The following is a 72,089-nucleotide window of genomic DNA, read 5'->3' as shown; positions in this document are numbered from 1 at the left end:
GTTTCTTCATCTGGTTTCTGCTCGTAACATGTGATTACAAGGTGGGTTTCTTGCCTCGCTTCAATTCTTATACTAAAATAATATTTTCGCTGCAAGATGACAAGTTTCGCTCTTGAATTTTGAAGAAAACCCTAGTAGTGTTGTTGGGTCTTGTTAGCTTTGGGTATGGCTCCTTCTGTGAACGAATTATATGGGTGGGTGGCTAGTTTTTTGTGTTGTTGCGTTTCAAATGTTCAATTATTAACTTTGAGCATCTGTTGGTTGGTTTTATTGAATGGAAAACTAGGGTTTAGGAACTTTCATAATGTTGGAGGTTGTCATTTTATGTGACCAAACACTGTGTCTGAAGTTTTCATTGGTTATGATAACAATTTATCTTGGATTTTGCCCTTGCTTATCTTGTCTTCCTTTTCATTTGTTAGCAGCTTTGCATAAACCCTAATAGTTTTCTACAAAGCTTGACTAAATGTTTTCATATGTTTCTAGTGTATTATTCCTTACATGTGTGTAAATCTGTTACTATCGTTTGATTAATAATAGCTTGACTTAATTGTTAGACCCATTATTTCCTTTTCAAATTTTAATTTGTATTTAATTGGTGTGAATAGGAAACACTTTATTTGTGCTTCTACCTGTGGTTGCTTGTACTGTGCGGATGTGAATGCATAGTTGTGGAGAGTCATTTGCAAGGTGATTGTAATACTGTCACTGAGTCCATGAGATCGTATATCCAGATTGACTCAATCTCTATAGATCTTGCCGATTCTATTGGTAAGAGAGATGCGGGCAAATGTGAACATTTCTCAATACGGTAAGCCTTGATGCTACATGCTATACAATCCTACTAATTTTGTCAGGAGGGGGAGGAGGAGGGGAGCATATCGAGTTATACAGTTTATGTCTGCCTTCACATAATTTATAGTATCATGTAGCTGATGCATAAGGATGATTACATTGTTCTTATTCGATGAGATCATAATGTATTTTTTATCATTTTAGTACAATGCTGCAATGTAGTTGTTTACAATTACCAACATATGGGAGCCAATCAATTAATGCATTGCATGATGGCAATTATAAACCCCAATTAGTTTGGGATTAAGGTTTGAATAAGGACTCATAAAGAATCAAATGGTCGGTCATGCCTAAATATACGCAGTTCTGGATATTACAGAATTATGTGAAAAAATGTTCAGTTTAGTTATTAATTGGGAATATATCAAATTCTTTCTTTTAAAAAAATGTGAAGATTAGATTTTCTTATGTAGAATCAGACACTACCTTTTGGTTCCCCTTTAGAATCCTTAACACTATCTTAATTTATTGCTAGTGCAGTGGATATGTGTCTGAAATTCGCAAAAAAGACTGGAAAATTTGTTGGCCATTTCCAGTACATGAGTCTGATGAGCAACCATCACTTCCACCGTTAGATGTACCAAAATACGGATGTGGGTGTTGTCAAAACTCTCGACAAGAAATCGCTGCCAAAGACACTCATAAAGATGACCAAACAGACTTTAATTGTTGCAGTACTGGATGCAGATCTGATACCAACTGTAGTGATGCTGCTCTCAAGTCTGGTATTCAGCAAGATCCAATGTCCGATGCTCTTGAGAGAAGAGAAATTGATCTTAATAATAATCTGAGCTGTGACTATGATTGCTTACCAATTAGTATTGAGAAAGAAAATAAAGATGGAGCTTTACTCAGCCGAACAATAGGTAACTTCAATATCAGGTCTATAAGAGTATCTTATTTATTATTTTACATTATGTGGTTTGATTTTCTGTGTCTCCTCTAGACCTTGAGATCGGCTTGGAGGATAATCTCAATAATCAAATAGCTAGCGTTCCATCACCTAAAATTTATCCAGGCCTTGCACAAGAAGTGCTTACAACTAAAAGAGGTAGGTTCAACTGAATAGAACATATTTTAGTCAAGCTGCAGTACTTTTGTTCTTTTGTATTATTAAAGTGACAATTTTGTGTATATTATAGTAGTATGTTCTTGATTTCAAAGATTGCAATTCAAGATTTTTTTTTTCCGAGACAGGCAGTGAAGGTAATGCAGTTTCTTATGATGAGCTTGCTAGCAATCTCAAATGCATGGATGAGAGTTCTGCTGAGATTTGTAAAGGAGGAACACCTTTTGCAGATAACCAATGCCAGAAAGAATTAATAAGAGCTTCTACAATTTTGGGAGAAGGAACAAAAGTAATGGAGACAGACAATATATATGATCAAATAACTGGAAATCCTCCTCTTGAATCAGCTGCCTGTAATCATGCTGTGCCTGCAGGAAGTATGGACAATATGGTTGAAAATGATTTTGACGATCATCATTTAGAAAAGTCCACTGGTTTGTCTCGTAGGAGACCTCGGAAGGTGCGCTTGATGTCTGACTTATTAAGTGAAAATGGTGAATTGAAGACCGAGCAAATCACTATACCAGAATCCTCATCCCATGGTACTTCCAATGCTTCTGCAGCTTCACAGGCACATTTAATTTTCCCAGGAAAGGTGGATATTCAAGGAGATTCTACATTGACAAATGGAGGTCAGAGTAGAAAAAGGAAGTTTCTTCTGGATGAAGTAAGGAGACCTGCAAATATGCTTTTTCAGAGGGTTGAAACTGAAGTTCATGACTTGGAGGGAGATGCAAAAACAACTGATACTGTTTTTGCTACTAGATCCAATTCCAAAGATATACTAGCAGGAACAGGTTTACAAGATGTTGCAAAGGTCCACTGTAGTAAACCTGAAACTGAAACAAGCCATATCATGGGTAAGAAGAAGAACAAAAAGATTAAAGTTGTAGATAATTACTTGATTCCTGAGCCACAACAAGGACAGCAAATTGAAAACAAGGACACTATGGATACTGCAGACAAGGCATATGCATCTGAATCTCTTTCTTCTAGATTAACTCCTTCTACCTTGAAAGGGATGGATACTTTTCCTTTCCATGCCCTCAGAATAGAAAATGAGTCCAATCTGTCCAAAGAAAAGGGGAAAATGCTGCAAACCGATGGGGAGCTTGTTTCTTTATCCTGCCAGAAAAATGACAGACTTGTAGAAGACTCTTTTGCATATTCAGGGGAAAAAATCAGGTCAAGTATGCATGTAGCCGCTCCAATTCCTTCAGCCCAAGAGCTACTAAGTGAAAAAGGACCAGAAGAGGGACTGCATCTTTCTCTAAACAGTTATTTGGCAGTACATGATTACAACAAAAAATGCATCCATAAAATTGAAAATCGCCTACCTTTCTCATTTCCTTTACAGGAGGGCACTTCAAAAGTACCTCAGCTTAATAGGAGAGGCAATGAAACCAATGTTTTTCGAGGGCCAAGCATTCCGTCCAAGCACACAACAAATGCTATTTCTGGAAAAGGTGATCATTGCGAAGTAAGTAGCCACAAAAATCCCCTCAGAATGCTTTTTCTTAATTAGAAAAATATGTATAGCTCTCGGAATGAAGATGAGATTCATTGTTGTGACCAGCAAATCTTATTATGTTTTTTTCCTGCTCATTTGTGTGAGCATCAACCAGATCTTTGTATTCTAATCAATATCATACTTCTATAGACTTTCCATTGTGAACCACTTTGACCTCTTTAAACATGTTTCTGAGGAGATCATAATTTTCTTTTTGCAGGAAATTACTGGTGCAAGAGACACAGAAAAAACTGTTGAAGCTGGGGAACAACTTGGTATAATGAAAAGATACAGTGAACAAACAGCGGAGGTGTCTGAGCAGGGAACACTAGATGATATACCCATGGAAATTGTGGAACTCTTGGCAAAGAATCAGTACGAGAGGTGTCTTCCTGATGTAGAAAATAGAAGCACCATGTTGGAAAAATCCACTATAAGAAGGAAAGCACAGATGACAGCTGGCCCTACTGTATACGGAAAAGGGGATATAAGCTTGTTAAAAGAGTGCCAGAAGGTGAAACCTCAGGGAAGACATAAGAAAGATAACACAGCCACAAGAGGAGAGAATATGAAGCCTAGTAAAAGAAAGCCTGTTCATTACTTTTCTCCAAACAACTTGGGCATGAATAATCCGTGCCCACCTCAATCCCCCTTTGGTTTTGAAGTTTCCCAGTCCCAAAAGAAGCCAGCAAATGGATTCCATTTTTCACATATGGGTTCTAGCCAGCATGGTAGTGCTCGAAATTTCAAGTATAATGGGAGTCTCGAAGGTGGATCCTCTAATGCTACTTTGCAAGCCCGGGGAGGATGTAGCTTGCATAAGAATATCTTACAACAGGATGATGAAGCTTCTCGCATTTGGGCATCCTTGACTCCAAATCATGGTTCCCTAGGACTTGATTTGCCCAAGAAGGTTGTTTCTCAGGCTACTAGTAGTAACATGGACATAACTTCACTCCGATCTGGTGCACTTCATAAGCCGAACATGAAGAGGAATATTGATCTTAACTACATTAATCTGAATGCTGCTGGCCTAGAAAAGCTTAGTAGGAACACAGGTCCTGGAACCTTCAACAGGATGAATGGAGAATATTCATTTCCTTGCAAGCATAATGGGATGGAGTCTCATCAAAATTTGAGGGGATCTCTGGATTTGTACTCTAACGAGACAATACCAGCCATGCATTTACTCAGCCTTATGGATGCAGGCATGCAGTCACGTACACCATTCAATGTGGGTGTCAGTGCTCAAATGCTTAAAAGACCCTCTTATCCTGGTGATTGCAATACTAAGTTAGAGATTGGTACATCTAAGGCCCATGGTACCCAGAAAAGGCAACCATCTGATTATTACAGCAGAAGTTACTTATCAGATAAACCACATGGCTGTTTTATTGGCTCTCCAACCTTTGGTGCATCTCCATCAACCCAGCATGATAAGAAATTTGCAAGAGCTACTGGTTTCAATGGTCAAAATTCAACAAAGTCAGCAAAGAAAGAAAAGACGAAGACCTCCAACTCAGCCCTGCAGAATAGAGTTAGTACGCAGTTTAGCTGGCCTCCTCTTGAAACAGAAACGCCACTGCAACAGAAATTGGAAGTTCATGGTACTCATGAAACCTCAGTGCCGTTTAAAATCAACTCTGGAAACTCATGTGTGGTGAACAGAAATCCAGCTGATTTCATAATGCTGGGAACAGAGAATGTCTATATGATCAGAGGAGAAGATCTGAAATTTGAGAAGAGTATTCCCAAAAACAGGCCTCGCGGCCCTACTCCACATGGATACAAGCAGCAGAGGAATTTGAAGGGAACTAAAATGAAAGAACATTCAAAACATTGAAACCCTTCATTTTTCCATAATCTGGTAGCTTTTCATAATCTCCTGAATTTCATTATAAATCTATAAATTTATGCTAAAGCTTTTCTTTCATGCCACCTTATTTTCCGTCTGGCTTTCTTAAACAATTTCAGCAGGTGGAGTCTTACATGCAACCTGAGCATAGCAAATGACTTTCATCTTAAGTGTAGAAGTGCAGATCTTTGACTTGGAAACTGAAATTCATTGACTCGGGGAGGAGTTGGCCAGATGCCATGCCAGAAAGCTGAGTGATATAAGATCCGACATAGATAAAAGGCCATCATGCATCTATTTCATTTACCTGTTGTAATTAGTTTTGATGTGAACTAATAATATGTTCTTCGTCTATTATGTTGTTGTTGTAAAATTTATGGGGAAGCCCTCGCGATGGCCCCCTAGTTTTAAAGTGTCAGTTTGGTGTCATAAAGTTTACGGGGATGCCTCAAAATAGCCCCGTATAGACTTGTAAAACTCTGGTTACAATTCATACAAGTGACAAAACCAAGTTAAAGGATATAGTTTGTAGCTGAGATCGAACGTGAGTTCATTTTAGATTTTGGCTTTTTATTTTGATCCCTTCTCTCCTTTCACATCTCTTTCTATGCATATTTATAAAGCTCGTATGCTGTCTTTGTAGTAGGATGGATTTTTATTTTATTTTTTCCGCGTTATTCTAAAGCATTTATTCAGTAGTAACATGCTAAGTAATGGGAAGGGGCAGGAAATGTAGTCAATAATTTATTCTCCCTTTGCATGTCCAGTTTATAGTACTGTTGACCTTCGCTCTGCCTCTGCAAATGGGGTAGACCTTTTTGCATTTTCTAGTTTTGTAACTACGTACGATTGATGCCCCTAATTATCTAGAACAAAAGTGAAAATTCAGAGTAAATACTCTTTAGTTTCTGCATTTATTTTTTATATTATATTAAGGCAAAAGTATTTCTGCTTTTGTGGCATAAATATTTTGTCGGCCACAAACATTTTTACTAAAATCCGACATCGGATTCTGGTAAACATGTGTGAGTGACTGATAAATCTTTCTGCCACAGTTGCAAGAGTTGGAACCTTTATATTAAACTCCTCTCTATTAAGAAAAAATTTACCAGCTATGTAGTATTTATAAAAAAAGAGATGTTATATTTACTATGTTTTTTAATATCTCTTATTACTAAATCTTAATTGTTAATTTTCACCAATTTAATGGTTTTAATTTATTGGAAATTAATAATTAATTAATAAGTATGACTTAATAGATTATAACTGTTAAGTTGGCGAATATTAACTGTTAAAATTTGGTAGTAAGTATAACTTCTCATTTATAAAAATATTGAAAATTTGTTTATTTTTTTTTTGAGAATTTTCGACCGAGTTATCGATTATTCGACTGATCTAGTTGTTCAGTTGGGAGAATTACAATAACAGCTCCATTAATTTTTTAATACAACTGCTTATCCAGAATTTGAACTTGAGATCATTAGTTTAATCGGAATGCCAATTATTTAAAATGATGTCAAATATAATAAATTCTTAATTGACTCTTTAGCTTATGTCAAATATATATTGTGTAATCGAACATTGAATTAAAAGATTGTGCATAGAAATTAAAGTAAGTGTAGCAAGTGATTTTTTTTTTTTTTATTCTTAACATATGAAGTTAAGTAATGTATTTCATCACCAAACATTGAAGGTTTAACGATCAACTCTTCTTATAGGTTGATTGTGGCTTTGGCCCCTTTTTTTAAAACATAAAAGTTTTGGAAAACAAATTTCTGCTTTTGCTGCGGCAGTAAAAGTAAACATATTAATCCCAATTTTTTTCCAACACTTTTTCTTTTTTTATGTAACCCCCTCACTTATTGTATGGTAGTCTAGTTTAGCCACTCAACTTAACACCAGACCTTTTGTTGTAAATTGAAGTTTTATATGTAAGTTCTCGTAATAGAGAGAATATCTGCATGGTAATAATAAAATACAAGGATAAGAAATAATTTAATTTAAAATATATAACTTCAATTTTGTGTGTCTGTGTATATGATAATGTTATCTAAATACTATTTTGTTCATTCAAAACGTCGTATATGTAACAAATGTTGTTGGTAGTTCACTTGATAATAATGGAGTTTAAGTGGAAAGGAAATGACTTCAGTTTCTCACGTGTCATTTTTTGGGAGAAGTTTAAATATCTTCATTCCTGATTCGCATATTCTGAATTATATGCTCGGAGAGTCAACTCGACCCAAAAGATAATCAGGGTTGGGTTAATTTAAAAAAAAAAAAGTCATATATGTTTTCCTTCTTGTAAATATCTTACTGCATAACATCATAGAAGATGAGCTAAACAAAATTGCAAGACAGAAAGAAAGTAAAAAACGAGAGAAAAAGACCCTAAAAGAGACTATCAGGTTTTATAAAACAAAAATGAGACCAACAATGATTATGCGATGGAAAATATGAAATAGAGAAGATGAAAAGGAGGGACAAGATTTATACCCAAAGAACAAAGTGTGGATGAGCTTTTGCATATTTTACTTGCCCCTTTTTCCTTTTATTAGCTTTAACTTTTTGGAGGAAACTGAGTAGGTCAGAACACAGATACACCCAATTACCCAAACATCTCGAAATCGAAAACTTTTTATCTTGCGTTATATTATTTCAGCACAAAAAAGCCCCATTTATTCCGTGCATTAAATTTCTAAGCACAAAAAAAATAGTGTTAAATCACGTTGCTGACACCGTCAGTGCCTGCCTTAGACAGTTAGATATTAGCATATAATAATTCAAATTTCAGGAATATCTCAAGAAGTGCCACTGGATCATAATAATTAAGATTAGATTATGTGAATTGCAGAGATAAGGTATACCGTAAGGACCACCAGTCGCAAACATTGCGGTTATGAACCTTCTGGTATTCATGTAACAACTGCAAAGGTAGGTAGGCCCTGTTTCTTTAATCTGGGTGTTTCTTAATTCTTGTTCGTCTCTTCTTTTTCCCCTCTTTCTTCTTTTCTGATTTAACGGAGATTAGTTCATCAAACGACAGGTTTATTTTACTGTTCCCGGTAATTGTTATTTTTTCTGCAGATTACCACGTGTGTATGATATATTTTACCCTGATTATATTAGATATAGCTGTTTTTCTTAATTCTCGTTCGTCTCTTCTCCCCCCTCTTTCTTCTTCTTTGATTTTATGAAGATTAGTTCATTAAAGGACAGGTTTGTTTTACTGCTCCCGGTAATTTTTATTTTTTCTGCAGATTCCCGTAAGTTAATTAAGTATGATATATTTTACCCTAATTAGATATAGCTCATTTTATCTACTAAATATATATAGCTCATTTAAATTTTATAGGAAAGTTGTTTTAGTTGCAACTATATGTAATTTATTAGATTACATTTATTAATTAATTATTAATTCTCAATAAATTATAACTATTAAATTGACGAAAATAAACGGTTAAGATTTTATATCAAATTTTTAATTTGATACTAGTATCAAAGAATCCTATCTTTTATATATATATATATATATATATATATATATATATATATATATAACTTTTTAGTATATATGCATGGTCACTTACCATCAACACAATAGGACAGATACCCATGACATGAAGTATCACTCAAGCTTCGATAGTAGTGGTGGCAATGGATTTGTAAGCATGAAGCCAATGATTTACCTCTCCTATATATAAATAAATAGTCTAAGCCTTGGGTCTGCATCACTATTATTCACACTCTCCATTCTCGTATTAGTATTTCTTTGGCCACTAGCATAGAAAGAGAATCCACCAACTACCACCACAAACTCAAAAGTTTAAACTAGTAAAAAAAATTTGTACATAAAATTAGTTACATTTAGATCACTTACTTATAAAAAAATTATTTGAATAGCATGATAACTTACAGAAATATAAACTATTTAATGTGATCATGCTATTCAAATAATTTTTGTATAAGTAAGTGAGTGGGATAACTATTTAATGAACCGAAAATTTATCATATTGAAAAATGATGCTAGAATTTTTATAGGACAGTGTAAAATAATTACAGGCTTCAACTACAAAAAAATAAAAACTATTTATCCACCCCATATTATTCTTTACAGGCAAAATCGGAACCTAATTGTTAAAAATAGAGAGAAGCAAATAGATGCAAGTATTAAATAAAAAAAAGGACGACTACTAGCCTTTTATTATGAAAAAATAAATAGAGCAATTTATAAGAAATTTCCTTTTGTGAAATAAGAGAAATTAAAGGGTCGAGTATAACTTGTGAAACCAGTAGAAAATTTTCATTATGACGTACGAGTTTACCTATATAGTAAATTGATGCAAACCCTAAAAAAACAAACTCAGTAAGTTGGTACGTGTAATGCCGTGATGATAATAGTCTAGTTGTGTGTAAGAATTTCATGAACAAATAAGTTTTTGTTGCTTGGGTATGCAGTAAAAAAGAACCTTTATTTATTTATTTTATTTTTTATTTTTGGAAGTTAACCTTTATTTTTTTTAATGTGTAGGTAGCAGTTAATTTCTTCTTTCATCAGTAAGATGTCAACTGTTCGTTTGGTTTCTGAAACAACAAAAATTGGTGCACAGGTGTAAGCACCCATAAACCTTGACAAAACCGGTATTTCTTCTCAGGAATTGTTGGGGAAACGAGAAAGGGCAAGGAGGAAATCATTCTCTGAGAGAGAAAAAGGAAAGCTTTATTTGTACTATAAAAAGGCATAATGTTATTAAGGCTGGTAAGTACCTACAAACTCTAGCTTCGTTGTCGACAAGACCTTGGTTGCAGAAATATGTAACGTACCCCACATTTATGAGATAACATCAACGTCTGCATTCAGTGAATGTGCATAGTCCCTCTACAGCATACTCATCAACCTTTTTATTTTTTTTATTTTTTTTTGCAGACTACCGGCCAAATTCCTCAAGATAAATTCTAGTGGCTTTCATCAACCTTTTTCTGATTCCTTCTCCTAAAATATCGATCTCTTCTGAACGTTTACTAGCGAACACATTTGGAGGATCCATTAGTTGTCTGGATGCAATAACTGTATTCGAGGCTTTAGTTTAGAAACCCATCTAAGGAAAGCTATTCTTACCAAGTTTTTAACACAATTATGTAATGATTCTTCAAATTTGAGATCAATGATTAAGTTGGAATAATCTCTTATCATTTGATTCACGTACTTGATAGTCTATGTAAAAAACTAATTTAACTCAAAATTTTAAATTTTTGGGTTGAATTGATTCTTTACCGTATAAGCTACGACAATTCTTGTTGAATATAATCATAAACCTAAGGCTTGCATTTTGCCTTGATAACCCCACTATATGATAGCCAGAATGTCCAGTAGTATGCTGTATATGCATTTCCCATTCACGTTTCTTGCTTTTTCCATCAATTATTTATCTGCATTTTGACGTTTATAAAATTTATTAAACTTTTATAGGCTTCGTTATTGCATGTTCAAAGCAGAATGATTTATATGTCACGCCATATATGAAATGCACGAAATTATTTTGCCACGCTGATATTCGGTGAGTCGGTGACCAAAACAGAATTGGGTTGAAATCCTATGAATTGTCATAGACTTAATCTCACAGGAGGCTTTAATTTAAAGGAAACCCTGTAACAATCTTATACACAGCCATATGTGTCTTGATGGCTACCAATTTATTTCAGCTCAGCATGGTCTCTGTACACATCTTGAATATTAGCATCATCTGTGAAATTGTAGGTTATATGCTCCTTTCGAACATATGCTATAAAAATAACTTTACCTAAGACGTACGTTAATGTTGATGATCCAGCAAACTTATGAAAACATCATGATCATTTTGAATATGTGCTAGCCTAGTATACATGTATATGATAGTAAACAAATAGAAAGAAATAAGTGCAGGTATATATATATATATAAGGTACGTATATGAATTTGACACTTTTTATTCGATTTAGAATATCTGCATCAAAAAGAAGGGAAAAAATATTATTTTTTGGTCATAAGGGTCAATCATTTTTTATCAAATAAATCATTCATTTCATATTCATGATGGGTTTTGAAAGAATTGGTATTCAAGGCAAAAGCTACTCCTCAAATAGATGCAACAAGTGATAGTTTGGAGGGAAAATCCTTTTTGTGAGAGAGTTGAAGAGAATATTGAAAAAGGTTGGATAATCTATTTAGTTTGGCTGCTTCAAGGAAAATAACTTGTGCTTCCAAGTTCCAACCTTACAATCTTGGCGTGCCCTTCAGATTATGAATTGCAGGAACAGAATACCGTAAAGAACCTTGGGATACACCACCCAAAAACTAGCTTAAAGGATGAGAGTGTCCAAGACCTTATAAACTCTACATTAGTTGTACATACAACCAATGTGAGACTATATATCTCAACAAATACAAAGCCCTATAATTAACATGACCAAAGGCATGAACAACCTCAGTACTGCACTTTTCCCCCAACTTAATTAGGAATGGTAGGTGCGTGACTACCTTGACTTTAAGAAGGTTTATTTTGATTAGCATGGTCACAGCCAAGGGAAGCTATTTTTCCGTTGTTGGATATGTGACGTTGATCGATAGAGCATGGCAGTCATTGAGATCACCCTAGACACCATTGGAGTTGTGGAAGATTGTTGCTATACCTTCTTGTGGTTGTGGATATATGTATGGTGTCAGGTCATGAATGGTTCGAGTGTGATAGGAGTTGCGTGGTGGATATGATATAATGCTGCTAGTACCCATTTAGTTTGGTGGGGGCTTTTCTATCCATAAATAAAGGCAAAGCTTTAATTGGATAGAAGAAATTAAGAACAAAGTGAAGTATCTCGAATAGCAAAACTATTGATTAAGTTGTGCTGTTTTCTTTCTTTTTTTCTGCTCAAAAGAAAAAGTTATGCTTGTAACCCATGGGACAAATAATAATGGGTACATCAAATAATAATAATTTAATCCAATGCATTTGAAAACGTTTGCAGGCATTTTCTGCCAATTAATATTATATTAAATGGAAATAAATATAAATGTCTTGCTAATAAAAGTGGACACATCCATATCCCATAAAAAATATGGATTTAAACACTGCTGACCGATGAGAACTTTTTTTTTTTTTAAATAAAGAGGGGCTAAGCTCGATCGATGAGAACTTTGTTGGTGGATGATATGTAATCTTCTTTGTTGGTGGATGATATGTAATCTTCTTTGTTGGTGGGAGATATGTAATTTTTTCGCAAACTCTGATCGGACACCGGTGTCTACTTTTATGTAAAAAAATAAATATAAATGTCTACCTTTTTATATCTATACTATTACATTCTAATTGAATATTCTAATTGAATATCAAAGGATATACGGATTCACATATATAAAAGAATCTCTAAGAGTATAAAGTATATACTTTTTTTTTTGTAATAAAGTATATACTTTGTACATTAGGGAGAAAAAAACTCCGATATATAGTCTAATAATTGCACATAATTAAAAAGTTTTACTTCATAAATAATAACTGCAATAGTCAAATGTTTTTAACAATTTAACAATACGTGAATAAATTCTAGTTTTTTCTGACGATAGTTGTTTTTTAATGAATCCATATTTTATGACAACATTTTGTAGTATACGTTTGTTAATTGAAAACTACAAATCATAAAATTAATATCAAATAGAATTATTATTTTATCTTTCTATTTGACATAAGACATAAGTACACAATAGGCTTAGATGTCTTATGTCTTTTATAGTTTTAATATCAATAAGTACATACATAATTCTATACATAAGACATAAATTAAATTAAATTAAATTGATATTATATTTTTATTTGACATACGGTTATGTTTTTTATTGTACTACGTAGTGAATTTAATATCAATAAATTAAAATTTTATAGGAGAACATACATTTTAGTGTAAAATAGTTTTTTATTTAAAATATAATTTCAGCATAAAACTATAAGGAAGTCATATCAATTGTCAAGATTAACTGTAAATAATACACTTGGTTTTTAGTGCTTCGTATTACTCTGTATTCAAAATAATAAAAGGACATTTTATATTAACAAAACTATTAATTAAATAATTAATACACTCAGATACAAATGTTTATATATAATACACTCGTCAAAACATTGTCAACTGATCATTATCGATTGAGATGCTAAAAATGAATGAATTAGAAGCCAATGATCGTGTTTCCCATTGTTGGAAGTATAATTTGATTATTGTTGTGACCCTCCATGATAATAAGATGCACAGTACTCGCTCTTATTTCGACGTAAAACTGGTAAGGATACTTAATAGATATGACGCATTACTTAGCTAATTATTGATAAGAGTAAAGTATACTTCAAAATTGCATCAACCGAAAGAATATGAAGAGTTTTTTTAGAGTAAAAAGTGTAGGGTATTAATCATTTATAAAAAAAATTAAAGAGATAAAATTTAATAAAAACATAATTTATTAGTATGCATATAATATTAATCGTTAAATCATTTTTACCATTTTTTTTTCTCAAAAGTGACAATTCATATTAGATAAATCAAATCTGAACCTAGATATTGATTTACTTGTTACCACAAAAGTAAAAGATTCACGTAAACTTGGTCTAATTAACATAACTAGCCCCACAGGTTATATTTTCCCACAAATTATGTCACCATGTGTGAAGGGTGCAGGAAATGGAGCCATCACTCTGTTCCACTCCACCATTATTCTCTCCCAAATCTGACATATTTCCTACAGAAACAAACACGCATTTTCAGCAATTTCTGAAACTCAACCCCACTCCACGTGAACCTGACATGCTCAATTTCAGGATATAGATATAAATTAATTACATTGCATTTTTCCCTTAATTTTTTCCCGCTCCAATCTAATCTATAGAGATTCATTGCCATCTAAAAAATTGTTGCACAATGTAACACTGTAAATTTCTTTACATTGCCCTCAACCCAGATACATATTTCTTGAAATCTCTCTCGAGAACAGAGTTTGGATGCTAAAATTTGCTATTTTTAATATCCAAAGAGATAATAATTATTGTAAGAGAATCACTTGATAATTTACCAATAAGAAGCATAAATATTAACATGAACAGAAGAAGCTGGTTGCCCCTTTAGTTTTGTTCAATTACAGTTTTGGAGTTACTGAATTAGGCTTTCAGTTGAAAAGGATTGGCCTGCCTCAAAATGGAAGGCATGAACTTGGTTTGTCGCATGCACGCCACTTCTCCAGGCCACAGCCAGCTCCTTCTCCTCTCTCTCTCTCTCTCTCTCTCTCTCTCTCTCTCTCTCTCTCTTCTTCCAAAATTTAAAAGAATAATAAATATTAAGAGGCACAATTAAGTAGCAGCTCATCACTTCCAATTTGTTTAACATTGGAGAGAAAGCTAAACCATTAGGATTTATATAGGGATAAGGGATTTGGGTAGTGTGCAACTCAGTGCATTATTGTATCCAAAAAAACATTGGAGAAAGCTTTAATTTCTGTTCGGCTGTTGTTATACGCAAAAGTTCTTATTTTTCAAGCTTGAGGGGAAAAGCTTCTACCACTTAATTAAGTCTATTATTAATTAGAGTTTACTTTTCATGTAATGTCTCTATTGATTTTTTTTTACTATTATTTAATTGTGTAGTTACATCACATTTGATGATATAACAATTATATAAAACGTTAAACTCATGACATTATGAAACGATCTTAGTCTATCAAAATTAAATTTTGTTATGTCTGCATTTTTAAATCAGTTAAATGGCTAACCCCTTGATTAGTTATATGTATTCAATTGTTTTTAACACAGAGATGAGATTAAGATTTTAAATTGTACATCTTACGAACTAATTGAACTCTTTTATTTCTATAATGCCGTCAAAGAACGAATATTCAATCATGAACAACATAACTATTTCATACATGTTGATATGATAGACTTTATATCTAAACAACCAATTCTAACATAAAATTTTAAGATGTTGGGATGACAGCTGAGGTCTTTTTTAATAATTTATATTATTTTCTAACGTAAACCAAAAACGGAGATTCTCTCGGAACAATGACAAAGATAGAACAAAGGTGTTAATGACCGATAAATTATAAAGATGGAGTTGGAAAAATAGGTCCACAATCACAAACGAAAACAAGCACTAACCAGTACAACAACAACAAATCAAAATAAAAAACGGTTTATAAAAAAGAAAATAAAAAAGAGGCAAAGCCTTCAATTTGCGTCGTGTGGATGAGGTTGAGGCTCAGAAAGCTGTTGCAGTGTCTTCAACAGCTGTGCCCCCTTCCTCCTGCCCCTGGCGGAGCACTCCTCTTGCAGCGCCAGCTCCACCGCACGCGCCACCTCTTCCGGCGGAGCCGTCATATGCTCCGCCACCGGTCCGCCGTACATCACCCCCAGCACCCCGATGGCGTACTCCTTCCCACGCGCCCCCGTCTTGCCCATCATGGTCACCATCACCGGCACAGCCAGCGCGTGGGCCCTCACCTCCTCCGCCCCCTCCGCCACCGTACACATGAGCTCCAGCGCGGCAAGAGCCCTCTCCGCCGGCGGGCCATCCAGCTCCGTCGCGGACTCAACAACGGCGCCGACGGCACCGGCTTCGACGGCGACGCGGCGGTTTGCCTCCGACAAGCAAAGCGCGAAGAGTATCTTGGTCGCGGGCTTCGCTTCCCTGAGATTTCGGAGGAGCTCGCGCATTAGGTTTGGCGGGCAAGGTGGTTGCTCTTGTGGTGGGTTGGGAACGAGAGAACGTTCTAGAAGGTGGAGTGCAGCAGTGAGGTCGGTGCTGAGCTGGAGCTCCGACACGTGGAACAGTTCTTGTAGGTCGAGTGTTTGTTGAGGAGTGGAAGCGGAAGTGTTTGTTTTTGTGTCTGTGTCTGTGTTTGTGTTTGTGTTGGGGGTGGGGAGAGAGAATCTCCACTGTGTGAAGCTTTGAGAAGTGGCGGAAGAAGAGGATGAGGTGGAGGAGTCACAATCTGGTTTCAACAAGCGAGGAGGAGTGAGAGGGAGTGGTGGGGTGGCACCCGTTGGGCTCAGAACGTTTTGAGCGCAGTGGCCAAAGAACCCGCATGAGAATAGTTGGGTCTTCAGCTTTGGTTGATGGGTTTTCATTGTAGAAGAGAAGGAGAGTGGTTCTCTTCTGTTCCTGTGATCTTTGTTTGTTACCTTCCTTTGTGTTTAGGGTGCATATTTTCTTATGTTAGGATAGTAGGAGAGAAAAAAAGTAGAGATAAGTTAAATGTGGGTCCCACATTTTAAATTAAAAAAGAAAAGAAAAATTAATTGGCACGGAAAACGAATTTGTGTAGGAAAAAGTTCTTATCTCATGTGGAAGGAGATAATGATTTCCCTTGTGTTTATTGTAAGTTGGAACAATAATTCAACCAACAGCACGGAGTTATTAGTACTATTTCTGCAGTACGACGTGGTTCTTGCCTTCTGTCACCTTTGTGAAAAACAATTGAATGGGTCAATGCGACGTGGCATCCTCTTGTTGTTTTATGCATTCATAGTAATAGATACGCCTTAATTTTAATTTAAGTGGGGTTTATGATATATGGTCAGTTTGGTGAACAAAAATCTTTGGTAGTCTCGTAATATCATACATCCTTCTAAAAAGGATAAAAATTTGAAATTTAATTGAAAATAAAAATAAAGACGTTGATTTAAATAGGAATAAAAAATTTCTTTTTGAGAAAAGAGAATACCGAATTGAATTCGGTACTTCCATGGCACCAAAAAAAAAAAAACTCCAGTTTGGTTAAATTTAACAGTAAAGATACTTACACAAATTTTGTTAAAAATAGTATCTTAAGTTCTTAACCTACCATCAATTCTTGGTTAGTTAGTCATTGATGCAATACACTCAAATTATCATTTGATCATGAATAAGATTTGTAAGAGGCGTGATAAAAGTATTTTTTTACAATTTTTTATTTAAAAGTAAAATTTATTTTAGAGCAGCATCAAAACTCAACATTGAGGTAAGAAAATTCGAAGGATACTCGCTGAGTATCTTCACATGGAAGAATAATGAGATTTAGCAAACAAGCCAAGAGTCCCTGACTTTTTTGTTTTTTTACGAAGAGCCACTTTGAAGAGCGAATATTTGGTGCACATAGAGTGAAGAGAGGAGAGAGAGAAAGAAAAAGGAGAGAGGAAGGGACCATACAATTAATTTTCCATTTTGAATGGTTTTTTTACTCTCTAAAAGTTTTTTTTAAAAAAAAAAAAAATCTTTTTTACTACCGATTAATGTTTGGATATATACTTAAAAAAAAAAAAAAAACTCACTAAAAAAAGTTAAAAATCTAATTTATTTATTTTTTAACTAAAAATTTTAATGTTTAAAAAAAGTAAAAGTTAAAAGTTAAATTTTTTTTTTATATCCAAACATTTTTTTCAAAATCTAAATAGTGTCAGCTTTCGTAAAAAACACTTAGCGGGTGTTTAATAGAAAAGAAATTTTTTTTTATCAGAAAATCACAATTACTGAGAATATGATGGGAAAGTGAGTTTTATGAAAAAGTTAAAAAAAAGATTATTTGGTAGATCAAAATATTACGGAAAAAATTGGTTTAAGTTTCCTGAATCTATATTTGAGGAATATTTTTGCACCCAAATTTTTAGTTTGCCGGCAAAATCAGAATGCCACCTTCTGGGTGGAATTCTACCTTCAATTTTACACACAAATTACATTCTCATACAAATAAATTTTCTAGGCAAATTTTTTCCAAACCTCTACCAAATATAGTTTCCTTTGAATCCTTTCCCTACTTTTCCTAGGCAACAAAATAAAATCCCCATACAAAACACTCCCTATAAAAATTCCTTTTTCCAATAGCTCACTTTTTTACTTGAGGATTAAATGTTATTCAAACAATGAGATATGCTTTACCCTGTTAAATATTTTTTTTTTTTGGAGATTCTATTAAATATGTTAAATAATAATTTTAGTATGACCATTTAAATTTTTTGTCCTATTTCTTTCTTTCACTTTTCTCATTTTTATCTGTGGCTTATTCTAATTGTTTGAATAAAAAAAGCTTCAAATACTAATGATAAAAATATTAACGTAGAAATTTTTCGTTGGAACTTTAAAATATCAAAGCAATTAAAAAAAGGACATGACTAAAATTAAGAACTGTATCCGTAATTAATCAGAAAAGGAAAATGATTGGAAAAGTGGTCTACAATACTTTTCTCAAACCCAGTTGTAGTTGCGAATGAGGCACCTAGAATATGGAGCAAAATATTTCATCAACAGTCTATGATTCTCTTTTGTACTCCTCAATTTACAAAATCATTAAAATTAAAATCCCCCATTCACCCTCTAACAATGGAAGGTAATGGAATTTTACATTACTTTTGCAATTCAAGCTACTAGATTTCATCGAACCTCCGAACTTAACTGATAACTAACAAAGAAAACTGAGAGATAAACCTACAAATTTCAAAATTAAAGAAATTGTAGGGCAAAAACGGATGACAGATCATCTCCATTTCTCTTGTAGATCTTTCCTCTCGGATAATACCCAAGTAACAAATATTGCTGCTACAAGTGCAACAATTGTTAGAAGAAGTAGAGCATAGCTGAAATCTTCAGTTAGCGAATCGTATGTCCTAGAAGGAGCAATCTGGGTAAAGAATAGATCTACCCCATAGGCAAAGACGAGGGATGTAGACTCCAGCTTGGCAGGCACTGTCACTATACCTCGGAGACCTTCCACTTTAAGGGAATGTGTAATATAGGACTGCAGAGATTCAAGCAGGATGAGTAGAATTTCATGATAACAAGTACGTTAGCTCAAAGAGAAGCATGAGTTTGAAGATAAATGCAAAGTCATTTTTACTAGAACTAGTTATTATAGTTGTGATTCATTACTAATCCTATGGCTCCTCCCACCTTGTACACAATCTAAGATCCTCAACAAACGAACTTGTGTACTGCAAATATGCTTTGTTTGCTGAGAGAAACGGAGAGAAGAAGGTGAGGAGGAGGAAACATTCAGGCTTTGATATATATGCCACCTTTCCAGGAGACCACGGCCCTTCACCAGTTCACCATTTTTTGTCATATAAGTTCCCCAACTCCTCCCCTCTTCTCAATGTACTCTATCTCCCTTGACCAGAAGCAATTTAAGATTTACCATGAAAAAGGAAGAAAACTGTAAACTGTAAAATGTAAAACTGTAAATTTCAATTTTGAAGAAAAGGAACAAGGATTTTTTATTTTTTGGCCGGTATTAAACAAAGATAAAATTTCAGAGACAAAATGTACCTGAGAAATGATTGGCAATGAATCAGTAAGAGGAATAATTCCCTCTTCTTTCTCAGCTTGTGAGGGATTTAGTGTGCGCCGAGGATCCAAAAAACGTTTATCAAGTGCCAAAACCTGCAAAAAAATCCCAGTTGACATACAAATTTGTAAGAATATCGATTAGATTTCATTGAAGAATAAAATTAAACAAGAGAAAGAGCAGATTGTTTCTTTTGATATCGAGTTCTAATAATAACAGACAAAAAAACTCAGTAGACGAAATAATTCCAACCTGATCACCAATTGTTCCAATAAGAAGCTGCTTAGAGGTTATACCCTTGGCGGTTGAAGTCACTTGTATTGCTTTCACAGAATGGGTAAAGAAGTATGATTGTGATTTTGTAATGATTTCAGGTCGATAATAAGAAGAAATGGGTGATGAAAGATTATGCTTGCCGAGAACAAACTTCCAAACATCTTTGTTATCCTGTGAATTATATCCAAGTACCCAAAAAAAATAAAAAATGGAATTAACATAGATCACAACAAAAAAGAGAGAGAAGGTTCATTAAATGAAGATACAAGAGTTGACTAACATACCGCCCGAGACTGATCATAGACCTCGACAACTGACATCTCATATCTGTGTGCTCTGAGATTAAAATAGTGGTAGACAACCCAGTTTTCACTAAATACCTATATAGAAGTAACATTCGTGTAAGAGAAAGTCAGATTCATGTTTTACACCTTTTGAATGAGAATATAGTACAAAAACTTACAGCATGAACAGGACCCTGGCAACCATGATGAGTCATGCGATGCAATATGCGACCAGCTACAGTATCAATGATATAGATGACCAACCATGCCTCCTCTGGGGTCGCTGTTCCGATTTCACCTCTAGCTTTTGGTGCTGCATTTGCGACAAAAAGTACATTCTTTGATGCATACTTGTACATGACATCGTGGTCAGTCATAACTTTTGCTTGAGTATGAACAACCTAGATGAAACAAGAGAGAGTTGAAAATTTAGGAAGTAAAGAAGCAAAGCAATAACTACGAATCAATGCAAGGAAAAGGTCCTTATAAAGTATGAACAGATGAGAAAACCCTTAATTTTCATATTATTTGTACATACTCAAATGTTCGTATAGATATAACTTATATGACTTCAGAATAACTTAAGGCATACGATTTGAGAGCATTATCACATTTGGATATTAAGATAGGCAAACATTACATGATTATTGGTAGATAAAAAGTTCATTTGTAAAATCCCTCAAAATTTAAACCCATTCGTTAATGTTATTGATTTATAACAAAACCCACCGTAAGAAAAAGGCAACCTTCCAAGTTAAGCAAACATTCATGAGAAGAAATCAGGATTTTAACTAATGCAAGTTTTTATACCTAAAATAGAAAGAGGGTGAGCTCGCAGTGGTGGTAAAAGTTGCTCAGTTTGACTAAAAAGTTACAGGTTCAAATTCAAGAAACAACTTCTTTGCAAAAATATAAGGGTAAGGGTAAGACTACATACAGGTGGTGTTTGGTTGGGGGTTTTGTTGAAGAAACCCAAGCAACTTTCATGTGGATTTCCACTTGACCATGTTTGGTTCAACAGGTTTTGACCAAAACTCATCTATGTGAAATGCCTGGTTTTTTGAGAAAGATAGTAATTTGCACTGTTTAGAAACCCGATTTGAGGGTGGTTTTTTGAGAAAACCCGGGTAAAGCACTGTTGACACACTTTTTGTCATATATTTCCCTGGTAAAATTTTGTCAAACTAAACTACTTTTTTTTAACTTCCCCATCTATTCAACTTTCCCTATGGATACCTAGTAATTACATTTCTCTAGTATTCTTAAAATTTATCTTCAACCAAACGCCCCCATAAGGTTTTCTTTCACCCCTACTCTCACAAATCAGGGTTCATTGGCAGTGGTTTTTTTCTTTTTTGTACTTAAGATAGGAGATTTATATTTTAAAAACATAAGATAGTAAAGGTAATAAGTAATAACAGATAAAGGAGAATATAACATTCTCATATATATAAAAAATAATAAAAATGCAAAGAAAGCAGTGCGAGAAGCTAGAGGCAAGGTTTTCGACGAGTTGTATAAAAATCTTGGGAGCAAGGATGGTGAAAGAGGTATTTATAAACTTGCAAAGATAAGGGATAAGAAAAGTAAAGATATCACCCAAGTTAGATGCATCAAGGATGAAAATCAAAAACTTCTGGTGAGAGATGAAGATGTAAATGAAAGATGGTTGAAATACTTCAACAAGCTGTATAATGGGGATGGAGATACAAGCGAGGTGGACTTAGAGGACGCGTGTGATGATATGAATAGAAGATTTGTACGCAGAATTAATACACATGAAGTTAAGGAGGCTTTAAAGAGGATGAAGACTAATAAAGCCTTAGGGCCTGATGGTGTCCCTATTGAAGTGTGGAGAGGCCTGGGGGATGTGGCAATAAAATGGTTGACCAATCTTTTTAATAAGATTCTCCAGATGAATAAGATGCCTGATGTATGGAGGAAAAGTATGATTGTGCCTATCTACAAAAACAAGGGAGATATACAGAATTGTTCAAACTATAGAGGCATTAAGCTAATGAGCCATACTATGAAGTTGTGGGAGAAGGTTATTGAACATCGCTTGAGGAGAGATACCAAGGTTCCTGTAAATCAATTTGGATTTATGCCAGGAAGATGTACCATGGAAGCAATTTTCTTGATGCGACAACTAATGGAAAGATACCGAGAAAAGAAAAAGGACTTGCATATGGTGTTCATAGACCTTGAGAAAGCATACGATAGGGTTCCAAGGAAAGTTTTATGGTGGGTCCTGGAGAAGAAAAAGGTTCCATTAAAGTATGTAAAGGCAATCAAGGATATGTATGATGGGGCTACTACATGTGTAAAAGCTTGTAACGGATCATCAAGTTATTTTCCTATCACGGTAGGTGTACACCAAGGGTCGGCTCTAAGTCCTTACCTCTTTGCCTTAGTTATGGATGAACTAACAAAAGATATTCAAGAGGAAGTGCCATGGTGTATGCTTTTTGCAGACGATATTGTGCTTATTGATGAGAGCAAGGAGGGTGTTAATAGAAAACTTGAATTGTGGATAAGCACATTGGAATCCAGAGGATTCACATTAAGTCGAAGCAAGACTGAGTATCTGAAGTGTGAGTTTTCTCTGGTACGAGATGAGGACCAAGAACCTGTGCATCTAAATGGTCAAGAGGTACCCAAAAAAGATGCTTTTAAATACTTGGGCTCCATTTTACAAAACGGTGGAGAGATTGATGAGGATGTAAATCACAGAATCAGAGCAGGGTGGATGAAATGGCGCAGTGCATCTGCATTTTTGTGTGACCGCAAAATCCCCCTGAAGTTAAAAGGAAGATTCTATAAAACGGCATTAAGACCGGCAATGCTATATGGAGCAGAATGTTGGCCAGCACATAGGCAACATGAGCATAAGATGGGAGTAGCAGAGATGAGGATGTTAAGGTGGATGTGTGGTTACACAAGGATGGATAAGATAAGAAATGAAGATATTCGACGAAAGGTCGAAGTAGTACCGGTAGCCGAGAAGATGAGAGAACATAGATTGAGGTGGTTTGGGCACGTGATGAGAAGACCCATGGATGCTCCTGTAAGAACAGAAGTTTGTTACCAAGAGCTCAACACAAAAAGAGGCAGAGGTAGGCCGAAGCTTACTTGGGGGAAAGTAGTAAAACAAGATTTAATGGAGTGAGATATAGATTGGCGGACAGTATGTCTTAGAACGGAATGGAGAAAAGCTATAAGTATGGTGGAGGGTTAGACCCGCTGTTATTCCTATGTTCCAGATGGTCCCTTTTTAGTCCTTTTCCCCTTCATTTCCCCCACTTCTTCTTGTCCCTTTCTTTTTTACTTTTATTTATTTATATATACATATATTGTTATTTTATTTTATCTTATTTTATATTTTTATTTTATTTGTTTATTTTTATTTATTTATTTTTGGCTTTTTTACTTTTTTATTTTTATTTTTTATTTTTTTTATTTTTTTTTTAACTTTTTTTCAACCGTTTTGTATCTTTCATGTGGGTTCATCTACCACCGACCCCAATTAATTTGGGATAAAGGTGTTGTTGATGTTGATGTTGATATATATAAAAAATAATAATTGTGCTTTAATTTAAAAAACTCAATGCCAAAGGCACCATACCTCATTTGATTTTCTTGTCGCCGTTGCAATTATCTTTTCTGATTCAGATGGGAATACAATCGACCATATGTCCCTGAATTCAAAGCAGTATTCATCCACTACTTTGTGAATGCAATTGCTCTTCAAGGCATGACCTCTAATAACACCATTATCAGCCTCAACTGAGTACCAGTACACATTTGAAGACTCGCGTTGCAGAATGTTAATAGCTTCAGCAGTTCTTGGGTATAAATATGCATGTCGGTTAACATCTATAATTAGATGCAGACGTTGTTCAGTTGAATCAGTATAAGGAAGTGGAATAACTTGAGCAACAGTATGAGCAAGCCTTAAAGAATTAAGTTCCTTCCCTGTGTATGCATCAATGAAAGAAAGAACAGCTGTTGCAGCCAAACTTGGTCCACATCGCCCGGCTACAAGGACAGATGGATTCTCATCCAAAGCATGATGATGTGGAACCTGCCACTGATAAATCTTAAGCCCAACTGGATGTTCGCATACTTCTGATTTCCGCAGAGTATGAAGTAGAATAGACCACACTACCCGTCCATCTCCAGTGTGCAGAGCAAAAACCTTTCCTGCCCTTGTAAGTATTATAAGCAACTTACGAAAACCATTATGATCACGAGTCATTTTACTTTTCTCAGAACTCCTCAACCTCAGCGCTTGAATAGCTGCTACATCCTCAGCGCTTGCAATCATTAAAGTTCCTTTAAGCTTCAACACATGTCCCTTTCAATAATAAATCATCACATAAACAATCCACTATTAGAGAAGTAGTTAATGATATCCACATAAAAATCCTATTCCCTAATCATAAAAAAATAAATAACAGACTGGAATATATATACATATCTAAGAGATGCTAATGATTACATGTTTATATGTAAAACTACACAGGGTGACGTCCTAATTAAACATATCAAGGGCATACCTTAAGCCATTCAAAGAGGTTCTGTTCCACTTTTGCCACAGATACACCTTCCTTTTCCACAGGTAGTTCTGATGTTGTTACATCTACAACTGATGCAAGACCATCCTCTCTACTCCAGACAATTTCTCCTTGTTGTACTAATAAGAGTGAATGATCCTCCATTACCATCAATGCTCTAAACCCATGAGATTTATCTGTCCTCACATAATTGTTTATAAAAATCTTATCTATATTCCCTCTTTGCTGGTCTATTACTATGCTTTCCTTAAGCAAATCACCATTCCAATCATTAACATCCTTTACAGAAAGGTGGATTTTATTGTCTCCATGTTGAACAAATGCAAAAGCATGTTGTCCCTCTGAAATCAACAAAGCATCACTAACAGCTGCTGCACTATCAATTTTGTCCACCACCACCAACTCACCTTCATTTTTCAATGTGATTAAAAGAACATTAGAATTGATATTTAATGCAAACATTCCGGGAAGCCTTGATGGTAAAATTACTGCCTGTCCAGATGAATACTTTGTGAGGTCTGAAATATGCTTCTGGTTATAGCTAATCTCTCCATTCGTGATTTTTATTGTTACAATCTTTGACCTCATATCATCCAAAACCACAAAATTATCATCTGAGGCTGATACTAATTCCCCAAAAGTACCACTGGGAAGTGCTGCATGATTATTCTTCAACAACTGTCCGTTCTTAGCATTCAATCCATACACATAAAACTTCGAAGAACCAACAAAACCAGCAAGATAGATCACATCAGGAGACTGAATAATCTGGCTAACCTCAATGCTGCAAACATGAAGAAGATAACTACATTAATGGCACTGTCATGCTTCAAAAATAACATTTGGCTCATCAAACTCCAAATCTGTCATACCTTTCATCCGCAAAATCTTTCTTCCAGAGAACTTCACCATCTATGCTTGAAACAGCATGAAGACACCCTTTACCAAAAACAAGGATCAAATCATCCTTGTCAGCTTTCAAATTTTTCTGCAAAAGTAAGAATAGTAATTGACTGCATGTGTATGGAAAATACTCATGCACTAATAAACCAAGGCAAAGGGCAGTTTCATGACAACGAGCAAAAAATAAAAAACTGAAGGATGAGAATTTGGTCCATGAGGAAACTTCACTGGATATGGGGAATGGTATCAAATAATTTTGTCGGCCAAATTCTTTAACGACCATTTGCTGAATGAAAGTAACTTAGTAACACTGGTTGCTTAGGTTTATGAATAGAAGATACAGTAAAAGTCAACATCATAAGGATTTCTAACATACTCTATTTTAAGAATATAATATTAGATAACTAATAGATGAATAAAAACTTGATAAATTTTACCTAACTGTTCAGAAAAAGAATAAATTCCACACAAATCTCTCCATTTCAGTTTTCATTCGGAGGGTTATATAGCTCTAGAAATCTTAATGAAAGAAATACTAAATTTTGTTTGGACCCATCATATCCTAATTCCAGACTTTGGTCCTTAGAATCCCTTTTTCCTTTTGAATTATTCTTTAAATGCCTTATTCATTTTCAAGCCACTGTTTGGCTTTTCATTGTAAATTTCATGGTCAAGGCTTTTTATTGGTCTATGACACAATGATGCCAATGCCAATGATGCCATGCAAGTGAGAAAGGATAAACAAATATACCATCAAGTATTTGTGCATGCAGTTTGCTATAATGGAAACCGACAATCATGTAATCTTTAAAATGCTTAGTGGCATGGTATGTGACTATGTGTGGAATAGACTGTTTGCATTCTGCAGGATATGTAGTTTCCCGTTTTAAACATCAGGTGATTTTTATTAGTTTTGGGGGCTTCAAATGTGCAACATCAACAAAAGTCTTTTCCTGCTAGGTGGGATCAGCTACAGAGAATCATGGATTAAACGATACCATTATGTTCTGTCAAAAACCAAGTCTTCATATGTGCAAAGGAAGGAAAAACACTGCAAGGATGTGTTTGCATTAGCACGGAGCATTTAGCTAGAAAGGGGAGCTTCAATCTTGAAACACCAATGCTTTGACATTCAGCTCAATGTATTTTAAGGAGGGTTTCTCTAATTATGTTGAAGGGAATTAGGAGGCTTTATTGTGGTAATTACATTTCAATCTACGTATGAGTCCTTTAACCGCTCCAGGGTATTTTTACATTTTACCAAATACTGTGTTCTTCACCTTTCTTAACTTTCTTACTTTATTCCATAAAAAGCCACATCTCATCTTCATATATATCATGTAACAAGAAAACAATGGTATTTGAAAAAACAAAAAAACTATTCACTCACTGGAATGTTTAATATTGACTTTGATGCCTTTGAGCCCTGAAGGGAAGACTCCCAAACCATCTGTCCATCAGGAAGGTTCCATGCTCTCAATATACTTCCATCCGAGGAAAGAGTAATGACATCTGAAACATTTAAATGAACACTAATGAATTTGATCGCCAAAATAAGCTAAACATTTAATCAAATCTGAATGCAGAAAATAAACCACGCTAACAAAGTAACAACAAGCAGAGAAGTAAAGAGTAATTAATGAAACTCCGAGCTAAGAAATAACTGTAAGTTTGTGATAATGGTAAATGTAACCATGCTGACATCCTTTAATTGTTTGTATAACATTATTCAAAACAATAGGACTACAAACAGAAAAATTATTGCCTTCCAAGGTGCATATAACCAAAGGAGAGATTTGCCTGATTTGGACAATAGACACTTGAAATGGGAGACGAAGTAGAACTAATTTGAGGCTAACTTTTCTCTTTCATGAGAAAGCAGTTTACACTTTGATATCTTCCCACAATTAGAGTCAAGCAAGCATACGATTGATGTGCCTACTGCCTAGGAACTAGATCTACAATTCCAAGATCACGTGCTACCTCAGTTGAGAATCACAAAAGAGAATTCAACGATAGGACTGCATATGACTATGCGTGTATTGAGGAAAAATATGACATTTTTATAATATTCGGGTGAAGAACTTGTTATTGTTCACATATGTTAGCAGAGGAAATCGGCATCCACTTCATATCCAAACATCGATATATTTTCAAAAAAAATACAAGTTTTCGATTACAGAAATGAGTACAAAAAGGAATAGCAAAGGATCACAGTAACAAGAAAAATACAGGACATTAGTGTCACATCCTTATGATGAGATATTTTTAATGATATACTATAAACTACAGTATACCTTTTTTGCAGGATAATAAAGACTAGATAGCACGAAGTATCGTTTTAAAAGAATAAATACCAAACAATCACAGGGTAGGCATAATACATTTTCCCAGGGCAATGTCAAGTCCATCAACAACATCGTTGGTCCCAAGAATATGCCTCCAAACTGCAAGAAACAAAACATAGTTCATCATTTTCTGATTCCCAAAATAAATAAATAATAACTAAGCAAGCAATTGGTATTACTTGGGAAGGTTTGATTAACTTTTAAACTGGTTCAAGGTTATTAAGTTCAACAGTGAACATATCTTATCGTAGCTTCATACACAATATTACATTTATAACAACTAAATTACTGGAGACTGCAAGAGCAGTTAAACAAATCAGACTTACAAATCTCTCCGTGACGTAGGTCGAGTGAAGCTACAACATTCTCTTCAGTGGACACTAAAACACGCTTTCGACCAGTCTTTTGAGTGTGGAACACAGCATGCTTTACTTTCCCAATGTACTGTTGGTTCCTGCAATTAGTAACCAATCTTATTCAGCTGTCACTAATGTTTAAAACGCATAAGAGGCAAATCAAGCATTAGAACCAGAGTTTTCCACATCTAAACATAAACTCGATTCTGCGCTAAGATGTTAATTGATCAACAGATTAATTAAACTTTAGATTTTATAACAAGTTTCAAATTATAAAGGATATGAACTCGTAGGTGAAATAAGTAAGATCGAGGTTCCAGGGCGATAATTACAAATCAAGGATGAGAACAAATTAGAGTAAAATTTGAAGGAATGGAATTAAAACAAATCGAATCGTTACACCAGCTGAGGTGGCATCCAGTGATGAATAAGCGTTGACCGTATGAATAGATAAAAGTGATTGAACTCACCAATCCATGAGGCCTACTTGATCTTCATAAAGCGAAGAGATGAGATTGGTAGATAAGAGAAAGAGTAAAACGATGAGATAAACCCTAATCGCCATCGTCATGGCGATGCAGCCACACCCACGGATCTGAAGAGTAAGTAAGAGCCGAGTGAGAGAGTTGTATTGTACCCTTCGCGGTCTAACACGTTGTTTAGGGAAGATAAAAGCCGGCTTCTACTAAAACGCAGAGTTTTGATTGCATGTTAATAATTCAAAACTTCAAATTCTGAGATTATACATAGGATGAAACACATACTTCTCTATTTGTGTTATATATTTTTTTAATATTTTTGTTCATGTAGTCCGTATCATGCTATATTAATTAATTAAATAATAATGTTTTATTGCTTTTTAGCGATAAATGAGCTATAAATTATTAACGTCTTTGTTATAATATAAATTTTTTGTTTTTCTTGTATTATGTTTTTCTTAGCTAATTTGATGGTATAATTTCGATTTATGAATATTATATTATCTAGATAAAAAATATATTATAATCATCGAATTTGCTGTTAAAAAACACAAATTCATTTAAACTTATTATTTATACAAATTTGTTGTTATAAATACTCTGCTTTCTTCAACTTGAAAGCTTACGATTTGCTCACGGAGTTTTTTAATTAGTAATGTCAGCTTCGTCAATATGCAGAAAGCCAGAAACCTATTCAGAAAGTGTTGGTGCTTGCAAAAGGACAATTCATTGCGTGGAAAACAACTTTCCATAATTGATAATTTGATTTATCTTATCACATAAAATAAATTTGTTTTTTTCGGTCAATATAAATAAATTATCTATATCAAATTCAAAACAACTCGTTTTGGAACAGAAATCAAAGTATTTTTGTAATTATAATTTATTTTAAGATTATAATAGTCTTTTTATTATAATTTTTTAATCTTTAAATATAAAATGACGTCATTTTTGGAGTGAATATAAATAATTTATCCACATTTATTATATAAACATTAAATCCAAATAAAAAAACAAAAAGTTATTTCATATATTACTTATTTATTTATTTATTACTATTATTAATAATTTGACATAAAAGTGGGGAAAAGTGTTTCTCTTATAATTTTATATAAAGTTAGAGAAAATGACTTTTTATATTGCATGAGTCTCAATCATTTTTTATTTTTTATTTATTTTTTTAAGTTGGTCTCGTTATTTTCTCTTTGAGTAGAAAAGTTTTAATTTCTCATACAAAATGAGAAGTTGCAAGTCCATAAAGTTATTTCTTGATTTTTTTTATTTTTTTTTTGGAAATTATTCTTGAAATTCTAAAACGACATCTTCTGATATTTATAACTAAAAATAAAGAGTATTTTGGAAATTTTATTTTTCTGATAAATTTTATTGAAATATTAATTTTAACTTTAAACACCAAAGTTACATCATTTTAAATAATGTGACAAGAGAAACATTAATCAGAAAAATATTTCTGCAATGCAGATAATTTATCTGTATTTACTTCCAAAACGACATCAATTTAAGATTGAAATATTAAAAAATTATAATTATAAAGACTAATACCCCTGAAATATATTAAAATCACAAAAATATCATGATTTTCGTCCCAAAACGACGTCGTATTGAACTAATTGCAGATAACTTATCTGCAGTAACTGTAGAAAAAGCGAACCCAACATTAATTCCATAAAAGTATCATTGACATATGTATTAAAAAATAAACAATAAAATTATTAAACGAAAGGTATTAATATTTAGTAACAAACTCTTCTACAAAAAGTAAAGATATATTAATTACTAAATTTTAATTGGTTAACATTATGATGTATATTAAATTAAGAAAATATTATTTCTCAAATTACATGAGGCACTTTTTTATGTATTGCATTAAACAAATTTGTCTCATGTAATATCATAAACAATATTCCCTTAAATTAAATATATTTTTACCTATTAACTTTAGAGATAAAGTTACTTTTAAAAAGTTTTATCCACACATTTATCATCTAAAAAATTTTAAAAAAATTTCTACTTCAAATAATTAAGATAATTACCCGGAGAATAAATAAATAAAGTTTTAATCATTATAGTAACAATTTATGCTACCAGTAGTTTTTTTTTAATGGTTAGCATGCTACAGTATTATAATCTTGAAAAACTATATAACATACGAAGTTAGTTTTTCAAAAATTATAAATGTCAGCTTGATTTTTTTATATCTTTTTTAACCAATCTTAATTACTTATTTAAGGTGAGTAGACTATCACATATATCCCCACAAGCTTCAATTTTTTGAATCGACTATAAGACTAATTTTGAGTACCAGGCGAGTCAAGAATTAAGATCTTATACCCCTCTCAAAGATGATATTGGTAGGAATCGAATAGAAATCGTTTTACTACCTACTCAACTCCCATATACCAACTATAACCATTTGGTAATTTCTTCATATTTAAAACAAGGGTCTTATAATTTTCATTCAACATGAAAATTAAAATTTTCCTACACACCATTCGATTTCCGTGCTGACGTGGGTCCTACACATAATTTTGTCTGACATATGAGTCTCACATATTTTTTATTTCTACAACATAAGATTTCAATTCAACTTGAGAATTATAAAACCCTTAAAACAAACACTAAGTTAATCATTTAAAATATGAGGAAGGTTATATTTAGAACTTTTTTTTTACAACCTCTTACAACCATATCTTATCACCGTTGATTTCTGTCAATCAACGGTTATCATTTATTATGAATTAATAATTAATTAACGAGTTTAATTTGCTAAAATGATAACCGTTGATTGGCGGAAATCAACGGTGATAAGATATGATTATAAGAGGTTGTAAGAAAAAAAAGGTTGTAACTATAACCTTGCTCTTAAAATATATTTAATCATAAACTTAGCCTATTGAATAATGATTAATTTAAAAACAATCTGGAATTTTTAATTGAAAATATATTCAATCGCAAAATAAGTTAATCCTAATACATTATTTTATCAAGCGATTAATATTTCTCATGTTATAAAAGATAATTTTATCTTTTACATACATATAAATATATGTGAGATTCATATTTTTTCTTTCTTTCTTCAGCCGCATATAGATACTACATAATTATATATATATATATATATATATATATATATATATATATATATATATATATATATGGGAAAAACTAATATTATGTTGTAAGAAAATTCTTAGGTCATGTCATAGAGACAATTAATTGTAGGGTCCACTATTTTTAAAATAAAAGAAAAGTAAAAGAATTGATGAGCCCACTTTTATATTTGTGTAGAAAAATTGCTTGTGTCATGTAAAAGGAGAAAAACATTACCCTATATATATATATATATAGAAGGAGATAAAATTATTACGTAAAGATATAAAAAAAGGGGGGGAGTATAATGTTATAGAAAAGTAGTTAAGTTATATTATAGAGATACAAATTATGAAACCCACACTTATTTTCAAAAACCAAAAAAATAAATAAGTGTGGGTCCCATAATCACTGTATTTATAACATAACCTAAACAATTCCCTGCAATATTATCCTTCTATTTCTAAAATAAAAATAAAAATTATCTACATTTTGTATTAATGACTATCTCACTTTCTCGCTATATATTTAATTATTTTTTTTGAAAAATAATAATTCGTTGTCTTCCATTTTCTTTATTAGATGATTCGTTTGATTATTCCGTCTTTTGCTTAATCATTCCCGCGCAATGAGATGGTCAATCACATGACAAAAAAGGTATTAATTTTCTTATGTCAGCTCGCTTGCGATAGAGATTAGAGAGACAGCCACAGTAAAAGAAACATATCACTGTCTCTTTTCTTTTATTTTTTTCCTTAATTTTTTTGTGAGGGTTTGTTTTCTTTTATTGTTGAAGCTTCTTCCTTTCAGATCTCAGAAGAATCCTGAATCTCAGTTAGTTTGATTCATCCCCGAGCATCTGAGAGTAACTTTCTCATATGAGTACCATAGTTCTACTCTTTTAGTGCCACTTGGTTGCAAAGTTGGAACTATCATGCGGCTCCATTCTGCTACGCTGTCATTTGGGTAATTAAACTTGTTCGAGTATTGATTGTTAGGCTGCTAAAAATGCTATCTTGAATCTTGGACGCTGTGATATTTGGTATGTTTTTTCCGGCATTTTCGTTGTTTCTTGGGGTTCCTCATTATAGATTAATAACTCAATTTGGTTTTATAGACACTTGAGATATTTGTGGATATGCCAGAGAACTCGCATTATGGAATGGGTTTTGCAGATTGTTGTAAACTTATGTTGGTCAAACCCAGAGAGGACATTATATGGGTCAGTGGGTCACAATAGTATGAGAGGGCTTACTCAAGATTTAATTTGGAAGGATTGCTTACCATTTACTTTAATTAAGTATTTAACCTGATAAACATTCTAATGAGAGTTGGGTTAACTGTTTTACTTTTGCAATGTTCTATTATGCCAGATTTATTTTTCACCTTTGGGTCTGTAACATGGTCCCGCAAAAGCTCTTGAGGAATACGTTTGGGCCATGACAATTATTGTTTTTGGTTGGGAATGACAAGAAGTTTGTTATCGCTTTGGATACCTGCTGTAATCGTATTCACGGTGTTCATTTGGAGTTACTGAACATTGATTTGGATTTCTGTTAATGGCATCTATTAGAAGAACCTTGTCTCCAGTGCCTCGAGCTGGAACTGTAGCAAATTTAGAAGTCTGTTCAGTAGCTTCTCCCTTGTCTAAGTCCTCATCAAGTCCTCAGAATTTTCCCCCATCTTCTGGATTGTTAACTTCTTCAGTTAGCTCATTATACTCCTGTGCTTTTGTGCTTGGCATTTTCTCCACAAGATCTTTGAGGACTCTTGATAGATCAAAGCCGAACGGCCAGCTTTGGAGGAAGGTGCTTTTCCATTTTTTCATTTGTTTCATGGTTGGTGTTTCTATTGGACTCATCCCGCTTGCATCAACGAATTTGTCCATGAATCTCATGCCAAAGCATCAAGTCTTCTCTTTTGAGGTGATATCTGCAGTTGGAAATTTCCAGCCAGTTGAAAATGTGAATATAAATGTGACACCACCAATCGATGAGGCCGTGAAGTTTAATGTTACTTTGAATTCAGCAGTGAAAAAACAGGAACTGATAGATGGGGTGGCATATAATATCTCTGATAGCCAATTCAGTGAAGGTCCATCTCAGAAGCTGCTCATTATTGTGACCCCGACATACAATCATTTATTTCAATCATATTACTTGCATCGCTTGTCACAAACTTTCAAATTGGTCCCACCTCCTTTGTTGTGGATTGTTGTTGAAATGACTTCCCAATCTGAAGAAACTGTTGACATCTTGAGGAATAGTGGGATAATGTACAGGCATCTCATTTGCAAAACGAATCTAACCAACACAAGCCATAGGAGCATTCTTCAGAGAAATGTTGCAATAGCTCATATTGAAACTCATCGCCTTGATGGAATTGTCTACTTTGCAGATGATGATAACATCTACTCAGTGGAGCTCTTTAAGCAAATGAGAGAAATAAGGTATTCCTAGTTCCCAGGATATTAATTTTGTTTGCTGCACATCTTTCTCCTTCTCTTTTACTAGAACTATTCTGATGCAGTTTATTATACCCGCATTTAAATTATTCTGAATTTCTGATTGTTAATTCTACTCGGACTCATGGTTTAAAATTTTCCTGCCTAACCTATTGAAGGAGGGGTATGGGGTGGGTCATTATAACGTTGTTGATAATCTTTTGTGAATTTCTGAAATAGAAACTACCTACATATATTGCATCCGCAAAAGTCTTCTGCATAGTGTAAAGTGATGCAGAATGGGAGTCTTTTCCTTTCTTCTAATAAGCAACCAAATTTTATCAACCATGTTTGCCTTTATTTAGATAGAGGAGATTTACAATTCCAAAATGATAGGAAACACCCATTCCGCACCTCTTTCTATGTACGTTTGACTATATTCCTCTGTCTTCAATAAAATATAGATGAATTTAGGCAGGCCACAGAGGAAAGATATAATTACAGTTCCAAATAAAAGGAATGGAGATGAGTTCATTGTGTATAGAAGGAATGGTTTGGAGCCGTCAAGCTTGTAGCTCAATTAGCACTGGCCCTAAGATATGGGTGTCATTATTATGGCAAACTTAACTTTGTTGCCTCTAAAATACAAATTTTATTATATCTACACCCACCCACCCACCCACCCACCAAGGATATTTCTTGATTATGCAAGGGTAAGGCTGCGTACAAGGATTTCCTCTACCCCACACTCGCTAGTCGGGTTAAACGGGGAGTGGTTTTTTTTACACACACCCACCCACCAAGGATATTTCTTGATTTGTTTTAGAATTTTAAACAATCATCTATTAACTACAGTGAGCAGTGTGTGATAATCATTCTGCTATTTACTTCTCACTTTTAAATCAAATTGGGTTATGCAGAATGTGGTAGCATGTCCTTCTTTTCTTTCCTACAATATTTTTGCTTTTACAATGGTTTTTTCATTTCATTAGTTGGGAGGTATCCTCATTTTGATTTACAGGCGATTTGGAACGTGGACTGTAGCAAGACTATCAGGGGATAAAAGTGGCATTGTCTTGCAAGGGCCCATTTGTAATGGAAGTCGAGTAATTGGATGGCACATAAACGAATCAAATGCGAAATCTAGAAGATTTCATGCTGAAATGCCAGGTTTTGCCTTCAATAGTACGATACTCTGGGATCCAAAGAAGTGGCACCGACCCACTCTTGAACCTATCAGGCAGCTTGACTCAGTAAAGGAAAGTTTGTGGGTTAGTGACTCAGTATATCTTCTTCTTTGTAGTCTTATCTATTATATAGTATTTCATTTTCTGTATCCAACCCAAGCTGGGAAAATGTATCTAATCAGATTAGGTAACATTGATAATGTGCAGTTGGGTATTGTTCTATATGTCCTCATTTTATGGCTCTCCTTTTTTCCTAGTTCTCTTTTGAGTACAAGTAGGACAGAAATTTTTTTGGACCGTACAGAACCATCCAACCTGAAATATTGCCTCGATTAATTGTGAATTTGTTTTTCTGTACGCAGGTTAGCACATTGATTGAGCAGGTTGTTGAAGATGAGAGCCAAATGGAAGGCTTAATGAACAACTGCTCGAGAGTTTTGGTTTGGCATATTGGTCTTGAATCAACCTATTCCTTCTATCCTCAGAAGTGGATTATAAAGAACAACCTAGATGTCATTCTTCATCTTCCACTTGGGTGAAATTCTTGATAATGAAGTTGTAGAGAGCAGTAAATTTTCGCCTGGGTAGATTAAGAAGAATTGATCTTCCACCTGCAATGGTGGCTACTCAAGTCTATTAATTTAAATATTTAATAGTGCATTTCTCCCCTAACAGCTTGTACATTATAATTATACATTTTGTATGAAATTGACAAATTGTAGAGTTCATTGCAGAGGCAAGAATGTTTTAATTGGCCTGTTGGTACTACTACCCTGAATTAGTTGTTACAATTAAACAATGGAGTTTGTATTCATCATGCAACAAAACCACAAAAAGTTTCTTATGTACATAACATTTTGTGGGGTTCGCATTTTTTGAAGCAAAAAATAAAATAAAATTACAACAATATAACTTTTATAGAACCCTTAAACAATAACTCTCCTGTAAAATTTGAATGCCAAAATATTTAACGATTTCGATGGATTTGAAAATTGTGGCCTGAACGCACATAGGATATAAGATTTATTTATGCGTTCCCAAACCCATAAATAAAGAAAAGAAAAAAAGTTATTTGATAGATGAATAATTTTTTTTTTTTTTGGTACAATTTGGAGGTATCATCATTCAAGGTTTTTTTGACCCTTATAACCTTTAATTAATGATTAATTACCAATTTGACCTTCATTTGAAACTAATTCGAAAATTTAACCCCTTCAGAAAACATAACACCAATCTGCCCCTGTTTGACCGTTGACCATGAAGCCTACCCGGGTACACCCCTCCCTACCCTGGTATTTTTTGAAATTTTTTATCTACCCGGGTAGAGAGGGGTGTACCCGGGTAGAGTTCTTGAATCTGAAAAAATGGTTGAATTAGTTACCCGGGTAAGAAGGGTTGTACCCGGGTAAACATCCAGAGTAGCGTTTTTATATAAATGAAAAAAACTGTGACTATGTACCAAAAAAAAAAAAACTGTGACAGGCATGGTTCATGGACGATAGCAACGAAGATCCAAGGCTTCCTCACCATGGCAGCCCTAATGAATTTGTTTCCATCAACCAATTAGCAGGTCATTACTCTCTCTCTATCTATAGTTTTACTTAGTTGTGACGTTGCAGAAAAATGGTGAGTTTTGCAGAATTGGGACTCTTATACTGGAAGCTGAATCCAAATGATTATGAGAACGATGAAGAGTTGAGGAAGATTAGAGAAACTAGGGGATACAATTACATGGTAATGTTGTATTAATTTTTTACTAATTTCATTTTGTTTTCTATAATCAGAAGGTGCTTCAATTTTTTGCGTTTTCATTAACCTGATAGAAATATAAATCCGAGGAGAATATGAATTGGAAAAAGAAACTTTTTAGCATCTCGGTTATATAAAAACCCTACTCTTGATGTTTACCCGGGTACAACCCTTCCTACCCGGGTAACTAATTCAACCATTTTTTCAGATTCAAGAACTCTACTCGGGTACACCCCTCTCTACCTGGGTAGGTAAAAATTTCAAAAAATACCAGGGTAGGGAGGAGTGTACCCAGGTAGGCTTCATGGTCAACGGTCAAACATGGGCAGATTGGTGTTATGTTTTCTGAAGGGGTTAAATTTTCGAATTAGTTTCAAATGAAGGTCAAATTGGTAATTAATTATTAATTAAAGGTTATAAGGGTAAAAAAACCCATCATTCAACCTCCTCCGGTCACCTTGTCCTCGGGGTATAGTCTAGTAGACTAGCCCCTCATTGGAATAGCGGATGTATTGAACTTTGCTAACGGATGAAGGATGAGACTAATTTTCCAATCAAGAAGGGAGACGCATCCTCTGACCCTCAAAAATTTTCTAAAAATTTGTTTAAAACAGAATTTGAACTCTACTCAAGCAAACCGTTCGAGCTCAGTTGACAAATAATTAGATAAAGGGATAAATATAATTTAGTCGGTTATATAAAACGAGAGGAGTCCAACAAAACAACATGTCGCAACGTGTAAGTAAGCAGTCATATAAATCGACGGCTACTTGTCACTTAGCCAGTTCGTAGGCATGTCATGTAGTTTGAACCTAAAGTCGCAAATAATCTTAACGTCTTCTACATTGACAGTGCCAGAGGAGAATCATCCATGGAGATTCCTCTTCCTTTGTCTACACACTTCCCCTTCTCTACCTTAAAACCCAACTCCAATCTCAGTCTCAGTCTCAGACTCAGAGTCCCCCTTCTTCTTCATCATCGTCATGCTTCTCTTAAACTTGGTTTTCCATCATCAACAACTTGGCGCCACGTAGTCGTAGCTCAAAATTCCGTGTCCGGTGGCGACCCCACAACCATTGAAACACAAGATAAGGAACAAGCTGTCCCTGTGCCTTCTATCAAACCTACTTACTTCCCCACACCTCCAAATCGAGAACTTCGAACCCCTCATAGCGGGTATTTCTTTAATTAATTAATTAATTGTTGCTATTACTAGTGTATTGGTTTTGGGTTTTCACTTTTTCGCATTTAGGTACCATTTTGATGGGACTAGCCGGAAATTCTTTGAGGGTTGGTACTTCAAAGTGTCCATTCCGGAACGGAGACAGAGCTTTTGCTTTATGTATTCGGTTGAAAATCCTGCATTTACTAAGCAATTGACGCCATTGGAATTGACCCAATATGGACCCAGGTTTATTGGTGTTGGGGCACAAATTCTTGGTGCAGATGACAAGTACATTTGCCAATACTCTCAGCAATCACAACACTTCTGGGGAAGTAAGAATTTGCACACTCTTCTTTGCTGTTTCAAATTGGAATTTTTTTTTCTTACTTTTTATTTAAATTCTAAAATGACTGATCATATTATGTGGATTTGAACTGAAAAGTTAATGTCTTTTATATGGTTAGGCAGGCATGAACTAGTGTTGGGGAACACTTTCGTGGCCAAACAAAATTCGAGACCTCCAAACAAGGAGGTTCCGCCTCAGGTATTATATACCATCTTTCAATCAAACTGTTTCCGTGCCACACAATTAACGTGCAAATGTTTGTTACTTCTAGAATCTTTTGGTTTTCGGATGATCATGCATATTTATAATTTTGTGTAGGAATTTAATAATAGGGTGTTGGAAGGTTTTCAAGTAACTCCCCTTTGGCATCAAGGTTTCATTTGTGATGATGGAAGGTGCGAATTTCGATAGCTGTTTTAGCATTCCCTCTTTGATTATATTTGTTACTTGACACAAATTTTAATTATAGGTCAAATTATGTAGAAACAGTAAAGACTGCTCGTTGGGAGTATAGTACACGCCCTGTATATGGTTGGGGTGATGTTGGGTCTACACAGAAGTCTACTGCTGGCTGGCTTGCAGCTTTTCCTGTTTTTGAACCACATTGGCAAATATGTATGGCGGGTGGACTGTCAACAGGCATGTGCTACTTTTTCAACTATTGGCTATTCAATCTTATTTATATCATGGTCTAGTATCCTACATTTTTATGTTTGAACTGAAACTTGATAATTTGGTTTGAACAATTGATATGAATCTATTATGGAAGTAAACTACTAATGTAATTTACAAAGGGATTGGCATTTAGTCACTTACTATCTGCAAAATATTAAACATTAATAAGATTTAATGCTGAAAGGATATAATTGTTTGCTAGAGCCACAATGTGACTCAGGAAAAGAAAAGGGAGATCGAGAGATAGAGTATGATGCTATTTACATTTACAAGGTCAATGTTTTTACTAAGACTGGATTGCTATCATGTTTGATAATCAGTTCGTGAAGTGCATTTATGCTTCAAAAATTAATCACTCTTGTTTGTAATATTTATGTCCTCTCTCATTTTCCTTATATAAATATTGAATCTCAGGTTGGATAGAGTGGGATGACGAGAGGATTGAGTTTGATAATGCCCCATCTTATTCTGAAAAAAACTGGGGTGGAGCATTCCCAAGAAAATGGTTTTGGGTAAATATTTTATTTCTTCATCATAGTATATCTTGTAATGTTCATCAGCACATCAATTCCATGGCTTGCTATGAAACTTTGGTTATAGCTGGTTATATGCAATTGATTTCAAATCTTCTTGTCTTTTGAAAATCATTACTAGAATGCTTTGTTTCTTCAAAAAAAATTATTTTTTAGAAGAATCAAACGTCTATGTACTTAACAAGTGCTAGAAGGCAACAATGGTAGTAATTAATCATTAAGGCCTGAAGACTGCAAGAGATGGAGTACTTTTGTTACTTGTGCTTCATGAAGTATAACTTCATAAAATATAATTTGCTTAAAGGAATCTCAATCTCTTTATCATGATTTAAGATATGTGTACTTGAATTTTTCCGGCAGGTATTGTAGGTTAATATGCTTTTGTGTTGTTATATTGATATTCAACTATTCTCACCAATTTTTGGATGAATGTTTGTATTTTTATGCATCTCAAACTGTTGATGTCTCATGCAGGTTCAGTGTAATGTTTTTGAAGGTGCTAGTGGAGAAATTGCACTAACAGCAGCTGGCGGATTGAGGCAAATTCCGGGAATAACCGAGAATTTTGAAAATGCTGCACTGGTAACTTTATACAGCATCTGGCATTCAATGTGGCTTTTTTCAAAATTTAATTACACTGACTTTATGAATATTAAGATTACCTGATGCTGAAAGCGCATAGAAAAATGGCTAAACAGAAAGTTAGGATTTTCACAAAAGAGAAATCCTCTGGTTCTCAATTTCTAATTCTCAAAATAATAAAATTCAACTCATACAATAAGGTTCATAAGCACATTTTTATAGATTAATTACAAATTGATCCAAAATTCAAAAATCTAAAATCCTAAAAATAAGAAAACTTCTTAAAATAAATATAACAGTAATTAACTTTTAAAATAAATAAATAATTGCAATTAAATCATTCAAAACACTTCCCAAATCTTAGATCTCAAATCACGTCAAATGTGTTGCTTTTTTTTTCTTGCCAAACAAATCACAAACATATCTGCTGCTTTATTGGGACTTGGATTTAATCGTAATTTGTTATATTTCAAATCACTGTTTCTTTCAACAATTGGGCCACAACTCTGGTAAACTCTGAGATTCTTGAATCAATGGTTGGGCCATGTGCAATGGATTAACTGTAAGTGCATCATTACCTCTGAAATAAATGGTGGGAATGACATATCTCTAATTCAATTGTTCTCCTTCCTTTTGTCAAAATAACATATCTCTGGTCATATTAGTTTTTCCTTTTGATTTTACAAACTCTTGCACGAGGATGAAAGATAGTCTAAGTTTTTTTATATCGTCAATTATGCATTACTGACACTTTAAGGAAACATTTGTCCTCTGCTTACAATCATATGAGACTATGAGTGATGGAGAGTAATTTAAGATTTCTCCAGAAGTAGTTTAATTATGTTGATATTTCTTTTTGAATGTTCTAATGAGTGAGTCTAATGGTAGACAGTGATTCTTTTGTTTCAAGTCATGGTAAATACACTCTTTATCCTTGTTAGAGATGTAATATAGAACCATTCATGTGTCATCACTTGACAATTTATGGTTTCGAATTTGGATAGTTGCTTTATGACATAGTATCGATCTCTATGACCAAATGGTCTAAAATACAATTCTTATTGCTTCCATTTTTCTAATAAAAAAATTTCAGCACTAGGTATATGAGTCGGTACATTGTCCACATTTCAATTCCAAAGGACTCTTGCATAAGGGAAATAATAGAGATGTAATATAAAACCATTTATGTACTCACCTAACAACTTAAGCTTTCAGGATAGTTGATTGATGATAATCCTCTTATAAGATTTTTTCCCCATCTTCTGTAGGTCACTACATGCATTTAACCTTTTTATTTTATTTTATTTATTATCTAATTTTTTTAAATTTTGTAATATTTACTATGTTGCAAACTGGCGCAGATTGGAATTCATTATGGTGGAAAATTTTATGAATTTGTGCCGTGGAATGGTTTTGTTAACTGGGAAGTTGCTCCTTGGGGTTATTGGTTTATGTCTGCAGACAATGGCAGATATGTGGTACTTATATCTCTCTGATTACATTTTATTATTTGTTGGTGGTTAAGGGTAATGTTACACACACACACTAGTTGTAGACTTGTAGGTGGTATTTAAGTTTTTCTTCTCATTTTCCATTTAGTGAGATCTATAAACTACTAAATCTAAATTTATGTTGATGATTACGTATGAAAATGAAAATAAGGTAAACAGTTGGATGAGCTGAACAGGTTAATGATTATATGATTAATACTAGCAAGTGGGAGTGGCTTTGGGCAACTTTAATTGAACTCTTCTCAATTCAGGAGAAACAAAGTAGCCAGAGGGGCCTTCTTTTGGCTTATGGCATACTCAATATATTATATTTTGGCAGGTTGAATTAGAAGCAACAACAGAGGATCCAGGTACTACATTGCGTGCTCCAACAGCAGAAGCTGGTCTTTCCCAAGCTTGTAAAGATTCATGCTTTGGAATTCTAAAATTACAAATGTGGGAACGAAGATATGATGGCAGCAAGGGGAAGGTGTATTCTTATTCACACATATAAATTGTTTTCACATTTGGTGTTTCATGGAACATTCTCATGAATGTTTGGTAAATGGCAGATCATATTGGACGTTTCAAGCAATATGGCAGCTGTAGAAGTTGGAGGAGGTCCATGGTTTAACACTTGGAAGGGCAAGACGTCAACTTCACCTGTCCTTAGCAGTGCCCTTGGATTGCCTATAGACATAGATGGCATTTTTAATATGGTTCCTCTATTGAAACCGCCTGGCTTGTAGTCAATTGTTTAGAATATTTATTTTTAGCTTTTAATCTAATCATGCTGCATGGTTTGAAGTTCTCATAAACTTTCTCATAGTGCAAGCAAGTGTTCAGAATTTCACCACAAGGACAAAATTTAGAAAGGGGTTCTTGATTAGAAAAGTACAATGTATCCTGAGATGTAGAAAGATTGAATGTAAAGATTTGTCTGTTTACTGTATTAGAATGTTTAGAACCTTATTCCTCTTGCTGGCTCAACTAACAGGATGGAATCAGTGTTGTTGAGGCGTTGGTTCGTTTCATGCAAACTGTAAGTTCAACCTTAGAATAAGGGGTGTACGTCTCCATATCCTTTGTATTGCATCCCCAAAGTAAGTTTTTGTGACTCCATTTCTATAATAGTGATATTGAAAGATAAAGTAACTTACAATATGAAATAAATGTGAAAAAACATATAGATTACACAAATTAAAACATCTCATTTTCTTTTCTATATTTGAAATTAACTCAAATTGACCTAAATTCCTATGTATGTTACAAGCAGTAGTGACGACGGCTTCAGAAAATTTGGATAATGAGATGAAAAGCAAAGATAAAACATGTATTAAAAGTAAATTGTTAAATATTTATCTTTACTTTAATATAAAAAATATAATAATAGTATAAATAATAAAAATATAATTACAATAGTTTTTTTCAATACTCAAATATTTCTTGAATGTAAACAAATAAAATCATTCAATTATTTTTCTTTCAAATGATTAAAGGTTACGATTTTTTTTTAATTTGGATAGGTTATTTTACTTATCTTTTTTTTCTTGTCTATCTTATCTATTCAAAATTAGTAAGTAGGCAAGGAAAAAAATAAGTAAAATATCCTATCCTTTATTTGAATTCAGAGTGGAGGCAGATTTTTATAAATCTAGAGACGAAAACAATAAAACCTGGTAAGCATGAATAAATTTATAAAAAAATAAATTAGGTTTGGGTGTTATGATGTACCGACACTTCAAAAATCCTGACGTGTTGTGTCCGACATATCCCGACACTCCAACACTCGTTAAAGAGACTCAAAAAAGGTTTGAACATTGCGTTGCGTTATTTTTTTAGTTCCAACTATTAGATTCGTTGGATTACAATTACAATTTTATTGAATTTAATATAAATATTTGTGATATCTTATATTTCTTTGCAAAGTTGATGGGTATTATAAGTTTAGTTTCATTTTTTGTTAAATTATTGAATATTAAATATAATATACACTATATAAATTTAAAATATTATTTAATATCAAAATGTGTCCTAACATGTCGAAATCTAACATTTTTTAAAATTGATGTGTCGAAGTGTCGTGTCGTATCATGTTTTGTATCCCGTGTCGGTGTCGGTGCAACATAGATTGTGTGTCCATTAATCTAAAATTCTTCTCTTTATGACCAACTTAATAGCTTGCAAAGAGGTCATATGCTCAAATCCTATCTTAGTTTACAAAAATCATAAAAAAAGAGAGAGAAGTATTATGGATCCATATACGAGGCCCATTATTGTTAAGCCCAACAAGGAGTAATCCAAACATAAATCAGACATAATTAAGGAAAGATATCCATCAAGGATACTAATCCTAATACAATAGCATAATACACGGACTTGGGCCATTAGCAGAAGCACTGAAGGTCTAGCACCCAATACCCACCGGTAAACTCTATAAATAAGTGGTAAAACTTACAGATATACACGCTCTCTCTCTTATTGTTATGATGTTACTGTGCTCACACACTCCATTGGCAAAGTTGTTTATTGTTCTTCTGTGCACAATAATCTGCTTAACTCAAGCGTATCTAATCCATAAATAGATTTTTAGTGTTCTAGACATCTCTAACAACAAGTTTTTTGAAACATGGAAAAAAGTTATCCATTGAATTATTTATATAATAAATAGTAAATCTGTCCCTCGAAAGCAACCAATATTTTTTTAATGTTTTAAATATCTAATCAGTCATTTATTTTAATTTAGAGTGGGGGCAAATTTCATAAACTCTAGAGACAAAAACAATAAAAACGTGTAAGTATATATATAACATTTAAAAAAAAACTAAATATACTTAAAAAAAAAACCTAAATGGAGGGCATGTGCCCCACAAGCTAATGAGTAAACTATCCCTAGAAATCACCCAATATTTTTTCAATATTTAACAATTGACATCATAAGCCGAGCTAGCTATGGAAATTTTATTATTTAACATGGATCACGCTTGAGAAGTTTTTATTTTTTATTTTTAAAAAAAAGAATTCTACTTATAAAGTAATGGAGGGGGCCAAATATATCCTCACTCAAATAGGGTTGGCAAAACGGGCCAACCCGGCTCGACTCGGCCCAACCCGCATTCAACCTGTAAAAAACGGGTCGGGTTAGGGTTGGCCCGAAAAAATAAACGAGTCAGAAAATCCAACCCAGCCCGACTCGAGTCGGGTTAGGGTTGGCTTGATAATCAGCTCGCGGGTTGGCTCAGAATAAAGCTCGCGGGTTGGCTCAAAAAAAGCTCGCGGGGTAGCTTGAAATTATGCCAGTGGGTTGGCTCGCGAGTTAGCTCAAAAAAATTGATTTTTGTGGATCTAGTCTTATTTGTTCTCCAACACTGCTAAAATTATCAACACTGCCAAAAGGTTCCAACTTTGATCTCTTCAAAGGTACCCAGATTGGAAAAAGAAAAAAAGATTGAAGTAACAAATCTTATAATGTCAACAACATAGAAGAAGAACAATGAATCCATTTTCATATATATATTGGGGTAAAATAAAAAAGAAATATGAGAAATATAGAGAAAAAAGGTATTGCATCTTGGGAGTAGTGGATTGCGTTTGTTAAGAGAATAGGCCAATAGACCCAAAGATGCAAGGTTAATGGTAACAGGGTGAACAAGCTATCCAAGGGGCCAGAAGAATCTTAGGGTTAAGGAAAGTGACGAGTGACGACGATGTGAGCGTATGGCGATTTTGGAGTTTTCATATTATTATTATTATTATTATTATTTTAATGCAATCATATTTTTTTTTGAATTAAAAAAAAAATACCCAACCCGCGAGCTGGCCCGTTTGACCCGCGGGCTGGCTCGTTTGGGTTTGGGTTGTATCGGGTCGGGTTGAGTCGGGTTGGCAGCTCATTTAGGCCAACCCAACCCGACTCATTTAGGACGGGTTGGCTCGTTTTTGCCATCCCTACACTCAAATAACAAGACGTGTTTCCCCTTATTTGAAATACGATAATGATATGGAAGAAGCGCTACGGAGTATTTGATGGAAGATATTGTTTTTATCTGAGAATCACAATTCTCGTAAATATGGTGTAAAAGTAAGTTTCTCGATATGTCAAAATATTACCAGAATTTTCGCATCTAATTTTTCATTTTCACGGGAAAGTGTCTAGGTGGTATTCTTGGGTGATATTTTGATTTACATTTTACATACAAAATAAAATCTCAGAAAAATTACATTCACGAGAAAATTTTCAAAAATCTTCTATCAAATATGGACAAATTGAATTACCACTCTCACTTTCCTTTCTCACGAATCTGAAAATAAGCCCTCTACCAAACACTCCAAGTGTTGAAATATTTAAGTGCTTTCAAAATGGAAAATTTTAAATTTAATTTCAAACATGAAAAAGTATTATTGAAACATTTGATTTTAGGCTTCTATCATTTATAAAAGAATTGATTTTTTTTAAAAAATGTGTGACAACTGTATAATTGTTAGATAAATTTTAAGGTAACTTAAAAGAATAGTATTTTTACAAGTAAAATACATTTTGGGTCCTCAACAAATATTATGTGACCATTTTAATTTTTTAGAAAAAAAATTTAACTTGTGATTCCTCTAAAATTTAAAATAGACTCAGTTAGTTGAAATAGTGGTCCCTTTGAAATTCAAATACTATCAATATTAATCCCTCAAAAAGATTAATACGAGTCTATTTTGAATTTTAGTGGGATCGCAAGTTTACTTCTTTGTTTTAAGAGATTAAATTGAGTCCAATAATATTTGTTTAGAACTCAAAGATACTTTATTCTATTTTTTTATTTTGATAAATTGTTACTCTATTTTTAACTATTGAAATTTGGTTTGATTTTGTATGATTATGCAGCTCATGATTATTTTATTATATCCAATTGTACTATAGCTTTCGCCAAGTGGTTGTGATGTTGTTGTCAACTTGTCATTGAATTTAGTAGCAGAATATATTCTCATGAATAAAATTTTAATGCATCATGTATATGTTAATTTATTTTGTGATAAATATTATATTATTTTAAAAAATAGATGATAAGATATTTTTTATTCATATATCATAAAATAATTGAGCAAATACACTGAATTTTTGATGTATTTGATACTAAAAATTTATTCATATTCTCAGGCATAGTAGATCCCATGTGTAAATTTTACATGTTTGGCATTTATCTCTCTTTTAATTTCATTAAATGAGTGGGATTCAATCAATATTTATTAATATCTATAAAGAAGAATACATAGACACAAAATTTTCAAGCCTAAAATTATAGGAATATAATTTTTTGTATGATATAATTTATCTTTTGAAACACATAAAAAATAAATGAAACTCATTTATTTATTTTTCTCTCTTTTGCTTAATGGTTTTATCTATTTTTATATAGGAAATTAATTTTCTTATTTTACATAAGAAAATTTTCTCATACTACACTGTACACACAATACATGAGTGGGGTCCATAAAAAGATAAGAAGACAAAAAAAAGCAAGATGAAACCCAATTATGTATTATGAGTGTAGCATGAGAGAGTTTTTTCATATAAAATGAGAAAACTATTTCTCTTTTATATATTATATGTGACAAATTTTCTGTACAATATCAAAAATTATATTTTCTAAAATTTTACATAATCATATCAGATAAAATTTGCGCATGGGATCCATTTTTATTCTCACGTATTACATGAACATCGAATACACAACCACCGTTCGAACGTATCATAATAATTTACCCGTACCGATGTCCCATATGCTTTTGAAAAGTCTTATCGATGTCAGCGCGCGCCTCAGAGGGTAGAAATACTCGCATGCTTGCAAATAATTTCACTACAGACAGACTACAATAGTAAAAGAAAAGAATCGTGTGTCATTTTAAAAAATGTAAAGTTGTATCATTCTAAAAGAGAAAAAAGAGATAGATAAAGTAGTAGAGAATTGACAAAAAAATTAAGATGTGGATCCCACCTCTTTGTAAGAGTGAAATGACACAAATTATATTATTTAAAAGAAAAAATATTTTTTCCATAGTCCACTTCAGTATTTTTTTTTAAAATATTCCTCTTTTACAATTATACATTAAATAATGAAATTATAGATTAATATATAAAAGTTTGTAATTTTTATTAATTAGTCTGTAACATTTAATTTCAAAAACAAAAGAATACGATATTTAATTTAATTATTTTTTGGAAATAAACCCCTTAAAAAAAGTGTAGATTAATCGGTCAGACAACATTTGAATTAGTTTGCATGTATCTTGGTCATTTTCCTTTGTCATGATTGTTAAGTGTGGTAGGACACTTCGCAGTGATCTTGATTCTTGACTCAAATTTTTAACATACCGACCGACTGTATGATTTATTTTACTTATACAGTTCTAATTTAATTTATTGTTAATTAACGTGAGATATCTCATCACTCAAAATTTAAATTTATAATAATAATAATCTAATTAAATGCAGCCATCTACACAAAAACTGAGAAGTTAACATTTTTATTGTTGAGGTTAGCTCTAAAAATTAACAAGGCTAAGAATGACACTACAAAAAAATAAGCAATTTTTGGGGTCATTTAGTGGAGTTCAATTTTGACCTCTAGTAAATGATGTAAATTTTAGCATCTTTTTTGAACGCCAGAATGTTAAAATAATTTTAGCGTCCTATATCCTTTCGGTGGCAGTTACAAATGTCAAAAATTTTGTAATTTTTATTTTTCTTTTCTAGCGTTCTTGGACCTGCACAAATATAAAACCTTTTTTTAGGATTTTATTCAAAAATATCCTAAATTACTTTAAATGATTTTACTTCTTCAAAAAAAATAAGCTAAGGCTTTTGGGGACTCAAGTTTTTCGAAGGCGAGCTAAATAGCAAACCCTATCAGCTACTTTACACTGTGGTTGAAGGTTCTGATGATTGTATCTTCTATTTTCTGTACTTTCTCAAAGGTATATTTGTAGTTCTTTTTTCCTCTTCTCTTCTATCCTTCTTGCGCCACAATCTTCGGTGGCTTCTCTTCCATTGGTGTTGTCGTTTCCACCTTGGTCTTCTGCTCATTGGTAAAGTTTACCAGCAACCTGAATATACATATATATATATATATATATATATATATATATTTACATAGATTGTTGTAAAGTTTTGTTCCACATTGGTAAAGTTTCTCCGATTTGATACATGCATGAAAGAGAGAAGAGGATTGTATTTTGGATATGCTTCTTTTCATTGTTGTTCACAGCCTACACTATCGTATTCTGTAATCACTAGTTAGTTATGGTTACTTGGTTTAATTGCTGTTTTTATAGTTAATTTATTTTCTAATTTATAGCATAATGATAGAGTCGGTGCCATATTTGGATGGTTAGAAAATGCTAGAAATGGTATTATTCAAAAAAAGAAGAAAATGCTAGAAATGGAATTCGAGTTTAAACTTCTGCGATTTGAACTGGAAATCTCTTGAGAACTTGGCCTATGGACGAACTTTTGTGTTCTAGATCTTCAACTCTGTGTTTGTCTCGTTTATTTATTTTTATTTTGTTAATTATTTTGGCGATTTTATTGTGATGTTTGTTACTGGAGAAATTGTAGTATAAGATACCTTTGGAGTTTGATAAAATGCCGTTGAAATCATTTCTTGCTAGCATTGTTGTCGTTGCCAATGCTTATTTAGTGGCTCTGCTTTTAACAAATGGTGTGTTGGATTATGATGAGCTTGAATTTGATGTGTTCGGGTTGCAAATAGCTTGTAACAGCTTCATTTTGCGTGATTTTGCTTTGCTTGTTATGTGCTTGGTAATAGTAGAGAAGCTGCACATTGTGTTCCTTGTTATGTGCTTTGCTTTCTCTCTGAAAGTTGAAGTGAGTGAGGGTTGAGAGAGAATGAGAAATGTGATTTTGAGGAACAAGATTTGTGTGTGTGTTGTGTTTTTTTTTTAGTGAGAGAGATAAAGTGTGAAAAGGTTGAATGAGATGGAAAAGGAAAAAAAGTGGAGAAAGGGAGATAGTAAAATTCAGGTAATGGTGGATCCAGCTAAGGTTCTGTCTTTATGTGATCTCAATCAGTCATTGTCCTTTTTTCTCTTGCTTGTTATTATGTGATATTTTTAACTTTTTAATTAGTTTTTAGAGGAAAGTTTTGTGTTGTTGATCTTTAAAATATTTGACAGATATAGTTCTTTTGAAAAAAATTGTTGCTGAAATTCTTCAAATAATCACAAACTACCGAGAAAAATCTACTGATGGTCTCTCTGTTGCTTTCTTGTTGACATGGATAATCGGGTGAATTGAGTTTTTTTTTTTGAAACTTTCTAAGGGCTGTTTTCTTTCTTTCTTTTTCTTTTTCTATTCTTTTTATCAAAGCTTTTTTAGGTTTTAGTCTGAGTAAGTGGACTGCTATGAATTCAATCTGAGATTGTTCAAACCTTTTTTTTTCAATGTTGATGTTCTTATTGATTGGGAAAAGAAAAATATTATATATTAGTGCCACCAATAACCCATAGTTTTTCGACTTCTCTAGAGTAGTGACAATTAATAAAATAATCAACTTGTCAAAAGAAAGAAATATCAATTTGTGGGCTAAGGATCCGCGTGACAGTAATATAACATCTGTACACTGCAGAGAAGCACACCAAGCATGTTCATATAAAGCACAATACTTTTCCAGCTCAATTCAATAAGCGTATTCAATCAAGTAGGGAGGAACTCACATGATCCAAAACAAAAAATGACATTAACCTGTCTTCCTCGTTACATGGCTTCTCTTTTCTTTTTTCTTTTTCTTTCTGATTTTGTTATATCTGCATTAAGGTCTTGCCATGTCCAATATTTTGATACTATTTTGTTTTGCAGAGATCTATTCAACCTCTTTTGATGCTTACTGGAACCTGCTACTATGAGTGTTTCTATTGTGTCTTAAATATTCTATGTAGCCTTTCTTTTAGATTCTGTAAAGTTTGCTTCAACTCTTTCTTGTTATTTACATTCCTATCACAGTATTATTGAACAAAATCCTAAGATCAAAGCAAGTTTAGGAGACTAGGAGAGGACATTAGCTATATAACTCAATTCATACTTGAAACAACAAATATTTTATAACCAAACTATATGTTCTAGAAAAAATTAAGTTTATTAAAGGTTTCTTAGATGATGCCTTTTTTGTTAGCCTTAGATTTTGAAGTGAAGAAATTACTTGAAAAAGCTTGAAAATTCTGGCTTCACCTTGACACCCCTTAAAATTCTATAGCTTTTATAGCTTTCTTTGTTTCTATTTTTTATTTTCTAACTTATAAGGAACCAACCCAACTCAAATAATAACCCTGCCCTTCGCCTTTTTTAATTTACTAAATCATTACTGAAAAATTAATTAACTAAGGTTTTATTTTACATGATTTATGTCTATGACAAATCGGTTAATCGAGTGAGTTAGTTAACTGATATGTCATATTTGAATGTTTTTCATCTTTGGTTCACTCTGTACATCTTGATTTAGAAGATATCTTTCCGGGAAGAATAGATAGTACAATTAATACATGCATAAGCAAATGATGTCCCATGAGAGAATCAAGAGTGAAGACCAAATCAAGTTAATTTCTTTAAAAAAAAATTTGCAACTTTTTTTTTTAATTTTCATTTTTGGATTTAAATGGATAAGTCGAAAGCCGGAAATGAAGAAGTTGGTAGTATTTACTAGGGGAACTATATATTGCTACTCATAAGAGAAAAGACGGATCATATGCCAATGAGGAAACAAAGGCTATAGTGGTGAGTTACATTAATGTCTGTATCACTATTTTGGATCTGCATCATCATTGTTAAGTAGTATTGCTAGTGAGTCTATCTATATATATTTGTGGTGTGGTGCATAAAATTTGCAATAATAACTATTACTTGTTTTCATATAATAAGGCACTATTATGGACAGTAGCATTTCCAAAATAGTGTCTCAGGTGTCTCCAAAATAGTTCATTTTTATGTTAGACTCACAAATATTGAACATGTACAGGAGCAGATTCATGAAGAATTAAGTCAGAGCACTAATTCTATTGAAATTTCAACAAATGATGCGGTTGCAAAAGTTTTAGGACCAGAGCACTCTGGTCGCGTACGTGGTTTAGGCCTAGGTGGCCTTCCTAGTATTGCCTTTGGACTCACCACTGGACGATTTAATCCTATTGGCTCCACTTTCTCAAGCATGAATTCAGCTGAAAGTTCTAAATTGAAAGAAGAAGTTATTACCTTGAAGACCAAGTTAACAGCTTCAGAGGAAACTGTCAAGACATTACAGACTGTAATGCTTGCTTATATACAAATGAAAGAAGGAAGAATTCCTCTAGAGTTGGATGCATTGTTGGGCATGGCTTCTACTCCAATGGTAATGATTTATATGGTTATTAATTAATATTGAACTCTATATAATACAAGTTCTTGAGTTAAGTGCTTTATTCGCTGTAGCATTCTAAAAGAGTACAGTAAATTGTTCTTTGACAGAATGAAGGAAGTGAAGCTGGCCCAACACCACGCATGAGTTGACACTATATATTGTGGATTGTGGAGCTTTAAGATGGATGTATTGTGTATTTTGGTTTAGGATAATTGTAACTTTCCTACTATTGTTTACATGGCAATGACCTTTATGCGTTCTAGTTTTTTTGAGATGATAAATGTTATGTCTGTTCGAATGTGTACAATTACAAAATACCTGTTTACTATATGGCAATTGTGACCAACAAATATTCAATTGTCCTAGCTTTCTTAACTAACTAATTAGTTTTCTAGTTTTTTTAAACTCTCTGTCACGTTTGTTGACATACGTGTTCCATTTACATGTATCTATGCATGCATTAGAGACATATGGAATCATCTTTTAGATGGTTATAAACACGAGGGGGCAAAGTTCAAATTATTAACCACATTCAATGCATGCCAACAACTATAAAATTAGGGGGGACTACAACTGGAATAGCTCACAGATAGTTTTTTTTTTTTGGGGGGGGGAGGGGGGTTCAAAAAATGCCAAAAAATGAAACTTGTGGGGATTAGAAAACGTCACAAAATGAAGCATATTGTAGAGGCTTATAAATGCCAGAACATGCAACATTTTGTAGAGGTTTATAAATGTCAGAACATGCAACATTTTTTGGTGGTCAATAACCCCCACAAATTTCTTCAACAAATACTGGAGGTCATGCCAGCGGCTGCATAAAAAATGCTACAACATATGTTGTGGCGAACGTCATACCAGCGTGTTGGTTGAATGCTACAAATGTAGTATGTGGAGGTTTAAGGCCCCCACTATTTGTACATATGACCCCCACTATATGCATATTTTTTTGTAGTGTGATTATTGTTATTCTAGGATTTGGTTATTATAAAGTGAGGGGAAAAACATGGAATCATGACCGTCGATTTAAATCAATAATTAAACTTATAATAAAATGCATATACATATATAAGAAATTATGAAGTTATTAAAATTCACTCTATTAATATTATTATAAACAATTATAATTATTCACTTTTTCTTCTAAAGTGCACATCTCAATTTAGAAAAGCCATCCTATAGATCCTAGGGTGAAAATTTGAGTAACACCAATTCAAGTGTTAAAAAAATGTGAAATTAATTTGATTATCTGCAAAAAAAAAAAATTGATATTAAATCAGTTACTAAATTATAAAAGGTGATATCAATTTGTTTTTTTTTTTGTCACAAAAGGTAATATCAATTTAATCCTTTATAAAATCGGCATTAGTCTAACTCTTTTATAATAAAAATAACACTAATTTATTTTATTATTTAAAAAATATTAATTTAATTTCTTAATCGTATAATTTGTACATATATAGAACAAATAATTTTAATGCCAATTTGAACGAAATTAATAATTAGTTAGTGTCAATATTTGTAAAAGAAAAAAACTGTTAACCACACGCATCCTTAAAAAATTAATATGGACCTTTGATATAAAAGTTTTAAAACACTTTTCTTACCTCTACGTCTATCTAGATGATCCACGAGACAAACGAGGATTGCATCATTTTTATTTTATTTTTCACTCAGCTAACGAAGAGTTAACTAATATTAGTTGTTGAATTGTTAGATGTGCTGAGTCACATATCAAATAAAGAACAAAAAAAGTTTTTTTATTTATTTTTTTATAAGAAATGGGAAGAAGACAGCTGGGTTCCATCCCGGGGGACTCCAACTAGGGGTGTAAATGGGCCAGGATGGCCCAGCCCAGCCTACGGCCCGGTCTACATTGAGCCCAGCCCAGGCTCAGCCTTTCAGAAAAGTAGAGTAGACTTAGGCTTATAAAAAAGGTTTTTTAATAAATAGGCCATAGGCCAATTTTTTCAAGCTCGGTCTACAGCTTTGTAGGCTGGCCTATTTAATTTATTAAAATAAAATAATAAAATAATATTTATTTTATGTGGCAAAGACACAAAGTACCAAATACCAATATCTCTTACTTTTTGTGCTTGTTTTATTTTATGAAAGGAAAATTTGTCTAATGTTTCCAAATTTTACATGTTGTTGCAGCTTAGTACCATGGAGCAATGGGTACCTTGCTTGATTATGATGTTACTGATGAAGATCTTTCAATAATACTCTTCTTTCCTTTGTCTTGATGGTGGTTTAAAGATTTTTAGATGAATGACATTCTTTTGTAGACTTTATTTCAGCATCCAGTAATTGTATTTTTCTTATTTTTCCCATTTCTTTGACTTTATTCCTCTATGATATACATTCTAGAGCTGAGGTATTATGTTAACTCTTTCTTGTTTGTCATTTTTTTCTTATGAGAAGTACTAGTGCATGCATGAATAGAACTTTCTTTGCTCTATACAATTATTTTTTTGCTTAGTATATATAGTGGAAGGCCTACAAGGCTTGTAGGCCATGTCAGGCTTTCTTATTTTCTAAAATGGGCCGGGCTTGGTCTACAAATAAAAGCCTTTAATAGCCCAGTAGGCCAGATAGGCTGAATTTTTTTTGACGTAGGCTTGGACCAGGATGGCCAAAGCCCAGCCCAGCCCAGCCCATTTACACCTCTAACTCCAACCACAAGTGGCACCTGCCAATGCCATTGCCAACCTTTTTTTTCCTTATCCAGGCTCATTTGGTCTTAATACATACATCATTTAGGTAATTATTTATTTTTGAATATGTTATTAATTAAAATATTTTTCCAATAACACTGAGGCCATTAATTGACAATAATAAAAGTTTAATACCTTAATTGATTTATTTGAAGTAATATATCACTCCTTAAAAAATATAAGTTCGTACATTTTTTTCAATTTTATTATTTTTTATGTAAAAAAAATTCAAATCTATAAGACCTTTAATAGATGAGACATTTTTTTATACTCGAAAATTATGATTATCGAGAATATATTGAGAAATTAAATTTTTTAGAAATATGAATAAAAAATCATTTGGAAGGCCAAAATATTATCATGAATATTGGCTCAAGTTTATTGATTTTATGTTTATTTGATTGTCAAATATTATTAGGAAAGGAAAAATATTTCTGCAGTTAATGCAGATAAATAATTTGCATTTACTCTCAAAACGACGTCGTATTGGACTAACTACATATAACATATATGCAGTAACTGCAAAAAAAAAAAAACCCTATTAAGAATATAAAGTGATTTTAAAAATTACATTACTGGCGCTAGTGGCACCCTCATTGCATTATTGGTGTGGAATGGAAAGAAAATATTGCTTAAACACTTTAAATTACTGGCAACATCATTGCGATGGTGATACAGGAAGAAAAAATTACTTGTCGCTAATGGCACAAAGGCCAAAAAATTTTCTCAGCTCTCAAAATTTTAACTTATGTAGCACTGATACTGATACGGGACACGTGACACGACACGACACGATACTCTAACACGTTAATTCTAAAAAATGTTAGATTTCGACACGTTAGGACACGTTTTGATATTAAATAATATTTTTAATTTGTGTATCATATATTATATTTAATATTCAATAATTTAATAAAAAAATGAAGTTAAACTCATAATACCCATCAATTTTACAAAGAAATACAAGATATCCTAAATATTTATATTAAACTCAATAAAATGGTAATCATAATCCAACGAATCTAATAATTGGAACTAAAAACGCAACGCTACACAACCTTTGAACCATTTTTTGAGTTTCTACAACGCGTGTTGGAGTGTCGGAGAGTGTCGACATGACACGTCAGAATTTTTAAAGTGTCGGTGTTTCATATTGTTGTTGAATGACATTTTACATTTTACCTTAAAAAAATGTTCATAAAACAGAATTAAGGGAAAAAATTCAAAAAATTCATCCGAAACGCAGATAAATAGAATTCCAATATCACTCTCGTTGGAATCTAAATAAAATCCTTGTACCAAAAAGCCCCTTCACATATTCTGACCCTTCGCTCCCTTGGAGGTAGAAATGCATCCAGCAAATTTTCTATAAAAACCAACACCATTTCGATCTTTCATTTCTCAAGTCCTAACGGTTATTGATCATTTGCTCTCTTGATTGTGTGTGTGTGTCTGGGTGGATAAAGATGGGAGCTGCTAGGAGAGTCTTGAACACGCTTCTTGCGGCATTTTTGTGGGTCAATGCACAACATGCATTCGTAAGTGGTGCTTTGACATCAGAATTGCAAAGCAAAATCGCTAAAGCCAACCAAAAGGGACCTTATCTAGGTTTGGTCATACCAAATTCATTTGAACTGGACCCTCTTCTTCAGAATCCAAGTTACACTCCAAGTGACACCATCATAGACTTCGCAGGTAAATATCAATCCAACATAATTGTAATTTTTCTAGGGCCTCGTGTATATGAAATCTTGAAAGAAACAGTTATCTATTACTTTATATCTTCCAATTTTACCTTTTATTTTTTATGGTTAATAATGAAGGAAGGAGATTTCGCTTTGGAGCCATCGGCGACAAACGTGTTGTACTGGTTATGACAGCACAGAGCATGGTACGGTTCCTTTTTTCTTTTTTAGTATAAAGTACGGTTTCTTTTTTACCTGTCTTGATTGGTTTTATTTGATTTTTGATTTTTATTTTTTGGGCTATTGATCACTATTAGATGGGGTTATTAATTAGGATTTCTTTTATGGAAAAAAATATTTATTTTTTTAAATGACATAATTTATGTCATTTCACTCTCACAATGAAGTGAAATTTACACATTTATATTTTTTTGTCTACTCTCTCCTCATTTATCTATCTCTTTCTTTTATTTATGATGACACAATTTTACCTCTTTTAAAATGATAAAGAGTGTTCTCTCCTTTTATACTCACTGAAATTCACTGAAATATGTAGATAAATGCAGCTATAACTACTCAGCTTCTGTTAAGCTTTTTCTCAGTGGAAGGAGTGGTCCATTACGGTATTGCTGGAAATGCAAACCCGTCTTTGCATATTGGAGACGTAGCCATTCCCCACTATTGGGCTCATTTAGCACTTTGGACCTGGCAGGTTTTGCAATAATTCTTCTATTTTGTTTTTTTTCTTTCCCTACACAAAACTCAAATATTATATATGATGTGTTTATTGTGCAAATATTAGACCATTCACTATATATATTAAAATGTGAAATAAAAAATATATATTTTCGTTATCTACTGCTTTTTGTAGAATTTCAAAATATATATTCAGTTGAAAACAAAAGACAGAGTAAATGTCTATTTTGATTATTTAAAACTTTAAGTATCATAAGCTGATTTTCTAAATATAAAGACATTAAAATGGTTTTATACCATAAAGTTACTTCATAAATTAATATTAATTTGGTCCTTAAAATGACAAAACTAATACCATTAATTATCATTAAAAGATCACTTATAAATAAAAGATTAATGTGATGTAAAATATATCTTTAAAAAATTAAGAGTACACACTATTCTTTTCATATTCTATTACTATATAATAAAATAGGATTCTCACCAAAGAATATAAAAAAGTAGGATTCTCACTCTTTTTTATCGTTTTGAATTTGATTGTATAATTAATTAATTATATAGACACCGGAAAGATTAATAAAATGATTTGGGTTGTTATATATTATGCAGAGGTATGGACAAGGGCCCAATGATTCATTACCCTTAGATAATGGAGGCTTAACCAGAAAAGTTGAGTACTTAAAATTTGCAGATTTCACCTCAAACGCAAGTGCGGACAGCACATTTGACAACCTACTCAACAATATATGGTACCAACCAGAGGAGATTTTACCCATTGATGGCATTCCAGAAGAAAGGCAACATGCATTTTGGGTTCCTGTTGATTCGAAGTACTACCATATTGCTCGAAAACTGGAGGTAAGTGACCCTCACTGGCTTGGGATTAGAAGCCAGAATAATTTATTGAATATTTTTTATTTTTTTTTAAGATATTCTAATCGGTTCACTGATTCGCGCTAGTCCGATTCGGGATGGGTCCCGAGATTAAGACTTTAAATTTCTCCCAAAAACGATACTGGAGAGGATCAAACACATACTCTCATCCCACCTACTTAGTTTTTTAGCTCCAACTGAATTGTCATCGTTTGATAATATATTTATTTATTTTATAAATAACATTTAAATCGCCGATGTTCACAAAAAATTAGTTATGACAAAAACCAAGTGACTTTTTTTGTAGTTTAGTATAATTATAATGTAATTATTGAAATCCAAAATAAGAAAATTTTAGGTGGGGTTACGGTGTCCTATTAGGGACATGGCAGATCCCCCCATATTTTTTAGAATTTTTGAAAGGAATTATATATCGTCTACCAATAAAATCTTCGTATTGGTACGTGAAATTCGAATTTAGAGCCTTATAGGGTATGAGCCTAATCCGTAATCAATTGTACCCTTGTATGGCTAATTGAATAGTTGATCAATATAGTGTGATATATATATATATATATATATATATTTTTTTTTTTTTATTTGAGTTAACTCAACTCTAATTATCTCTTTTGAGTCGAATTAGCTTCCCCCAGTATCTCCATAAGCTTCTACTCTTTGAGCCGACTCTGGTGTGATATTTTAGTAGGATTCTAGTGTTGTTTTAGGGATTAGTATTTCTTATATTGTAGGAGATAATTTTATCTCTTACCCACACATAAAAATATGTGAGACTCATGTTTTTTTTTCTCTCCCAATTCTAATTACCTATCTTTGAGGTGAGTTGTCTTTTCTCGTATTCTCACAAGTTTCGACTCTTTGAGCCAGCTATGAGATTAATTCAAAGTGTGAGGCGGGTTAGGATGGAGATATTTAAACCCCTCCCAAATGTGGATCGTAGGGAACAAACCAATGCCTTTTTTCTTTTGACTTACTTAACTCCCTTGATACCAATTGAGCTACTACCAGTTAATCTCATATTTTTATGGTATAAAAAATGTGGTAAAGTTTCGTAATATCTTGTCAGGGCTTGAAGCTAGATGCGTGTGTAAACTCAACCACATGCTTATCCACGACACCGAAGGTGGTGCTTGTGGATAGAGGAACAAGTGCAAGTATCTACCTTGACAATGCAGCATACAGAGCATTCATCTACAATAAGTTTCATGTGAGCCCAGTAGACATGGAAAGTGCATCGGTGGCCCTTATATGCTTACAACAAAGGGTGCCCTTCATTGCTATTAGGGCTCTCTCCGACTTGGCTGGCGGTGGCTCCGCTGAGTCCAACGAGGTTGATACTTTCTTATCACTCGCCGCCACTAACTCAGTGAAGGTGGTGATTGAGTTTGTGAAGCTCTTGTCACTCCACTCGAAAAGGTGGTCCATGTAATATTAGTCTTTCAATAATCCGTGCATGATGCACCTCATAGACAACCTGCTTATTTGTTGTTTGGAATTATCATACATGCATTGATCGACACGGTGATAATAACATTTCCTTCGCCAAAATTTGAACGGCAATTTTGTAATAATAATCAAAGGGCAGTGCTATGAAATCACCTTTATACAATTTTAAATTTATCTTTTAAAATTAAAACGGGTCTCGCATTAAATTAGTTCTTGACGAACACATATGGAAGCCGCATGACGCTCTTTAACATCACCTGTGACTTTAGAACATTAATAAACATAAATTTGAAAAAATATATTTAAAAGAATTAAGAAGGTTCAAAATTATAAAAAAATGTGTACATAATTAATTTAAAGAAAATTTTAAAATATGAATCAAAAAATATATTAATAATTTAAAATAATTTAAATTTAAAATTTCTAAAATAAATTATATAAAATTATTTCGAACAAAATCGAGTAATCGATATAACATGAATCCGGAATCATTGATTTCTCATGAAAGGCTTCTCTGTTTACAATATTCACCCCGTTTTTCTCCACAACAGCTTAGATCTTGGCTTTGCAAATTGTACCGAAAATATTCTACCAACCCAATATGTTCCCAACGAGAGAGTAAAGTCACTCTATGGGTGAGATGACCAGCACAGATACTGACCAAGCTAGCCAGCCACGTTTTAAGTTTATATCTATCAAGTATGAGGGAAGGGAATAGTGGTTAGTGAGTTATGAACAGGTAATATAAAAGGTCAGAGCAACTGTACACTCCAAAGCACGGACATGTTCCTTTTACAAAATTTTGCATGTCGGACATGTATTCAACACGGATACGTTCCGACACGTGTCCGACACGCGATCAATACTTGGGGATACGCGGTCAACTCTCCGACACGCAGTTAACTTTTTTCGACACGCGATCAACGTTGGGACACATTTTTTTTTAAAAAAAAATCTTAATTTTATTTTGTTAACTAAATATAAAAGAAATAATTTATAAATTAATTTTTTTCACTTATGAAATTTGACATGAAAAATTAACAAAGTACGAAAAATTATTTATATTTATATTTATGTTATGAGATTTAAATATTTCATTGGTTATATGACTTATTATGGATTCTTATATGTATTAAATATATTAAAATTTTTATTTAATATCAAAACGTGTCCCAACGTGTCGAAATATGACATTTTTTAGAATTAACGTGTCAGCGTGTCGTGTCGTGTCATGTCTTGTGTCCCGTGTCCGTGTCCGTGCATCATAGACTGTACATAACGATCCCTTTTGTTAGGTGTTGTGGAGGTATTTATAGAGGAAGAGGGAGATTACCTTACGTGGGTGTGTAGGGGGGGTCAACTTTCCTTGGGAATCGCTAGACGGTCTGCACTCAGGCGGTCACAGCAATGACACCCTCTGTTGGTGTGGTGGCATTCGTTGCTTTATGCCTGCAAGCGATTTCTTCCATTTAAGGATTATGAAGGATCCCTTTGCAGATGCCTGATCCCAAGATAAGACATTAAAGTATCTTATCTTGGGAACCCTCATGTCGGGAGGGCAGGAGGTGAAGGACGTCACTTGTCTTTATTCAGTAAGACTGACGTGGGCGTCCATATGCAACTGGGCCTGTGGTGATGGGCTTAGGCTGTGTGGGCTTCTCAGAACACAAATTGACCCGGCTAAACAAACAATACCCAATATTCACATTTTCATCTTTATCACAAACTTAAAATTTTCACTCCCAACATTTATTCCTTCATTCTACCTTTATAAGTGGCATTTGGCCTCCGGATATCATAACGACGCTCATTTGGAAAAGGATTCTTAATTAAGTGTTGGATGCTATTGGAATTGAGCTCCTCAAACTCAAACCCTAAAAAAGGTGGCGTCTTAGTTTGGTTAGGTTGCGGTGGCCGACTGCAACCGTGGGTGAAGGGGAGTTGAGGACATGGTAAAGAGTGGTTAATTGAAAATGTATGGTAATTTTGTTGATAAGGTATCAAATAGAGAGGGGTTCTATGTAATTTACTTAAATTTAAAATATTATAATTTAAGATTGACTTATTTATTATTCAAAATAATAGACTAAAAAACATTAATTGCTATCAAAATGATATAGTCGTTGAAATTAGTTCATGAATTATATGAATTTTAAACAGTAATTATGAATTTAAGTATGAGTGGATAAATAAGGAAGCACCATAAAGGCATATTTAGATATATATACTAGGGTTCACTTTTTGTCATGTCATATGATAAGAGCATTTTATCTGCACACACAAATCAAATGTAAGTCCCACGTTTAAAAAAAAATCAGTATATAGTTTCGTATTATGTTAAATGTTAAAAAAGTCAAGATATAGAACCGGATCCTGTTGCAGGATGGAACAATACTATGACATGACAAACTGATTTTCCTTTATATTAAGACAGTGACAGGGGCTAGTTGCAAATATAATTATTTATATAATAACTCTCCAATTATGAGTTATTAAGCTATATGACTACATTCTGACGCATGTTATTAAAAATAACTTATTGTCTTTGCTGTGCTAACTACCCTCAATTATTACCAGAAAAAAAAAACTTATGCACATTACCAAAATAAATAATTTGATCACATTTAATAATGGAGTACACCATGAAATTATCTCTTGAAAATTAACCAGACATATTATCCATCTATTTTTTAAAACCAAAATTAAAAATTATTGGTAGCCAAAAAAAAGTTTTATAATAATATTAACTCTAATTTAATATATGAAAGTGCATTACCGGATATTTATGAAAAAAAGAAGAGTATTTTTAATCGAAAGAATAATTTAAAAAGAATTCATTTAAAAGTACAAGATAGGATTCAGGGAGAAAAAAAAATTTAAACGTAAAAAACTAAAAGAAATTATTTTGAGAGTATAAACAATTAAGATTTGAGAAGAATTTCAAATTTAGTTTTTTTTTTAAATGTGATAAATAGTGAGGGCACGTATAAAAAATATTTATTTTTAAAAATTATCCTCGTCATTATGTTTTGATATCACTAAATAAAAATATAGATTTTATTGAATATATATTTTTTCCTTTGACACAATATCGACTTTAAACTCTGTTATTTATATTTGAAAATACATGCTTAAAGAGATATTTATCTTAATAAAAATAATAATTAAAAAAGATGTTATCACCACCCAAAAAAAAAAAAAAGATTTTATCAGAAGTATAACATTTCCTACCACAACTTAGTAAGAAAAACAAATATTCTATGTTACTAAATTATGGGTTGTTTTTTTTTTAAATGTGATAAATAGTGAGGGCACGTATAAAAAATATTTATTTTTAAAAATTATCCTCGTCATTATGTTTTGATATCACTAAATAAAAATATAGATTTTATTGAATATGTATTTTTTCCTTTGACACAATATCGACTTTAAACTCTGTTATTTATATTTGAAAATACATGCTTAAAGAGATATTTATCTTAATAAAAATAATAATTAAAAAAGATGTTATCACCACCCAAAAAAAAAAAGATTTTATAAGAAGTATAACATTTCCTACCACAACTTAGTAAGAAAAACAAATCTTCTATGTTACTAAATTATGGGTTCGCTTTTTCTGCAATTAATGTAGATAAGTTATCTGCAGTAAGAGTGTGCATGACAACTATTCTATTCCTTAGCACTATTTCAGAAAAGAAGCAATTCTTTTCTATTTCTGTTCCTTGGAACAATTTCTGAAAAAAAAGTGTTTGATAACATGTTCTATTTTTATTCCGAGAATGAGAATTGTTTCATAACACAACAAATAATATAATAAAAAATAATTCTAATTAAATATAAAACAATTTTGGATCATCACTTTCCTTTCCATATGGTGTGGTTGTGGTGGTGGTGACGGCGGGGGGTGGCATGTGGCGGCGGCGGCGGCGACGGTACGGCGGTGGTGGTGGAAGTGACGTGGTGATGATAGTGGTGATGGTTGTGACGGCAGCGATGACGGCGGTAGTGGTGGGGATGGTGGTTGGTGGCGGCGACAATGGTAGCGGTGGCATGGTGGTGGTGGTTGTGATGGCATTATGGAGGTGGTGGTGGTGGTGGCAGTGGCTGCGGCGGTGATAGTAGGTGACAATAGTAGTGGTGGGGGTGGTGTAATGGTGGCGATGGTGGTGGTGGTTGGTGGCGGTGGCGGCGGCGGCGTCGGTGGTGGCTGCAGTAATGATAGTGGTGGTGATGGTAGCGATGGCGTTGTAGTGGTGGCGATGATGGTGGTGGCAGTGGCGTGGTGATGGCGATATTGGCGGTGGATACAGTGGTTGCGATGATGGTGGTGGTGGTTGATGGTGGTAGTGGTGATGGTGACGGTGGTGGTTGCAGCGGTGGTAGTTGTGATGGTGGTGATGGTGGCATGGTGGTAGTGATGGGTGGAGGTGGTGGTGATGGTGGCGGTGACATCGTGGTGGTGGGGGGTGGTCACGACAACACTAGTGGTACGACGACGACGACAACGATGGTGGCGGTGGTCGTGTTGGGATGATGGTGGTAGTGGTGATGATGGTAGATATGGATAGTGATTAAGAGAGATAAGTGTTTCTCAGTTTGTGCCCGGGAACAAAAAAGCAGAAATTTTCTGATTCTTTTTTCTGTTCCCCAGCACAAAAATTAATCTGGCTCATTCCGAGAATAGAAAAATAAACCGATTTTACGAAACGAGTTTTCTACCCATTTCTGTTCTCAGGAACAGAAATTAAAAAAAAAAATTGATTCTGGGAAGGTTGTCATGCGCGCCCTAAGCCTAATACGACGTCGTTTTGGGCGAAAATTATAGTTTTTTTGTAATTTTATTTTATTTCAGGGTTATTATAGTCTTTATAATTATAATTATTTAATTTTTCAATCACAAAACGACGTTATTTTGAGAGTAAATACAAATAATTTATCTACAGTAACTGCAGAAATATTTTCCCTTAAATTATTGATGCTAGAATCAAAATACCTTAAAAATGGACCAACATTACAAATAATACCTTAAAAATCGTAATAACTTTACTGTCAATATATTTTCATAAGCATGACCTTTTCTATATATCAAAACTTTGTATTTTACAAAGGCGTCGTGTGCCTCATCTTATCTAAAAAAATTAATTTTTGACCCAAAATAATCTGTTTTTTAATCATTCACATATTTAAATTACCTTTTATAAAAAATCTCGTAAACTTTTTAGGCACACAAATATATAGATGGTTTCCATAATCTTTCAAAAAAAAAAGCAGAAAAAAAATCATACCTAAAAAGTTGTATAATTTTACCTTATAAAATTTTAGTTAAAATAATTAAACACTGTAATTTTAAAGATAAAATTTAAAGACATAAGATATAAATAAATAAAAACATGTAGAAATAAAAATCAACAGTTAAGTATGTGCGTGTACGGTGGCAGAGCCACATTGGAACCAGCGCGTGGCTTAGTATTGGCTGGTTTCCAAAATAAGAGGATTTTTTTTTTATATCTTCATCAACGGTAAATGGTTTGTTTTCTCCATAATTACTGGCTTTGGCACAGACTTCCTCCATAATTGACTTATTTTTTGCACCAATTTTTTTTCCTCCGCCACTGTGCATGTACGATATTTATATCATATTATTCACATATGTTATTATGCACACATATTGTAATTATAAAATATCAAATTTTAAATTTACTGAAATATAAATTAAAACATATATGTATACAATTATAACAAACGAAAATATAAATTGCAGTAATATAAATTATTAAAATATAAATTATTGAAAAATATATCAATATCAATAATATATATATATATGTGTGTGTTTGTGTGTGGGTTTAATGTTTGTTATTTTAAATGACAAAATGAGTTTCTCAAAGAAAATATGATAGTCATAATAAGATTTTAGGATATAGATTTCGGTCAGATTGGCTCTAGGCCAAGTGGGAGATTGTTAGTATATAGGTGTCATAGAGACAATCTGAGAGTCAGGTGGACTCATGTACTTCTTTATTGTTATAAATAAATTTTATGAATAAAAGAATTCTTTATCTTATTTTATATTGCATGTCTCAAATATTGAATATGAGTAACTGGATAAAGCCCTTGGAATGGAACAAGTGTTATATTGAGGATCTGTGATAGGGATCACAATCATGAGGGCTCAATGAAACCACACGTCCATTGCCAGAAATATGTTCCTAATCTAGAGATACCGATAATGGGCACTGGTAATCTCGGGTAAGACTAACACGACTCAGCTACTTGTATGGAGATGTAAGGTAGAGTCCTCATGAGCTACAGACGTGGAGATATCTTAGCTGACTCGTGGGTGGACCTATTGGAGAATAGCTCACACTGAATTGACCCACAAAGAGACACTACAAGAAAATCTCACAGATAATATCAATAGGTAATGCCTCTTATTATTTGGGTGTGTCTTTCCTTAGACCTGACGTTGTCATTTAGACCTGTCCTCTGGAAGGTTTGCTTTGATTATATACCTTGTCTGCCTGAAACATGGAGACTCGTAGGTATACTCTTGGGCATGCCATAAGGACTTAGGGCTAGTGTGACAAGCTAAAGGAATTCGTCAATCTCTGTGAAAGATTAGATTATCTGTAGACCGGTAAAATCAGAATGACATTTGCGAGACTCGAGAATCTATGCATAGTAAAGGAGTTATAAGATGGCCCGCTCTTTAGAGTCCGTAAATGAAGATTCCCTGTTTCAGCAAAAACTAACCCTAGACTGCAGGGGTTGATACGTTTTCCTTAATCTAGATCAATAGGACGGATAAACAAGACGAAAGGTTATCACATGGTAACTGTAACACCCCGTATATATCCAGTAATGTTATCATACTATCGTATTAAGCAGCGCTTAATTAAAAATGCGGAATATCTTTTTCTTTTCAATTATGATGTCATTATCATTACCAACTTGCTTATTAATCAATTAATAAAACATCGCTTGTATGTAATTGCAATAAAACAGCTAACTGAAATACCTCATAACATAGATAATAGAAGTGTGTCTCTAGAAATCACGGGACTACCACAAGTAGGCCGGACCAACTAGCAGATTATACAACTCCAATCTAAAAGTACTAACATAAAGTGTCATGGACAATCCCCATGCTCACTCAAATAAGGCAACACGCCCAACATCAGTCTCAACAACAACATAATCATAAATAGCGGAAAACATAAAAAGCATCAAAATCCAGTCATGGCAGCAATACAGCATAATATCATAATCAGCTAAGTTCTGGCCTCCTGCCGCCAGAGGCATTAGTCACCATACTACCTGAACCTGAAATAAGCATTCCCCAAACGTGGGGTGAGATCTCTAAACAAGAAATCTCAGTAAGGCAAGGGGTCCTCAAGGATGTTCCACCCCAAGCTCACTTACATGTGCAATATAAGTTCAAAAGCAGTTTATCATCATCAGTTCTAAAATAGTGCAATGCAGCAGATAATCATGCCATGTGTCTCAATTCTATTCTACTGGCCAGAGAAATGCAGGATTTATATACGCCAAATACCCACACATAGTGCAAGACGCCACTTGCATTCACCCCGGATCACCATATCGTATGACGCCACATACTCAGGCTTACCGTCAAGATGAAACAACACATGCATATTAAAAGCCATTACACATAAAGCTCAACAACATTTCAAATATTCAAAGCATGTAACACAGCATGCTAATAACCACAACCCCATGGGACCTGGTGGAACCACAACATGGCTAAACCGAGGACATGCGAGCTTACCTTGCAAGCTAACACCCAAAGCCAAGAGTCCACAGCTCAAAGTTCAAACACAGCAGATTCACAATCTGTTATGGACCAATACTATATCAATAATGCACCACAAGCATATAACTTAAAGACAATGCATTTCCTTTACATTTTACGTCTTAAGGCTCCGTACCAAGCCATAAGCCCTTAATCACTTGATTCTGACTAAGTTCATTAATTACAGAATTTCAACTTCATCAATCTAGGGTCCACAAACCCCCAATAGCCTACTGTACACACAGCACAGCTACTGTTCTACGAAATCCCAGAATATCCGGATATTCCTCGGGACCATATCCGGATATGCAATATCCGGATATTTCACTGTACATATCCGGATATACAATATCCGGATATCCAGATTCTCATATCCGGATATCTAATATCCGGATATCCAAATCTCATATCCGGATATCACATATCCGGATATTTCTCGGGCAGATATCCAGATATTTCACGACAGAATGCAGAAACTGCATTTCGTGAAGATATCCTTCCAAGGTTGGGTTTTTACCGATTTTAAACACTTAAACATGCATTTCTAGGTGTGTTTGACATTACCCAACGTTAAGTTATCATCTTTTAACCTTTACATGCATCAAGGTTCCATTTTTAAGCATCAAAACACAAGTTCAAGGGTTCAACCACTCACCCAAGCTTCAAACAAAAAAGAAGGATGCTCTTGGAGCTCACTACCAACACCAAAGGTTCTGACTTGGTTCCCAAAACGAAAATGGAGACAAAGGTAGGTTCTTGCACCCAAAGATCACTCCTTGGAGCACCAAGTGCCAAGGCAAAAGCTCCACCAACCCCAACAACCCAAAACAACAGCTCCACACACCAAGGTCAGCACCCTCAACTCAGAAAAATGCCACAAACACACTTCCAAAGATCACTCTCACTCACCACAAGTGTTTAGGAGAAGTTTCCATGAAAGAATAAGCCTCAAAGCTCAAGCAATGAAGGAAGGAAGGCAATGGAGGCAAGTGGGAATGCTGGTCAGCCACCCTCTCACGTAGGGAATTCTGTTTTCTAGGGCATTGTGCCCTTAAAGATAGTATTTATAGCCACTAACTCAATAAACACACAGTATTAGCTTTAATTGCTAAGCTTAGCATTTTAATCCCAAACTCTGAATTCTTAACCTACTCAATTTTACAAGAATTATCATATTTTTCTTATAATTTTTGGAGCACCTTTCCGGTAGGTGCTTTTCAAAGCCAGTACCAGTTTCTAGCACCAGTTCTCATTATTTGGACTTGAAACTCGTTTTATAAGTCCTACATATTATTCTAGTAATTATCATGCTCTTATTATAATTTTTCGGGATACTTTTTCGGTACGCATTTATACCGACTAGCAGAACCGGTATCTGCACTTTTCTTCCGAAAAATGACTTTCAGCATTATTACTCACTTACTATAATTATTAAAGTCTCATAATAATTATTAGGGGCAATTATGGAATCATTTCCTATTTTCTCATAATTTATTAATTAAATTCCTTAATTAACGGTGCGTGTTCTTACAGTAACCAAATAGGTATAACAAGTTGATCATTTGATGAACTCAACTAGCTCTGGGACAACAAAGCATTGCTAATATTCTGTGTTGTCATTAGATGGATTGAGCCTAATAAGTGATAATGAGCCTAAGTTGGAAAAACCCATATATTGCGCAAGAGAGGGTAGGTGACATAATGGGCCAAGTTAGACTTGATTCATGCTGTAACCTATTTAATTTAAATGTTAAGTGATGATTCTCCAACTTATTACATATTAAGGGTTAATATGAGCATGAAATTGATTTAAAAGTAATTAAAAGTTAGGAGAATTATAATTAAATTGTTATTTTATTCTCAATAATATTCTCATAAAAATTCTTATATTTTGCAATAATTTTCAGCTCAATAAAGCGATAAATTGGAGAGCTGAAGTGGATTTGCTTTGAATTTCTGAATCATTGAAGATCTTATTGAATCTTCCTTTGAATATTTTTAAGGAAAATTTTCCTTTAAATATAAAACGGAAGATTTGAAAGATTAGATTAAAGATATGATTGGAGATTTTAGTGAAGATTTCGTTGAAGATATTATGAGAAGTTAAAAGATATGATTTCATCACTATAAAAAGTCAACTCTTGAAAAACACAGTCAGAGGAAGGAAGAAAATATCAGATACCAGAGTTAGAGAATTCAGAGAGAGAGGAGCTTGAAGGAGATTGAACAACATTGATTCTTCCTCTTCTTCTTCTTCATGAATTCTTTTCCCAATATATTTCATGATTCTTCCTCTTCTTCTTCCCCAATATATTTCTTTGTTTTGTTTAAGCCAGCTATGTCTGGCTTGTTTTCTTTTGTAGTTAGGATTATTGATATCCGATGTGAATCCTAGTTGTGGTTTAATTTGGTTTCTTTAATAAATTGTTTTAGTTATTTGTGTTTTACCTTGCATGAATTTCTATATCCTTGTATGATTTGATCACTCTTATAGAGATTTGAGGGTTAGAGCTCACGATAGAATATATTGGGGTTTTAATCCTGACACGTGTAAAATATCAATTCCTGCATGATCTAGACATAGGCTTGCTTGTGTTGTAGACTTCATAATTCATTGTGTCTAATGTTTATTTTAAGAGAAATCACTAAGACATTAGGATTCTAATTAGAGTAAAGGATTAAAGTCACTAAGACATTAGGATTTAATCAACTATTTTTAGAAGATGAGTTGTCTGAAATATCTGAGATAATTTAATATTGAAATTAAATTAAGCAACTCTAGGAGGATCTGAGGTGAAATAATTTCTAACTGCAATTTTCGTTTTTGATATTCTAAACTTAATTCTCAATTCTTGCATTCTTGCATGATCTTGATTTTTATCATAATTAATTTTTATTTTATTTTAATTCAAGAATTATTCTCAACAACCAAATTGATTTGTCCAAATTAAAGGAAATAGTGAGAATAGTACTTGGTGCCATTAATCCTCGTGGGAACGATATCTTATTTACTACTTTATTACTTGTATGACCGATATACTTGACGTAATCGCAACATTAAGTTAATAAAATTAATTTGAATTCTAATTTTGAATTTTGAATTTGAAATTTGAATTTAAATAAAAATAATTTTAATTCGCATTTCGAATTTCGTTGATAAAGATTAGTGCAACCCTGAAATAAATTATAATTAACAAAAATACGTTGAATTTTGCCGCAAAACGACATCCTTTTAGGCTCAATATAGATAACTTATCTACATTGTCTGTAGAAAAAATAAATCCTATTTCTTTTTGGAAAAAATATTTCTGCAGTTACTGCAGATAAGTTATCTGCATTTATTCCCAAACGACTTCGTTTTGGTATTGAAATCTTAAAAAATTATAAATATAAAGACTATTATAACCCTGAAATAAATTAAAATTACAAAAATACCATAATTTTTGCCCCAAAACGACGTCGTAAAGGACTTACTGCAGATAACTTATCTGCAGTAACTGCAGAAAGAGCGGACCCTTTCTCTTTAGGAAAAATATTTTTTCATGTTGTTTGAGATATTTTATGTCATGTCATAAATATTTGGGGCCCACGTTTTATAAAAAATAAAATTGAAGGGACCCACATATTTATCTGTATGACATGAGACAAGATATCTTCATTAATGAAATTAATAAGTCCCTTCTTTTTATGAACTTAATGGAATAATCATTAATTATTTTTTTCCAAATAATTAAAGGTTATAATTTTTTTAGGTCTTAAATGTATAATAAGTTATCAGTCATTTATTTTAAGGGACCGATTATACTTACTACTGAAAACTTGTATTACTTTTATTACTAAACTAATCATTATTGATTTTCATCATTCTGACAGTTATGATTTTTGAGAATTAATAATTAATTAATAAGTGTGACCTAAAAAATGAGAGAGGATTCAAATTTAAAAATCAGTGAAGGTACGTGGACAGAAAATATTTAGGGACCAAAAAGTGTTCCGAATAAAGAAAACGAAGCACCAGAACCTTCGTATTTCAGAGGCGAAGGAAGAAAGAAAAATGAAGACCATGGAGAAATGCAAATTAAAAATGAAGAAAATAGGGGAGTATGAAAAATCAATTGTAATCGCTAGAGGTATGAAAAGCAAAAGACATGGGCTAAAATGTAAATTCGCCTCTAATATAATTATTAGATGGATGAAGCGATTGGTGCATTAAATGCGCACGAAATGCGAAGATGACATATGATTGACATGACATCTTATTCCAATCAGAAGTTGCCATGTGTAAAGTTATCATCATTACATGAGAATTATGAAATTCTAATCCCAGA

The 72,089-nt window shown here is 33.3% G+C and overlaps 6 protein-coding genes across 6 annotated transcripts; 4 read left to right on the top strand and 2 right to left on the bottom strand.

The window, feature by feature from the left end:
- The first annotated feature begins 1,593 nt into the window (after positions 1–1,593).
- Positions 1,594–5,801, top strand: LOC133299281 (protein EMBRYONIC FLOWER 1). Its single transcript, XM_061498723.1, has 5 exons — positions 1,594–1,721; positions 1,802–1,906; positions 2,053–3,404; positions 3,655–5,301; positions 5,409–5,801. Exons 1-4 carry the CDS (start codon positions 1,598–1,600, stop codon positions 5,275–5,277), a joined length of 3,204 nt encoding a protein of 1,067 aa, XP_061354707.1. The 5' UTR covers positions 1,594–1,597; the 3' UTR covers positions 5,278–5,301; positions 5,409–5,801.
- A 9,562-nt stretch (positions 5,802–15,363) lies between these two features.
- Positions 15,364–16,677, bottom strand: LOC133299284 (U-box domain-containing protein 26). Its single transcript, XM_061498728.1, has one exon. It carries the CDS (start codon positions 16,425–16,427, stop codon positions 15,528–15,530), a length of 900 nt encoding a protein of 299 aa, XP_061354712.1. The 5' UTR covers positions 16,428–16,677; the 3' UTR covers positions 15,364–15,527.
- Positions 16,678–18,471: 1,794 nt separating this feature from the next.
- On the bottom strand, positions 18,472–29,020 carry LOC133299280 (uncharacterized). Its single transcript, XM_061498722.1, has 12 exons — positions 28,830–29,020; positions 28,330–28,457; positions 28,040–28,102; positions 27,046–27,167; positions 25,625–25,740; positions 24,735–25,536; positions 23,801–24,532; positions 20,355–20,576; positions 20,176–20,271; positions 19,868–20,062; positions 19,597–19,710; positions 18,472–19,069 (listed from the first exon to the last, which is right to left on the bottom strand). Exons 1-12 carry the CDS (start codon positions 28,928–28,930, stop codon positions 18,809–18,811), a joined length of 2,952 nt encoding a protein of 983 aa, XP_061354706.1. The 5' UTR covers positions 28,931–29,020; the 3' UTR covers positions 18,472–18,808.
- A 4,488-nt stretch (positions 29,021–33,508) lies between these two features.
- LOC133299286 (probable beta-1,4-xylosyltransferase IRX9H) lies at positions 33,509–36,140 on the top strand. Its single transcript, XM_061498730.1, has 3 exons — positions 33,509–34,398; positions 35,414–35,663; positions 35,942–36,140. The coding sequence occupies exons 1-3, from the start codon at positions 33,509–33,511 to the stop codon at positions 36,116–36,118; spliced, it is 1,317 nt and encodes a 438-aa protein (XP_061354714.1). The 3' UTR covers positions 36,119–36,140.
- Positions 36,141–38,110: 1,970 nt separating this feature from the next.
- LOC133299277 (tocopherol cyclase, chloroplastic) lies at positions 38,111–43,148 on the top strand. Its single transcript, XM_061498718.1, has 10 exons — positions 38,111–38,504; positions 38,581–38,825; positions 38,958–39,037; positions 39,158–39,234; positions 39,309–39,478; positions 39,929–40,026; positions 40,522–40,629; positions 41,991–42,107; positions 42,460–42,609; positions 42,692–43,148. Exons 1-10 carry the CDS (start codon positions 38,200–38,202, stop codon positions 42,866–42,868), a joined length of 1,527 nt encoding a protein of 508 aa, XP_061354702.1. The 5' UTR covers positions 38,111–38,199; the 3' UTR covers positions 42,869–43,148.
- Positions 43,149–56,588: 13,440 nt separating this feature from the next.
- LOC133299282 (bark storage protein A-like) lies at positions 56,589–60,029 on the top strand. The gene is made up of 5 exons (XM_061498724.1): positions 56,589–56,925; positions 57,054–57,121; positions 57,472–57,627; positions 58,221–58,469; positions 59,569–60,029. The coding sequence occupies exons 1-5, from the start codon at positions 56,697–56,699 to the stop codon at positions 59,929–59,931; spliced, it is 1,065 nt and encodes a 354-aa protein (XP_061354708.1). The 5' UTR covers positions 56,589–56,696; the 3' UTR covers positions 59,932–60,029.
- Positions 60,030–72,089: the final 12,060 nt, after the last annotated feature.

The sequence above is a fragment of the Gastrolobium bilobum genome, unplaced genomic scaffold (assembly GCF_033153095.1).
Source record: "Gastrolobium bilobum isolate Gb01-03AN ecotype WA unplaced genomic scaffold, APGP_CSIRO_Gbil_v1 utg3931, whole genome shotgun sequence".
NCBI classification, from domain to species: Eukaryota; Viridiplantae; Streptophyta; class Magnoliopsida; order Fabales; family Fabaceae; genus Gastrolobium; species Gastrolobium bilobum.
This window is presented reverse-complemented; position numbering and strand designations above follow the sequence as displayed.

Bases quoted from the DNA above. Each gene is read 5' to 3' on its own strand.
- LOC133299281 (XM_061498723.1), top strand. From the start codon at position 1,598: ATGTCCGATGCTCTTGAGAGAAGAGAAATTGATCTTAATAATAATCTG. The intron at 1,722-1,801 runs GTAACTTCAATA...TGTCTCCTCTAG, and splicing joins TTTACTCAGCCGAACAATAG to ACCTTGAGATCGGCTTGGAG. The intron at 1,907-2,052 runs GTAGGTTCAACT...TTTCCGAGACAG, and splicing joins AGTGCTTACAACTAAAAGAG to GCAGTGAAGGTAATGCAGTT.
- LOC133299284 (XM_061498728.1), bottom strand. From the start codon at position 16,427: ATGAAAACCCATCAACCAAAGCTGAAGACCCAACTATTCTCATGCGGG.
- LOC133299280 (XM_061498722.1), bottom strand. From the start codon at position 28,930: ATGACGATGGCGATTAGGGTTTATCTCATCGTTTTACTCTTTCTCTTA. The intron at 24,533-24,734 runs GTATGCCCTTGA...TATTATTGAAAG, and splicing joins ACCTCTTTGAATGGCTTAAG to GGACATGTGTTGAAGCTTAA. The intron at 20,577-23,800 runs GTATGGTGCCTT...TGTTTCATCTAG, and splicing joins CGACAAGAAAATCAAATGAG to GTTGTTCATACTCAAGCAAA.
- LOC133299286 (XM_061498730.1), top strand. From the start codon at position 33,509: ATGGCATCTATTAGAAGAACCTTGTCTCCAGTGCCTCGAGCTGGAACT. The intron at 34,399-35,413 runs GTATTCCTAGTT...TTTGATTTACAG, and splicing joins AAGCAAATGAGAGAAATAAG to GCGATTTGGAACGTGGACTG. The intron at 35,664-35,941 runs GTTAGTGACTCA...TTCTGTACGCAG, and splicing joins CAGTAAAGGAAAGTTTGTGG to GTTAGCACATTGATTGAGCA.
- LOC133299277 (XM_061498718.1), top strand. From the start codon at position 38,200: ATGGAGATTCCTCTTCCTTTGTCTACACACTTCCCCTTCTCTACCTTA. The intron at 38,505-38,580 runs GTATTTCTTTAA...TTTCGCATTTAG, and splicing joins CTTCGAACCCCTCATAGCGG to GTACCATTTTGATGGGACTA. The intron at 39,235-39,308 runs GTGCGAATTTCG...TTTTAATTATAG, and splicing joins TTCATTTGTGATGATGGAAG to GTCAAATTATGTAGAAACAG.
- LOC133299282 (XM_061498724.1), top strand. From the start codon at position 56,697: ATGGGAGCTGCTAGGAGAGTCTTGAACACGCTTCTTGCGGCATTTTTG. The intron at 56,926-57,053 runs GTAAATATCAAT...TTAATAATGAAG, and splicing joins CACCATCATAGACTTCGCAG to GAAGGAGATTTCGCTTTGGA. The intron at 57,628-58,220 runs GTTTTGCAATAA...TATATTATGCAG, and splicing joins TAGCACTTTGGACCTGGCAG to AGGTATGGACAAGGGCCCAA.